Source organism: Mangifera indica, chromosome 6 (assembly GCF_011075055.1).
Source record: "Mangifera indica cultivar Alphonso chromosome 6, CATAS_Mindica_2.1, whole genome shotgun sequence".
Lineage (NCBI taxonomy): Eukaryota > Viridiplantae > Streptophyta > Magnoliopsida > Sapindales > Anacardiaceae > Mangifera > Mangifera indica.
This window is the reverse complement of record NC_058142.1, coordinates 6,805,731-6,863,762: the sequence shown is the minus strand read 5'-3', so window position 1 is coordinate 6,863,762 and position 58,032 is coordinate 6,805,731. Positions and strand designations below refer to the sequence as shown.

The 58,032-nt window shown below is 32.9% G+C and overlaps 5 protein-coding genes across 12 annotated transcripts; 2 read left to right on the top strand and 3 right to left on the bottom strand.

The window, feature by feature from the left end:
* The first annotated feature begins 6,216 nt into the window (after nt 1–6,216).
* On the top strand, nt 6,217–9,093 carry LOC123218388 (probable inactive nicotinamidase At3g16190). Of its 2 annotated transcripts, none has more exons than XM_044639838.1 (5): nt 6,217–6,402; nt 6,467–6,574; nt 7,202–7,436; nt 7,533–7,649; nt 8,734–9,093. In XM_044639838.1, the coding sequence occupies exons 1-5, from the start codon at nt 6,352–6,354 to the stop codon at nt 8,805–8,807; spliced, it is 585 nt and encodes a 194-aa protein (XP_044495773.1). In that variant the 5' UTR covers nt 6,217–6,351; the 3' UTR covers nt 8,808–9,093. The 2 variants fall into 2 exon arrangements, with proteins under 2 accessions (XP_044495773.1, XP_044495772.1); XM_044639837.1 differs by having other exon boundaries at nt 6,221–6,402; nt 6,467–6,580.
* An 11,152-nt stretch (nt 9,094–20,245) lies between these two features.
* LOC123218398 (protein NRT1/ PTR FAMILY 1.2-like) lies at nt 20,246–24,203 on the top strand. Its single transcript, XM_044639851.1, has 4 exons — nt 20,246–20,459; nt 20,994–21,211; nt 22,465–23,018; nt 23,102–24,203. The coding sequence occupies exons 1-4, from the start codon at nt 20,324–20,326 to the stop codon at nt 24,051–24,053; spliced, it is 1,860 nt and encodes a 619-aa protein (XP_044495786.1). The 5' UTR covers nt 20,246–20,323; the 3' UTR covers nt 24,054–24,203.
* Nucleotides 24,204–26,035: 1,832 nt separating this feature from the next.
* Nucleotides 26,036–35,799, bottom strand: LOC123218039 (probable CoA ligase CCL8). Of its 4 annotated transcripts, none has more exons than XM_044639228.1 (17): nt 35,251–35,799; nt 33,988–34,154; nt 33,459–33,623; nt 32,989–33,151; nt 32,785–32,873; nt 32,141–32,210; nt 31,922–31,974; nt 31,651–31,758; nt 31,162–31,260; nt 30,883–30,975; nt 30,673–30,750; nt 28,767–28,868; nt 28,099–28,189; nt 27,508–27,581; nt 27,151–27,330; nt 26,540–26,593; nt 26,036–26,419 (listed from the first exon to the last, which is right to left on the bottom strand). In XM_044639228.1, the coding sequence occupies exons 1-17, from the start codon at nt 35,420–35,422 to the stop codon at nt 26,375–26,377; spliced, it is 1,803 nt and encodes a 600-aa protein (XP_044495163.1). In that variant the 5' UTR covers nt 35,423–35,799; the 3' UTR covers nt 26,036–26,374. The 4 variants fall into 4 exon arrangements, with proteins under 4 accessions (XP_044495163.1, XP_044495162.1, XP_044495166.1 ...); XM_044639227.1 differs by having other exon boundaries at nt 33,988–34,157; nt 35,251–35,797; XM_044639231.1 differs by lacking the exon at nt 33,459–33,623 and having other exon boundaries at nt 33,988–34,157; nt 35,251–35,798.
* A 4,565-nt stretch (nt 35,800–40,364) lies between these two features.
* On the bottom strand, nt 40,365–49,251 carry LOC123218947 (golgin candidate 5-like). 4 transcript variants are annotated; one of them, XM_044640604.1, is made up of 21 exons: nt 49,016–49,250; nt 48,520–48,746; nt 47,672–48,168; nt 47,186–47,617; nt 46,049–46,120; nt 45,731–45,805; nt 44,212–44,326; nt 43,987–44,048; nt 43,834–43,881; nt 43,291–43,575; nt 43,140–43,199; nt 42,959–43,042; nt 42,781–42,846; nt 42,593–42,691; nt 42,292–42,510; nt 41,735–41,849; nt 41,424–41,644; nt 41,173–41,232; nt 40,974–41,087; nt 40,812–40,886; nt 40,365–40,721 (listed from the first exon to the last, which is right to left on the bottom strand). In XM_044640604.1, exons 2-21 carry the CDS (start codon nt 48,677–48,679, stop codon nt 40,686–40,688), a joined length of 2,895 nt encoding a protein of 964 aa, XP_044496539.1. In that variant the 5' UTR covers nt 48,680–48,746; nt 49,016–49,250; the 3' UTR covers nt 40,365–40,685. The 4 variants fall into 4 exon arrangements, with proteins under 4 accessions (XP_044496539.1, XP_044496538.1, XP_044496536.1 ...); XM_044640603.1 differs by having other exon boundaries at nt 47,186–48,162; nt 49,016–49,251; XM_044640601.1 differs by having other exon boundaries at nt 47,186–48,168.
* A 4,656-nt stretch (nt 49,252–53,907) lies between these two features.
* Nucleotides 53,908–56,881, bottom strand: LOC123218530 (pentatricopeptide repeat-containing protein At4g21065-like). The gene has a single exon (XM_044640005.1). It carries the CDS (start codon nt 56,715–56,717, stop codon nt 54,777–54,779), a length of 1,941 nt encoding a protein of 646 aa, XP_044495940.1. The 5' UTR covers nt 56,718–56,881; the 3' UTR covers nt 53,908–54,776.
* Between the last annotated feature and the right edge of the window lie 1,151 nt (nt 56,882–58,032).

The following is a 58,032-nucleotide window of genomic DNA, read 5'->3' as shown; positions in this document are numbered from 1 at the left end:
TCTTTGTTCTTTTAGCTGCCCTTAGGATATATAGTTCCTAATTTTTGGTCAAATTGCCTATAAATTAATTTATTAACCAAATACCTCAAAGATCAAGTTTATTGTCTAATAAGAAATAAAAAAAAGGTTCTTGAAAAAATAAAACTTGAATTATATCATGAACATTAATTGACTCCTACCATATACTTCCTATCTCATGCTTCATTAATTGAAGCAATTTTTCGTTTCCAACTTTATTAGGTAATTATGTTTGTTGTATAATTTTGCTGTTTGCAGCTAGCATTGAAAAGGGTGTTGATATTAATAAGATTATACATATATATGGATAGAGAATCTATAAGGAATAATTCCTTAAAAGTGATTAAATATTAATTAAAAAACCATTATTACCATATTTACGTGTTTCTACCTTGGGTAGTAAAAACGAAAATGAAACAGCAACGGGTGAAAAATACATTTATAAAAAAAATTATAAAATTTGGATACGAAAAAAATACATAACATATATATACAAGTTTAATACGATATATCGTTAATAATATGTTTTTAAAAATATGACAATACCAAATATAATTTTAATATTTTTTATAGATTTTTTGATTAATAATTCAAATATAAAGAATATAATTGACTATTAAACCTAATATAACATAATATATAATCAAAATTCAATTATCAAAAAAATTATCAAGAGAAATTAGAGATTTGTCTAAACAAAAATTAGATTTTTTGTTTTATATAGTTATGATATTATGATAATTAATTGAAAAAGTAAATAATATTTTTGTACTTTGAAAATTCATAAAAAAAGAAAACATAAAACACGAAAAGAATACGCATTTGATATAAAAAATGTATAAAGTACGTGTTTAATATGTTTTGAGTTCAAAAATTTGGAATAATCTTTTTAGAACATGAATCATTTGCGTTTTTATTAATTAGAGTTTCTACCACCATTAGACTTGAAATAAAGCAAGTTATACAGGGTATATAACATAAAATAAGTTTAAAAAATGTAGAAGTTAAAGCCCCAGCGTATTCTATTTATAATAATCACACTATTTAGTTTTAAATCTTACAAGTGAAAATATAATTAACTAGTTGAAAGCTTGAAAGGACGATTCAATTTTTGTATTTTTGATTCATGTACAGAGTGTTCAATAATACTTTGGCATCACCCATCAGAGAAACACTTCGAAACTTCAACGAGAAAGAAAGCATATTTTTAAGGTCCGAAGAGAAGGAAGAACATATAAATAAAATCATTCACTGTAACATCCTTAGTTAAGGTATACAGAGTCACTTTAGTACGTACCATTTGTAAAATCTCTAGTCTAATAGGATAATTCACCATCAAAATATTATACACACTAGACATATAATCCAACACGGTTTTTGTTTTTGGATTTTACAATTCAAAACGCGTCTTGATAACTTAAGGAGCTTATATATTATTTAATCAGTCAAATTTTTTCATCCCTAACCGATGTAGGATGCGCAGACAGAATACAGACAAATTCAACATCTCTCTCATGTTTTATCAATATGAAATTTGTCTAAAAATGTCATATTCACTTAAAGATATTGACTATTATTGCTTAGAATTATAAGAGATAACTTTATCATAAAATTGATTTTCTCCTATATGTATTTTGTGTTATGAAACCAAGATTGCAATATTTTTTTTTTTTTATAACTGGGATCCCACCCATATTTGTTGGATGGGTAAACCTGAGATACAACGATTAGACTCATAATCACTATACCAGATAAGTCAAGGTTTTACAAACGTAATAAAAGTTGAAACTCAAGTTTTCGCCTTAGAAGTTCTAATATTCCATCAATTTTGCTAAAGCTTGGGTCACAATTGCAGTATGTTTTACTTTGAAAAAAAAAAAATTGCATCACAAACATAGACGCTTAATTTTTAAATACCAACTTTAAGGAAGAACGCATGCATGCAAGAAATAAAAGGCAAAAACTTGTATCTATGTATGTATATATGTAAAGATATATTCTGACAAAGATTAAAACAGTTCATAGTATGGAGTTTCTGATATCTCTTATTATAATAATACGTCTGAAAATGATTAAACAAGTTAAGTGCATGAATCCCACATTAATTCATTCACTGCCAAAAAGCCTGGAGCAGAAAATTTGAAAAAATAAAATGAAAAATCTGAAATGTTTGAACTTTAAATTCTTTTTTCTTATTTCTTCTTTGGTAAAGCAAACTATTTATTCAGCGATCCGAAATTGTTCCTCAGCCATCTGTAACTGGAAAGCTTCAAAACACAGAGGTAAAGGTTACAGGAATTCTTCATGCATGTGGGTTAGAGATTCTGACCCGAATAATGCTAATATGGACCCCATTTCGGGTCTTTCCAGACCACTTTTGGGATTGCAATCAAGTGGGATGGGGTACTCAAACGCACGCTCATTACTGTGCCACCTGGTGCTAGCTAGCACTTGTTATCCTGACGTAACACTTGCATCACATCACCCATGTTATCGTGTTAATTACTATATATGATTTATTTATATAATTATGCTCGCTTTGATTATGCATGAGCTAAGCATTTGGATTGCCCATAATTGTGCTTTAGAAGATAAGACATTGTCCATTATTGCCCATTTGAGCCCCATTCTCCATTTTTAATGACTACCTATCATTATCAAATGACAAACGTTATCAGCTTATATGATATCAATTAATATTTGAACAATCTAAAGTGTTCATAAGGGGCCGGACTCAGTTTCAAGTTAAAAAAAAAAAGAAAATTTAAAGGCCGAAAGACTTGTACCCACCTAAGTTTTAGTGCATTTCTGCCCACTTATAAAGTTTCAAAAACTCAAATACTTATCTATTATCTAACTTTAATTAAAATTTTATGTTAATTGTAAGTGTAAATTTATCATTTTTACTATTATTATTAAAATAAATAAAATTACATCTTATTTTATCCTATAGTTTAAAAAACTAATAATTTCTCTTATCCAAAAGTTTAAAAACTTGCATTTTCCCCCTGTTAGGGTTTTATTTTTTTCATTTGGGTTTTTTGACAACCAATCAGTTCTACATGTCCCTCCCTCGTGGTTTCCACTATGAAAACCACCAAAAATCCAGACGAAACGTTCAGGCCACATCACACAAATTTGTGTAAAGTAATACGGATCTGTGTGTCATCCGACCATTGGTGCATTGATCGAATAATGCATTGACAATAATGCACATGTCTATGCATCATCCGATCGACACACACAAATTCGTGCAATATTGCAGAGATTTATGCAACGTCATTCGTCTATTTTGATTGGATTTTGGGTGGTTTCCACATCGAAAAACCACCAAGGAGGCAAATACATAAATTTTCACCTATCATCTATTTCCGTTAATAAATTTCATTAAGCAAAAGAGCAAAAATATCAATTTACATAGATTTTTTTATTTTGCTTTTTCTTTTCAAAGTTATGTATGTTTAAGAGTTTGAAGGTTAGTTAGAACTTTAATGTTTTCAAAAGTCTAACTAATATTTTTTAAAATTGGTAAGAACATATTAATAATTTAATATCTATATTAAATATTATAATAACAGTTTTAAAATTTCAATAAAAATGAAAAACAATCATTTCCAAGAAAAAACCAAATAAAATTTACTAATAAAAATGAATGATGAGTGATAATTTGATTTTTTGAAACTTGAAGGATGAGAATTTGTTGTTTTATCAAACCTTATAAGGTAAATGGTCATTTGAGTTTTATAAATTAAATTGACGCAATTATTCTATACCTTAAAAAAAAAGAAAAGAAATAGTCATTTGAGCCATTTACATATTGAAATGGCCAAATGATTATTTCCAACCCAAGGTTTGGTGGAACAATAAATTCCCGTTCCCTATATTTGGAAAGTCTAATTTCTCATTTACCATCTACTTTCATAGTAAATTTTGTTTCATTTTTTCAATATGACAGTCTTACTATGGCCAAACGACTATTTCCCACCCAAGATATGCTGAATTGTCAAAGTTCCCCCTATTAACCTATGGAAATACCAAACACCCACCTATGAGCAGTTAAAATTAACGGTGGTAAGGGTAAAATCATTATTTTCTCTATAATATTAAAAATAAAATAAAATAGAATACATTTTTGCCCCCCATAAACTTTAAAAACTAAAATTTTCCCCTAACCTAAGTTTTAAAAAATGACAGTTTCACCCTAAGGTTTCGTTTTGAAATCTCTGGCTCCATTACCGACGGTCTCTCCCTCCCGAAGCATCTTCTCCCTCCTGAAGCATCCTCTCCTCCTATTTGGACACCCGATCGACGTCGAAAAAACCATGGAAGACGAAGAACTTCGTCGGGGAAGACGAAGTTCTTCATCTTCCCAGTCGTCTTCGTCTGGGAAGACGATCGTCTTCCCAGACAAAGACGAGACGACTCGTCATCCTCTGGGAAGATGAGTCATCTTCATCTGGGAAGACAATCGTCTTCCCAGACGATGAAGACGAGATTGATCGATCTCGTCTTCGTCGTCTAGGAAGACGATTTCTCTTCCCAGATGTGGTCTCTCGACGTCGGATAGGTTGGGATGGAGTTGAAAGGGGACGTTGGTGGAAGAGAAACCGTCAAGAGGGACAGACGGCCGACGATGGCACCAAGAAAGTGAAGGGGTTTGGAAACTAAACCCTAGGGGGGGAATGCGATCTTTTCAAACTTAGCGTAGGGAAAAAATATTAGTTTTTAAACTTTTAGGAGGGAAAATAAGATTAAATTTTCAGGGGTTAGGTTCTGTTAAATTTAACCGGTCATAGATGGGTATTTGGTATTTTCATAGTTAATAGGAGAAATTTTGACAATTCAGCATACCTTGGATGGGAAATAGTCGTTTGGCCTTTTACTATTTTTGTAATTACAATACTATCATTAACACTTAATATAATTATTAATTACCAATTACCAACTTAAAAATTTATTATTTAAAATTTTAAAATATTAAAACCCTAATTACTTAAATTTATCTATTAGACCTTTAAAATTTTTGTTCCGTTGTCGATTTGGTTTAACAAGTGACTCCAAGAACAATGAAACTTATTTAATTTATGAGCCCTTAGCCTCTAAAACCGGAAACAACCATCTTTTTTTTTTTTCATTTTCATCTACTCTTTTGATTCTTTTAATTCCCTTCTCTAATGGTGCCACCACCAGACCCCAAAATGTATCATTAAGAATGCCATGACACCATTCACTTTGGCAACAACATAATTTTCAAATATTCGATATTCAAACTAATTAACCATGGCTTCAACGTCCATAACGAAGATTGCCATTTTAAACCTTTCTGAAGTTCTCCAAAAATCATCTTCTCCCGAAATCTTAGGGTCTACTTCTTCTCATTCCTCAAATTATAACTACAATCATGAGATAAAATCCTAGAGCCAATTCACAACCTCCTTTCATAATGTTTATTGATTGATTTTTTAATTTTAGGGCTGAGATTCAATGGAGAAAGGGATAGAGACCCGATGCTAAAATGACCTACGAGTTTAAGCGAACGTTGTATAAAACTAATGAAGATATATACTAAACAACGTGACTGATGAAGCAAAGGAAGCACTTAAAGAAGCAATGAAAATACCCAAACAATGAACATACACAGAAAATGAATGAGAAAGCAAAAGAGCATGGCAAGAAGTTAAAGAGAAGGCCGAAGAAAGAGCTTACAGAGCCACGAAGATTGCACATAACACGAAAGAGAAAATGAAAGTGAAAGTGAATAATTATGCCAAATAAAATAAACAAATTCAAACCATCACACTATCCTGAAGACTCACTTGAACAAACTTTAGAGCTATATTAAGTCATATCGAGCTGATCAATTCTACTCAAGAAATAAGTTTTCCCACAAAGATTGATTGATCCATTGTGTGAATGAGTTTTGTGATTTGGTTAAACTAAAAAGAAGACTACAACAACATTGTTAAAGTCTAGATTTAGACCATTTTTGGTTTTGTTAAAGGTTAAATTTGGTCTAAGATGAGAAACAATTATGATAATGACGAGAAGGGATGAAGAAGAAAGGAAAAATAAAAAATAGAGAAAATCTAAAAGGCGCGTATAAAATGACTTTTCCATCCTTTTATTTAATGGTTTTTATTAACGAAAATGGATGATTGGTAACGGATAGATAATCAGACCTTTAAAAAAAAGAAACCACAAAAACTCTCAAATCTTAACACGTGAACCCAGTAGTCAAATGTTTACCCTAAAAAGCTGCTGTAACAAAACCCAACCCGTATTTCAGTTCCAGTGTCTAGATTGTCTGCAGCAAAAATCTTGGCAAGAATTAACATGGCTAACTCTGAATGGAACCATACAGCTCTCCTGGTTATTGACATGCAGGTGCGCATATTAAACATATTTCGAAATCACTTAACTTCAATTCAATTTTTTTTTTTTTTTGTAGAATGATTTCATATTGGATGATGGACTGATGAGAGTGGATGGTGGCAAAGCCATAGTTCCTAATGTTATAAAGACCGTTGAAATGGCTAGACGGCGTGGGATTTTCGTTGTATGGGTAATCTTCTTTACTTCTTATTTTTCTTGTTTTGTTGCCAGTTTGTTTTCTTACAAAATTTGAACACCAAAAATTCAATTTTTTCCAGATGAAAAATCCCCGAAGTAGCTGAATACTTCACAGGAAAAAAATATGCTTCACGAACTGAATTAAAGATTCTTGAGACCTTGTGTTATTGAGCTTTGTTGTTTAAGTTTGATAGTTTAGCTGTTGTTAGGCATTTGAGGGGAATTATTCTGTGCTTTTGGAACATTGTGAACCTTAAAAACTTATTGATTTCACCTGTAAATTCAACTGAAGGGATTTGCTTCTTATTAGTAAGGAAAAAATATTTTGTGGGTTGGTTTTTAAAGGTAAATTCAACTGATGTCACTGTTTTTTCAAAGGCACAATTGCCTTTCATTAGTACGGAACAAATATTTTGTGGGTTGGTGTTGAATGATTAGACCATTTTTCAAACAGAATCTGCTTCATTTAACAATTGCCATATGTGCCTTGCTTTTTGTTCCACTTAGATTTTGACAAATTAACTAATCCCATTTGAGTCCTAATAGTTAGTAAAATTTGAGAAATCTTGTGTTTCTTTGTGTGATGGTAATGGTAGTGGTGAATTGACTAAAGGTTGTTCGTGAACATGACCCGCAAGGAAGAGATGTTGAACTCTTTCGCAGGCACTTATACTCACCAGGCAAAGTAGGTCCCACTTCCAAGGGAAGTCCAGGTGCAGAACTTGTCGATGGCCTTGTGATCAAAGAAGGAGATTATAAGTTGGTGAAGACTCGCTTCAGCGCATTTTTTGCTACCCACCTTCATTCATTTCTTCAAAGTGAAGGGATTCATAGCTTAGTAATCACTGGTAAAATATCTAGACTGGTCAACCCTTTAACTAATGTAAATTAGTGTGATAATGTTGTTTCAAAATTGTGTGATTCACTGGAATCTCTTCATCTAGGTGTTCAAACACCAAATTGCATTAGGCAGACTGTCTTTGATGCAGTGGCACTGAATTACCAACCTGTTACCATTATTGTTGATGCTACAGCCGCAGACACACCTGACATTCATCTTGGTATGTGTTGTCTGATCACCTGGATTCATAGCTGTGTTATGCAAATATTTATATTTTGTTTAACAACGTCTGTTGTATATACTTGCAATGCAATGAATCAACTTTCAACTATGAAAATTGGCATTTGAAACATTGAGGGGGTTGCACACCTATCTAAGTTTCCTTCATTGGCAAGTACATTCATTTTCAAGTAACCTGTCTGCTTGGTTGGACATTTTTGATATCAGAGAAAATTTTTGTTTCCTTCAGAAAAATCAGTTTGTGGAGAGACTAAATAAATTCGTATGGGTTTACTCATTCTGTTTAAATGCCTTTTGACAAGATCAGGCAGGCTAATACATGAAGCTTTTGTTGCTAAATGGGAAGTATGTGGTTCCTTTATATGTAACCTAGAGATTAGGAAGAAGTTGAACAGAAAACCAAGATCTGTTCTGTCGTTGCTAATGGTTAGGCACTGTCTAACTCTGTTAAGACTGCTTTTTGTAGTGTTAGGAACATGGTAAGTGTGACAACTAGTGATAGATACAACTTTTGGTTGCGTTATTATGTTTGCATTTTTGTCTGTTAGTTAGATCAAACCAAGCAATGGTGCTTTTAAGTGCAAGTACGATTTGAAAAGAAGAAGTCATACCCTTCTTGCTTGCAGATTAAGGTGACCTTTGAGAAGTATTTGTTAAGTGCAAACATTTAAGCAAAGGGCAATGTATGATATTCAGGCCTGTGGAATTGAGAAAAGGAATTTTTACTGCTCTATGAACAAGATAGATGACTCATATTTCTTCTAATTCCATTCAAACAAGTATTGCATTAGATTTCTAACGTCCTCTACCAAAGTTTGAACTATAAATAAACATTCATACCAACAAGTAGTGAAAAGAAACATATTATTGCAGAAACAAGTTCTCAAAGCACTTCTTTTTAGAGAAAATGCTAATAAGATTTGCTAGAATGCATGAGTCGAGCTGCCTATGTTTATTTCCTTAATGTTCTGTTTCCTCCCTCATAATATACAATGAGTTATTCTTTTTTTGAAAGATTCTAGATTCATCATGACTGACTTGGATTCCTAAATTTTCTGAACCAGCCAATATTTTTGACATGAGAAACATTGGAGTTGCAACACCAACATTACAAGAATGGTGCGAAGCTGATGCTTGATTTGTCAGGTGGTAAATATGTTTACATTCTGTCCAATCTTGTATCTTTGTATGTGTAGATTGATGATAGGCCTGCGTAATCAAATAGTTATTTCCGACCATAGCCAATGCATCGAGTTTCTTCTGCATATGCTTTCTCAGTTCAACTCGATCTGGCAAAATAAAAGCATTGAGAATATCTGCAGCACTGGTTTTAGTGCTACCGATGTTATAATTGGCATATTAACTGTGGTAATATCTGTAATTGCGTTTTACAGAAATCCTAAGAGTGCCTGAATTTGCCTGCATTCCAACTTAATTGCTCAAAGGTTTTAATTTTATGCGTCGATAGTTGGCTTGGATATCATCCATGCACTCGAATCTATTAAAACTTGAGGTTATCAAATCTTTTATCTGCAAGAACCCCAAAGAAGTGTTTTCTTTTTTTTTCTTTCCTGCTATGGGTTTTTCCAGTCTGGACCCGTCTGGTTCTGGGATGGTGTTGGAATACTACAAACCAAGCCTGAAATTTATCAGCTGGATGTTGTTTCTGAAATATGAAGAAATGAAAAGAGAACCTGCAGTTTGTGTTATGAAACTAGTTCAGTTTTTGGGCTAACCTTATGAAAAAGGGGTCGTCAAGGAAATTCTGCAAGTCGGCAGATTTGACCACTTGAAAACCCGCAAAATTTCAATCAACTAGTGAAATTGAAACTGTTAGATACGTAGTTTCACTTTCATCAACATTGAAGAATGTGTTACACCCAACGATACGTCTGAAAAGTATTTCAAAAATTGAAGAATGTGGCATAAATATAATGTATATTTCAGTGAAAATATAACACATTATATTTTTTTTTTCCAGATAAAAATAATGCCCCCAAAAAATGCATAGCACCAAAGTTAATTCAGAATCACTAATAAAAATTATCCATAATTTTCATAAATATTTGAGGATTTTAATAATTAAAAAATATTTCATATGAGAGGTACACTGTCCTGTTGGTACTGCCCCCAGGTGCCGCTCGCTGAGCACAGCCCGCTGAGTGTTGGGCTCCAGCTTTGCGCCTTGAGCGGAAATGTCGCTGGGCACATTTTTTGTGCCTGGTCGCAGCTCGCAGGCCATTGCATCTTTGGAACTAAATTCTTTTTTCGATAATAAGGAACTTCATCTGAATTGAGCCATACTCTTGAAAGCGAACCAACCACACCAAATAGAAGAAATCTCGGCTCTAGTGATAAATCCAACCAACTAAGTCAAGAGTTTGACTTAAACCTACTCTCTTATACAATAAGAGTCCATATTTATCACTCCGACCAATGTCTCTAGAGCTAAAATTGTCTAAGCTGTTAGGCAATACAAAAGCCCAAGCTATTGGGAGTAGGCACAATTAGTGTCTACAGGTTATGGCCTTGTAGACATTTAATGATACATATAAATATGTATCTATTTGTATATTCAAAATAGACAAATATAGTTTTATTGTTTCTGAAATTCTCACGACACTTTCATTTTTTCAAAAATTCGAACATATTATTTTCTTCAATTCACTAAATTGATTAATATCGTTTAATTTTTATTTAAACACAAATTAAAGGTAAGTGGTTAAACACACTAACTAGAGTGAGACAGGGAGGAAGAATAATTATATATATCTCTAAATTTTGAACACAATATTTTTGGAAATTCGATTTATTTTGCCCATAACTTAAAAATATCGTAACTTTATAATCTCATCTCATGCCTGAGCATATAATATATTGTTGGAAAACTTTTTCAAAGAAGATTCCAATGACACCTAATATGAAAATTAATATGCATCATATCCGAAGTTATGAACTATTTATGGTTTTGGATTTCTGAGAGTTTAATCACAATTAAACATGACATTGGATTATATCAACCCGTGGGTCAGCATGACTCACAGTATTTTAGCAGGACTTGACAAATTGTAAGTCGTGTCAAAACCCATAAACATGATAGGATGTGCTGAGGTCTCATAGAAAGTGTACTCTTCTGCAAAACTAAAAATTATAAAATTAAATAAAATATGTATAAAAATTAACTTTTGATAAGTTCACCGTCCAAAAAGCCCATTGAAACACAATCCATCATATTATCAGTCACATATTGAACTTTTAAATTTTATGGGTTAACATGACCTATCAAAGCCTACATTTTTGCAGGCCTTGGCCTAACCTGACATGGTCTTGGACAAGTCCAATCACATTATTTTTATAAACATATAATAAATTATCATGAAAACACTCTAAAATTACTTCTCCAGAATAATTTCATAAACATAACATCGTAAATACCTCACAGTGTTTTAGGTTTTGATAGAGTGCTTTAAAATGCCTCTTCTGAAAACTCTAATAATCTTGCGGTGAAAATCTAGTACGTTGTCAACCAGATTTTATACTATTCACGATGCAAAGGTTTCTCTCAATCTCTAAAAGAACATATAGCAAAAGAGCAATATGTATGTTTGTGTTTTCAAAACATCATCATCAACTTTCTCTTTAATAGAGTGGAGAGTTATTCGTTTGCTCTATCTGTATCACTCATTCTTTTTGTTATGCTTCTTCTCCAACTTATTAGACATTTGTGTGTCAATCTCTGTTTCAATGCCTACTCTACTACTAGAATTCAAAATTTCATGAAGAATGCCATCTATTTCGCTATCAATTCCTGGTGCTTGTCTTCAATTCTTTGCGCTTGCCAGCCATTGCCCTAATTTCATTAATTTTATATTTTAACTCAGTTTCATCCAACTAAACAATAGTTTTTATTTAGGGTTGAATTCAAACTGAGCTTCTTCAAATTTGACCTCAATTTGAACGAGTTTAACTCAAGTGAATTCAAACTTGAACTTGAAAATTTAATATTTTTGAGCATGAAATCAAGTTTTAAGATGCTTTACTTATAAAGCTTGCAAGCTTAAAAATTCGATATGAATTGAATAAAACGACATCGTTTTGATTAATACACATTAAAACAATATCATTTTAATATCAAACTGAGTTCAAAACTCAATTCAAGCTCGAGTTTAACTCCTCTCAAATGAGCCAAGTTCAAACACCTTTGAAATAAGCTCGAGTTTCATTTCATTAAAGCAAATTAGAGTTTAACTTGACTCAAATTCATCTCTATTTTTATGCACCAAAAAGTGGGCTTTTTTAATTCTATTAATATTCCCATCTAAAATATTCGGGTTCTTGTTTTCCTTATCAAAATTTGAATTTTGAAAACTCAAACCCCCCAACCAAGCCCAAGCCTAATTTCAACACACTCATTGCAGATAATTTTTTTTTTATTTCAGTTTTCTTATTTGATTAATACATAATTGGACTAGACGATATTCTTAATTAGCTAATTATCATATTTTATTGCTTGTTTAGTAAGTCAAAAACACAAAGCAACCTTGGCTAAACCAGTGCAAGGGAAACAAATAGGCTGATATGAAAAAAAAAAAAAATATATATACTGCCAGAAAACAGATTGAATGAAAGAAATGAATCTAGCTATATATAAAAGCAAATGAGTCCCACAAAACATACCTTAAAGAATAAACCCATTGAATGACCCGTGAGAATACAATAAAACTATGTGCACAAATAATGACATATCATTACATGATTAAGTGTTAAGTTATCTTTAATTTAAAATTATCTATTCACAAAATAACGTATTATTATTTGTACAAAAATTGTACGCTTGTGAGAAAAGGGCTCCCATGTTTTTTCATGATTTCTCCTTTTTGAACTTAAACAAAAAGGATAAATCATACGGGCTGCCTGGAAGCCCAAATCTACCTGGTGTCCCATACTTTTTCAGCTTTTTGATGTTGGAGTCATATTGTCAACTGGTATATTGGCTTGGTGGGCAGTTTTAGGCGGATGGTTAGCCATGGGTTGGATCCATATGCTGGGTACCTTTAATCCAACATGCTCTATGAAGTCTCCATTTTTTCAATTATGAGATTCCTTTTGAGTCCTTCTGACAACTCTTTCTTGCTTCTCTCTTTCTCTTTTCACAAGAAACTTTCATCCAAACAAATATTGTACTGAAAATTTTCATATTACTTGATGGATGGGACTATTTGATTAGAATTAGTTGCATGTTATCATATATATGCTCATTTTCCTTTTCAATCATCACTTTCATAGACTACCATTTATTATGCCATTAATTGGTACTAAAAATAGCATTAAATATACAAATTATGTCATTATTATTATCTTATAAAAATCATGCTAAAATCGCAATCTCTTGAAAATCCACTCCTACTTTTCCTAGCTCTGAAAAGCACTTCATTCATATTATAAATTTTGACAACATAACACATGCATATGATAAAAGCAAGGTTGGAAGTGTTCATGTCATCCAGTGTGAGTCAAACATTGCATCATCTTCATTGATTGATAATTACATAAAGGCCAAACGACTATTTCCCACCCAAGTTTTAATTTCAAAACAAATATGTGTTTATAGATTTGAAAAACCTAAAATCTTACTTATAAATTAAGTTTTATTAAATTTTTTTATTAGAGGTAAAGATAAAATTATTGTTTTAACAATAATATTAAAAAATATAAATTTTATTAAATTTTTTCTTTCAACTTTTAAAAATTAATAATTTTACCTCTCACTTAAAGTTTTTTAATTATGAAAAATAATATTCTCATTCTCTCTCCTTTAAAACCCTAGGGTTTATTTTTTTAACCCTCTACAACCACCGGAGATGATACTTTTGTTTGAAGACACATCGACCACCATCCCTCACCCTCTTTTATGCATAACGGAGACGCATTTTTATTGATTTAAGACAAATCAATGAATGTGCATAAATTCAGACTAAAAACATTGGATCATCTTCATTTATTGATAATTAAATAAAGTTTTGAGTCCAAAAACTGTCATTTGATTGATTGAACATGAAGAAAAATTATTAACTCTTTTAAAGGGACGTGATGTGACTTCTCCCCTTATAATGCTGCATTACAGTCAACTTTATTTCGCTATTTTCTCAATTTTTTGGATTGCTAAATAATTATTAAGTGTGAAATTTAAATATTCCAATATATGCAAGAGTATATAAAAGAAATATTTGCAACTTTATTTTGTTTCCTATAAATTTTCTTTTGATTTCAATTCTCAATACCACTAAGCAAATTCATCAATGAGAAATATATGCAAGGGTATATAAAAGAAAACCGAATTTGAAAGTAAAATCCAAAATGAACAGATCAATTTGATTTGAGTTTAACTTCAAAAATTTGAACCCAGCTCTTGAAGAGATGGAAAAAAGAAAAGATACATTGGCCTACCTCAACCAAGATATGAGTAACATGTTGTCTCACGCAGACGATGGGCAAAGTTTATTCAACTTTTTCGACACAAGAGCCACAGGCCCACAGCCTTCTTCTTCAATATAAAAAGGCAAAAGGCAGAAAAGCTCTCAATCTCATTCTTCTATGTTACTATTATTTTACGAAACCCTTTTGAGGGAAAAAAAAAAAAAAAGAAGTGGCTTTTTAGGGACAAATTGCTACACGCAACAGCTACGATAGGTTGGCACTGTTGTCCTGTGATATTCTCCTTTCATGTAGATTTTTATCAGCCTTATTGACAAACTTTGAATTTCAGCTGTTATTGACTAACAGTGACTAACTTTACTCTAAAAAGATGCCTCCCACGAGGCGAGGTTGTCACCGTTTTAATCATTTCACAATGTCATTACTAAGATGGCATTTAACAGAGGAAAAAGAGTAGAGTCCAAAAAGGGGAGGGATTTCTATAGTATTTACAGAGGAAAAAGAGTAGGGTCCAAAAAGGAAAGGGATTCTTCATGGGTAGGGGAACATTCCCGTGATCCCCATAGTAGACAATGTGAGATAAGGATGTGTTCCACATTGCAAGGATAGAGATAGAGATAACCATTCTTGTCTATTTTTTCCTTATTGTCATCTCTATGTAAAATTGAAAAACTATAAATTCTCACATTCCAACCAATTTTTTTTTCTTTTGTTATTTTTACCTATAAATTCATTAAATTCAGATATTTGGACAAACTATTAACTTTAAATTCCTTTTTTTTTTTAGTTCTTTGGTGTGTTGATTTCATTTTCACATGTATGAATTTCATTTTCACCGGTATGGATTTCATTTCATTAGTATGCATGATTGAAACCCAATATGTGTGACACACAATGAAATTTTACGAATTGCGCCAAGTGGAAGGGCTTTTTGATATTTGTTATGTATCATATATGAGGGACTTATTAAAATTTTATCAAATGGCTTAATTGACATTGTATAATGAGTAATATGTGGGGGATCTTTTAGAAACTTCATTTATATATTAGTCAAAATGTTAGATGTCATCCTCTTGAATAGATATAGAAAGAAATGAATTACAATAGAAAATAACATAATGAATTACATTGATAGAAAATAGAAAATGATGATAATCTAATAAAAATATGACATATAAGAATCAATTTAGTTATTAAGTAAATGAATATATTGATTGTAGACACATTCTTATTCATATAACCTTAAAACTATAAAATATTATCGATGAGATATCTTACGACATCAAAGACGATGATGACAAAGCTTTTATTATTTCCCTTTCCGATATGTCTAAGCCAATAAATACATCTAGTGGATTGTCTAATTCATTGTTAAGGGAAAACATTATCTTCTTATTAACCAATATAGAAATTCAACAACCGCAAAATGATGTTGAAGAGGGTAGTGAACCATAATGGGATTCACATGAAAAGAATAATATCAATCATAGTGTTAATGATAATGATTTTTTGGATGGGCTTGGTATTGTGTTGCTATCAAATTTGGAGATTGGGTTTATGGATAGAGAGAAAACACTTCGACTTGTGGTATCTTTTGATCATAATGATGAAATGTATGATATTCTAATTGAATAATCTATCTTTAAAGACATAGATAAAATGCATAGATATCAAGATCAGTCTAGTTACCTTTAATAGATCACTTAAAAATGTGATTGATCTGTTACCATGGACTGCCACATAGTACCAAATAATATGTGATTCAATGTATTAACTACCTCTTCTTTTAAACCAACCAAATTTGTCTAAGCTAGCATGTTGTGTCTTTGACTTAAATGGATTAGTGTATGGGGTTTTAGATGAGTTGTCCATTCTTCATGACTCGACCATGCAACACATACAAACAACTCAGGGATAATCATTCGGTAGTCATCTATATAGGTCGTCTCAGTTTATGGGACAAACAATATATTAGAGATAATCATAAATGAAATATTAGATATCTAGTTTATACGTTCTACACGTGCTGCAAACTTTAGCACAAATCAACGATTAAGCTAAGAAATAAAGAAGGTGATGATGTCAGGACGATTTTTGGAAGTCTTGTGCTCTAATACCATACGAAAAAAATTAAAAAACAACTAAAAATGTAAAACCCTAATTTCGTAGTACGAGATGAGTGCATAAAAAAAGGTAGTCTGGAACGACATGAATTCATTTTGTTGAAAGAATAAAACAAGCCTCAACTATTACAGATTTTTTCGGGTATTGATACTCCTTTGTCATAATTACAAAGAAGTCCTTCTTGTTTTTACAAAATCAGGATGGTCCCAAGATTTATGAATTTATTTTTCACATACCAACACTTCTGCTCTCTTAAAGTTTGTAGCAGTGGAAGAGGCCCAAGAAAATCATAAGAATTCGCGTGGAAGGGGGCAAGAAAATCTTATTGGCAAAATGTTGCGAACATAAGAAGAGCTTGTAGTAAAGTTTGCCTCTTAAAGTTGAGAATTTCTTTTCTGGTCCTTTTCGTTTATGGCTTCTATTGCTTTTATATGACACTTGGGCTTTAATTCATTGTTTGAATAAAGGGTATTTTGATAATTATGCATGTTTGTGAATGTTTTAATAATAATCTTAAGTAAGTGTTATAACTAATTTTGATAATCTTAATTTGTGAAATTTGAAAAATTCAAATACTCATTTTTTTATTAAAATTTTTTGTTATAACTAAAAATAAAATCATTATTTAACAAAAAATTAAAATTTTATCTAATTTTTTATTTATTAATTTAAAATTTAATAATTTTTCTTTTAAAGTTACATTTCTTTCCTTTAAAATTTAACCTTTTTTTTTTTCATCATTTTTCATGTACCACTCCAGAATTCTGGATGGTTTTTTGGGCCATAAAAGCCACTCAAAATGATTTTGGTGAAGTTGGCCGAATGACGTCTCACTATTTTGTGCGCTGTCCGGATTTAACCAGGTTTAAAAAAAAACCTAGTCAGTGATTATGTACTAAACCTGAGATCTTGTCCGAAAGAGATGTAGTTCCTCGATCATCAAAACAAATGCATTATTGTGCGCTATGTTCGAGGATTTGACCACTCAGCGTTTTAGTTGAGCAGGTGAGTGTCTCGTTGTGGTCCTATGCCTGCATTTCAAAATTATATTTATATGCCTAACCCATCAATCAAACAATTCTTCCTCATTTTTGTCGTTATCTCCTCTATATATATATATATATATATATATATATATATATATATATATATATATATATATTTTAAGATCAGCTATTTATGAACTTTTGTTTCACCATTACAAACGAGACCTTCGTATTTATGGGATTTCAAAATTTCCACATGCCACATTAAAAAAGTATTTTGATATTATATAATATATAAAAAATTTAAATAACATGTTAATAAAGAAAAATATATTAAAATATTTTAGAATATTAATAATTATAAAATTACTCACAAAATTTAAAAAAATAAATCTGAATTTCAAAAACTACACTTTCAAATAACTTAAAAATAAGAAAACCAAAAAATGATCTAAAATTTTATAATTATATTATAAAAATGTGTTTAAAAAAACACAAAACTAAAAAGATAGATATCAAATTTAAAAATTACATATAAAAAAGTCTAACCTAATCATAAATAAATTCAAAATTATAAAAATTAAAAATTTTAAATTTGATAAAATAAAAATACTATACAACACATATTAAAATAATTTTATTTAAACTTCTAAATTGGGCACAACCAACAAAGGTAATTGTCATTATAGGACGTAAAACGAGTTTTGTATTAATATATACAAATCCTCTAACTTCTCCCAAATAAAAAATTATAGCCATTCAAAATCTATTTTCTACGAGTTAAGTAGCTTGATTTATGGTTGATGGTTAAGAATTCTCAACGTTAAATGCGGCGATGTTTATTAAGGGACGAAAAGAATGATTTTCTTGAGATTAGACATTCTCTCACATTTATTGCGTGACTGTTCTCACCTTAGACAGAGTAAACAGGAATTGCACTCAAAAAGTGTTTTGTCAAGAGTCAAGCAGGCAACATGTCATCTACTTGCAAAACGATTAATACTATGGGTAGAAGTTTTCCATGTAAAGGCGGCAAGAAAGAGCAAGTTTTGAAAATTTCCGTGATCTCTGTTATCTGAGGCCATTTCCATTTATTATCGTTACGGCATTACACATCATTGTCTCCTAGGTAATAGAAATATTTAAATTCAATTTAATAGGATTATTTAGGTTATTTATCTATGTAATTACATAAATAAACTACCATTCCCCTTTTCTTATAAATATAGAATTGTACAAATATAAAAAAGTTTAAAAACTTTTTTGAGAGCACTTTTGTAACTCATATATACCATTATTTTGTTAGAATTTCTTGTAGATATATAAATTACATAATAATGAATTTAGATTCTCAAATAATGATCAAACTAGAGATCACAATTTCGATTTGATTTTAGGAGGCTCCAACCCTTTTTGACTTTATCAAAAAGGAAATTTCTCGATAAAAATAGAAAAAAAGATAATAACAAAAAGAAAAAATTCTCGTAATTAGAGATAAAGATACATGTGTCCAATCTCATTCTTATCCCTTTTATATTAATATATTTATTTAAGATACTAATATATTTTTACAGTTTTAAATTATTTATATTTTTTAAATTTTTTAGGTTTTTATTTTGTATATTAAAATGGTTAATATATTTTATTTATGATATTTAAAATTGTAAATTTATTTTAATTTTATTTAATTTTTGTTATTTAATATATTTATATTATGTTTAAAAAGTATGAAAAAAAGATATTTCTTACCATAAAAAAAAAATTTTGTAAAGATGAAGAGAAAATTAAAAAAATTAATTTTTTGTAAAGGGAAAACAAAAAATTAATTTTATGCCCGTAATAAAAACGGAACAGAAACCAGAATTAATATTTCTTGGGGGACGAGGAGGGATCCCTATTCTAAACCAGTGTAAAAATATTGTCATACGCATGTTGCTTGAATAGAAATAAGCAGCCTTTGTACGTTGTGTACTAGAAATGAAAAGTACTGGCTGTTGATGCATTGCATTGCATTGTGATTGCGATTAGAAATTTCCTTTAGGATTTTTCAATTTCTTCGTCTGATATTTCAATTTCCAAGAACTTTAAAGTACTACTGTTGGATTCTGATACATCAGACGGCTGACACTCACTGATGTGATGAACATATATTATACATATTACATATATATTATATAGTTATGGTGATGATTATGTCGATCATAACCCACGTGCATGCACACTAAATTTTAAAGACATAAGCATGCATTAGTTCAACTTTCTCACATCTCATCATTGGAATTGTTTTTATCTGCTTGCCCCATTCTGCCACGATCGGCACTTGAAATGCTAGCCAAGTCAATCAAATGAAGATGTGGACCATCTGATTACTGTAAAACCTGCCACACCATATCCCCAAAAGGCTTTGATCATTGTCTCTCGACGATTAAATCAATCCAACCAATTAGGTTAACCTTAGATATAATAATTGATTTTATAATTATTTTATAAGTTTTTTTTTTTTTTTTTTGTGATTTGGACTTAAAAAATTGATCATAAGAATTAACTTCTATGTATTCAAGGCTAACACTTAAATAAATTTTATAGGTCAGGTGATCATATTTAACACTACATCATAATGAAAAAAATTTATATTCAAATTTCATTTTATTTATAATTTAACCCAATTTATCTTGATCTGTCTTTTATCAGATTTTAAAAATCAAGTGTTTTGCCATATATAAAGATTTTATATTCAAATATCTTCTCATTTAAACTTAAAAAATCCTTATTTGATGATTAAAGTTTTTGGATCAAATAGGCATTTATGTAGCATAGTGCATGGAAATGAGATGTGCTGTAAACTATAAGAAAAGCTGCCAAGACCGTAGGATGTTGCACCTCAATGACTTGATTAATCTATTAAATTATATCTGATAATCTATTTTTTTGGTATTGGACACTTGGACTGAAACAAGAAATCAAAGTGGAGTCTTATTCATTTAGCAGTTTCCACACGCAAGGAGGCCTTTGTCTGGGCATGCTGTACTATAAACTCTCAAACCTACTTTCTACTCCCCTTAGATTTTCCATCTCTTGCCCACCAAACAAGCTCTTGACCACTTCAATAATGGAGGACCAGATAGAGGAGGGAAAATCAGATCAAAGAACATTGAATCACCAGCTCAACAATGCTTCTTCTTCTACTACTACTACTATTTTAAAGAGAAGAAAGGGTGGCCTCATTACTATGCCATTCATTATTGGTATATATGCGTAGATTTCATCAAAATGATCAGTTTTTTTACATGGGTTTCTGTGATTTTCTTGGTTTCTTGCAGTCTTGATCCTTGAAGTTTGTGTGGCGTTCATCTTCATGTTTGTTCATTGTATGACATGCACTGCCACATCTTATTAATAAGGGGAAATAAATGTAATAAAGAAGCATGTGTGTTTTTTGTACTTTTCTTATCATGCTCTTACTTTATCTTCCAGCTGTTGAATCTGGTAATGATGTTTTCCTCACTTACATAAGCAAAATGAAGCTTAGAAGCATGCAACTTCTTTGCTTTTTACTGGGTTTATTGAGATTTTTAGTTATCTTTCAAGTGAGTTTGAGTTTGGATGATGAACATTTTCTGAAACAGCAAATTTGAAGCTTAAAAATGTGTAAATTCTTTACTTTTTACTGAATTTGTTAGGTTTTTTTAGTGGTCCTTTAAGTTTTCTTTCCTTTCATGATCTTACTTATGGTTAAAATCTTGAATTTGAGGTAAGTTAATGAACATTTTCTGAAACAGCAAATGAGGCATTTGAGAAGGTGGCAAGTTATGGGTTACTGCCAAACATGATCCTCTACTTCATCGGAGATTATCATTTCAGTGTTGCCAAAGGCACCAATATTCTCTTCTTCTGGACTGCCACCACAAATTTCATGCCTATTTTGGGAGCTTTTCTCTCTGATTCTTATCTGGGTCGCTTCCTCACCATCGGTTTAGGATCCATCATCAGCCTCCTGGTAAAAAATCTCCCTCCAATCAGTTCTCTTCATGTCTATTTCTCTTCCCATTAAGTAAATATTGTTGACCAAAGTGTCTGCATTAATGACATTGCTGGTGTTTAAGCCAGCTAGGATTGATTGAAAAAATATGATATCTATTATAGCTTAGTTAGTTAGTAAGATAAAATAAGCACCGACTTTTGGTAATATAATATGTCATATTCAATGGGATTTTATTTTTTCTTATGAAGGTTTCAGAACCAAACTTTGAATATATGTAGATAGCCATTATGTCTGTATATATTGCAGAAGCAGATTCCTAACAATGTTTGACTTTTGCCAGACCCACGTGAATAAAACATCTAATTTTGTGGCTTTGTTCCCACTTTCTTCTGTGTAAAAGCTTGTGGTAGGTTGCAGATATGTTTACTTTAGCTCAGAAAGTTTGTGTGGAAAATGGGCCAATTCAAGTTAAAGAATTCAAACTTGGAAATGAATAACGTTTGCAGGTTATTTAATAATGGCTGGTTGTCTAATCCAAGTGGTTGACAATGACTTTATTGCTTTAAAGAGTAACACTTTGATAGAGATGTTGTAAATTATAATAATATTATGGCCTTCAGATTATTTTTTGTGCTGTGTGGATACTCATATTTTGGTCAATTTGGTTTTGTTTGAAAGGGGGGAAAATGTAAACAAATTGGGCGGGTTCACTCAAATTTTAAATGTCCTATTATCTCCAAGTTTGGTTATGAGAGATTCCGAAGGTTAGTGAAAATAATGGAGTGTTAGAACTCTCAAATAGAGGGCTTGGGTTCAAGCCACCGTTAGGATTGGTGAAACCCTAAATTATCTGGCCAAATTGGGCAGATTCTCCAGTAATAAAAAAAAAATTTATAATTTGCTTATACCCATAGTTTTATTCTGTCCAAATATATAATGTTAAGATGGGAAAGCCTCATACTGGCGGTTTGAAATTGAATGTGTTAATTGTTGTCACATGTTCTTAACAATCACCAGTTTTGCAAATTTATGTTGAACAGTTCACTTGTTCTTAAGTTAATGAAATGAGAAACTGACGTTGTGAGCAATCCTTATGGTTTTCTACGTATGTAGTGAGGCTTATTTAAGTCTTTACTAGGCAAATTTGGAGATGTGAATTCCTGAAAAGAGTTTACCTATTGAAGGTTGAGATGGTGCAATGTTTAATGCTTTGTCTGGCAAGGTTAAGTTGGTAGATGTTTATCAAAATCCTCTATTTAATGTCGCAGGGAATGACACTCTTATGGTTAACAGCAATGATTCCAAAAGTAAAGCCTCCTCCATGCAATATATTATCGGGTGAAATTTGTCAATCTCCAACATTTTCTCAAATGACTTTGTTAATCTCCTCATTCATCCTCATGTCCATTGGAGCAGGGGGCATTCGACCCTGTTCCATAGCATTTGGAGCTGACCAATTGGACAGAAGAGATAATCCCAGAAATGAGAGGGTCATAGAGAGCTTTTTTGGTTGGTACTATGCATCAGCTGCCGTTTCTGTGGTGATTGCTTTAACAGTTATTGTTTATATTCAAGATCATCTTGGATGGAGAATGGGATTCGGAGTTCCTGCAATCCTTATGTTTTTGTCGGCTTTTTTGTTTTTCCTCGCTTCGCCCATCTATGTCAAAATGAAAGCAAGCACAAGTTTGTTTACTGGCTTCTTACAAGTGGCTGTTGTTGCTTATAAGAATAGAAAACTCCCATTTCCTCCTCCCAACGTTACTATGTGTTACCATCGCAAGAAAGGTTCTGAGATTCTTATGCCAACGAAGAAATTAAGGTAACACCAATTCGTTTTTATATTCCTTGAATGTGTTTTTGGTGTCTGAAAGCTTGATGAATTTTGTTACTTGTTTCCATCAGGTTTCTAAATAAAGCTTGCATCATTAGAAATATTGAGCAAGACATAGCTCCGGATGGATCAGCATCAAATCCATGGCGTCTTTGCACAATAGAGCAGGTAGAAGAGCTCAAAGCACTCTTAAAGGTTATACCATTGTGGTCAACAGGGATGATGATGTCGATAAACATTAGCCAAACCTCATTCCCGGTGCTTCAGGCAAGTTCTATGGACCGACATATCACTTCAAGCTTCCAAATACCTGCAGGCTCTTTCGGAACATTCACAGTCATTGCTCTAGCAGTATGGGTAGTCCTCTATGATCGTGCAGTTCTTCCCTTGGCATCAAAGATCAAAGGCAAACCAGTACGAATTGGTGTTAAGCTAAGGATGGGGATTGGAATATTCCTCTCTTGCTTGGCCATGGTTGTTTCAGGAATCATCGAAAATTCCAGACGAAGAAAAGCGATTCGGGAAGGGTATTTGAACAATCCTCATGCAGTCGTGGATATGTCGGCAATGTGGCTTATCCCACAACATATCTTGAATGGCCTAGCTGAAGCTTTTAACGCAATCGGGCAGACTGAATTTTACTACTCTGAATTCCCCAAGAGTATGTCAAGTATAGCTTCTGCTCTATTTGGTCTAGGAATGGCTGTGGCAAACTTGCTGGCAAGTCTTATAGTAAGCAATGTGGACAACCTTACTAAAAAAGGCGGCAAAGAGAGCTGGGTTTCAAGTAACATTAACAAGGGTCACTATGACAAGTACTATTGGCTTCTGGCAATTCTGAGTCTCATCAATATGATATACTTTCTAGTGTGCAGTTGGGCTTATGGACCTTGCCTTGAGCGTATAGCAAGTTCTAATGTCGAAGAGACTGGCATAGCGAAAGAAGAAGAGTTATCTGATCTAGGGGTGCCAGTCGGCATAGAAAGCAATGGCTTGAACTTCAAGGAAGAAGGTCTGTCTTAAGTCCAGAGAATTATCTGCTTGATTTGTGTTTAACCTGGAACCATTTGTCATAGTGAATGTAAATCTATATGTAACTGGGTAAAAGTAATTAGAATTATAGTTATTGAATCTTTTTTTTTTTTAAATAATATAATCGGTGTTTTTGTATCATTTATAGCAAGGGTAGTGCTCTACAATTGTCTCTTTATTCAATGATATATGGTGATTTTTTTTTTTATGAAAATCCAGAAATCTCTTGTTCAATTGAAATATGTCTAGCCATTCTGTACAAATGTATAAGAAAAGCAACTTTTCACAAGATTTTGCAATTTGATTTCTTTGCATAAGCCTGGAGAATATAAACAAAATATATGGAAATGTACTGATAAAAAGGGATACAATTTTGGGTTTCCGGATTTTACATAATCATAACCTTGTAAAACAAAGAGTGAACAAAAGTAGAGATGACAATTTCAACTAGAATTTAGAGTCTTCGATCCTCTCCGACCTTAACGGAGAGAAGATTTTCTGATAGAAATAGGAATGGAAACAAAACGAGAGTGAAAAATATCTCAACAATCAGAGATGAGATAGGGATAGAGATAAGGATACATGTGTCCTTTCTTTACCTTGTCCCTATCCCCATCCCCGCCTAGTCCCTATTCTCGTCCTCATCCTTTTATATTAATATTTTTACTTCAAATACTAATATATCCTTATAGTTTTAAATGACATACGTTTTTCAAATTTATTTATATTTTTGTTGTGCATATTAAAATGTTAACATAGATCATTTGTCGTATTTTAAATAGTAGGTTGATTTTAATTTTAGTTAATTTTATTGTTTAATATATTTATGTTATGTTTAAAATATATATGAAGGAGATTTTTTCTCTCGGATACGGATATGAAGATGGAAAGAGAATTTTTTTTTACAGGTAGAGAATGAAGAATCTTTATCAGCCCTGTAACAGGGATACAGATTAATATTCTCTACAATGATAGAGACAAAGACAAAGATAGAGAATAAACTATTTGGTCTCGTCCCTCCGGGTTGTCATCCCTACAAACAAGATAAGGAGGCCAAAAAAAAAAAAAATTGTACATGATCTAAATTCACTCTGGCATTTACCTAAGAGACAAAAAGCAGGTCAATTTTGAACACTAATTGTTATTACTAATATCATGTCAAGCTGCTATCAATCTCGCTTATTTACTATTAAAACTTAAAGACAGCTTATTTATGGTTGAAAATTGTAACTCACCTCTTTTGTGTTGAAATTTTGTTAAGGTTTCTAATAATGGGAAAGATTTTAGGTCATTTTTATTTAGCTAGTAAAAGAGTCCAAGCTAACATATGGACAAACAAAGATCTTTCTTAATGGGACAAATAATGTGAGAAGAAAATATGGCACTTCTTAGATTAGAGTAGCTAGGGCTGAATACATGCATGTTAGTCAGACCCTAATGTCTTTTATTCATTGGAGCCACCTGCCTCTGAGGATTCCATTCAAACAAATTCAACCATTTCAACATATAAGCCAAACCACCACATTAGAGGTGTCAAATGAGTCCAGTTTCATTTTGACTCCATTTCTCTTTTTAAATAGAGTTGCATAGTGTTATGTATATGAAAAGAAAACTAAAATCAACCAGATAGATTTGAAGTAAGAACTTGTTTATATAGGTTCTGATTTCAGTTCTTTAATCTTATGAACCAGTTGATTCCAGTTTCAATCCTTGCTTTATCAATTGGGTATCCAAACCTGCTCACCTCTACTCATATAGGATAATTTCAATTACTGTCATTGTGTTTCTTAGGGTTGACTGCACTGCCACCCTGAGGTTGACAAAAAGTTTTATCCCTCAATTTTGGTGAGCACACACTCATCCCTGAATAACATTTCTCAGAAAAATTTAACTTTGTAATGGGGTAAAACAAATATTTTGAAATTGTTGAAAGCTTTTGACAAATGGTTAAAAGTGTAGGCCAGACAGTTGGCTATTCTAGCTAAAATGACTGATTGTTTTGAATAAAAAGGCCAACCAAAATATTAGAGGGGTGGCTTGTTATTTATTACACAAAATTCTAACCCAGCACAGTGGGTAAATATTATTCTTATATACATATGTAAAACACAAAGGAGTTGGGGTTAGGCTTAAATTTGCCTAAGAAAATGAAAGTCACACTAGCAGTTTCTCAACTATAGATTACTCATAGTACTTTAGGTCATCAACCAAAAAGAAAACAATGAAAAGGAGCTGCTTCCGCTTTCGGTTTAATTTATGTATTTGAAAAATGGCTGTGGTAATTCCCAATTCTGATTTACAAACAAATGGGATTATTGATCTGCAGCCAGCCGGTTCTTCAACTCTTTCTTATTCACCTGAAAGTGGCCATAAATATTCCAAATTTAGCACTCTTTAGGATCCTGTAATAACTCTCTCTACTAAAAGGAAATGAAGTGAATTTTTTCTTGCTGATAATAAAGATTTGAGTAATTTACCTTTCCCATGGCATTTCGGGGCAGTGCATTCCACAAGAATAATCGGGTTGGTAGCTGGAAAGAAATTAATACCTCAGCAATCAAAGAACATAAAATATAGGTGAAATTTTCATGAATCAATGAAAACAAGTCAAATGGGTTCATACTGATGAGATTATTGAACTACCAGGAGAGAAAATATAACCCCTGAATGAATGTTCAAAAAAAAAAGGAAACCTAGAATTTTTAACTTGAACTTTGGAGGAGAGAACTAGATCAAAGAAGCCAATGGATTAACAACATTTTATGTGAAAGTGGTTCTAGCTGTGTTTGGCTAGCTGAGACAGTAGAAGTAATTTATAGAGAGTCCATGGTTCTAACTTCTAACAAGCCCTTCTTCTTAAGCTCAAACACAAAGCCAAATGCATTTAATCTTAAAATGGCATCGACCCATTTGCAGAATTTCGTTGTCATCAAACTTGGAGTTGAAAGAGAAAAGAATCAATATTACATGTTTCTTATGAGTGTGTAAATTCAACTTCTCAGCCAGAGATGAAAGACATTCAGCAAATATATTTGAGCTCATTCAATATATCCATTTAAGAGTAAACAGAGATGTGGAAAATGGTTACCTTGTATGGTGCAAGTTTGTCTTTAGCCCATGTACAAAGTTCTTCCAAACTTATTACAGGCTTTGCTGATTCCTTTTGCTTTTTCTTTGCTTCTTCATCAGGCACAATAATCACAGATACAGCATCTCCATAGTCTTTGTCTGGTAAGCCCAATACACAACATTCTGCAACAACTGGATGCTGAACAAAAGAAGATTTTACTCTTTCAGAAACATTTTGTTCAAAAAATTTCTTGTTTAGTTTCTCATTTTGATATACTTTTGTAGGAAAAAGACAACTGAAAGAAGAGAAGAGAATGAACTAACATCAGAAGAATTTTTCACGGCAACAGAGTATAATGAAAGGAAAAGTAATTACCTCTAGAATGACTGATTCAATTTCCAATGCAGATAATTTGTATCCACCAACCTTCATAATATCTGCGTTTGTACCTGGCAAAAATTAACAAATTACAAACATTAATGGAAAGTAGCAATTAAAGAGGTCCGACAGCTACCGAAAATGCACCAGATGAATATGCTTCTGGGAACTAATAATATATGGCATTAGACCGTAGCTGTCAGAAGAGAATTCAACTAAAACCTTTAATGCATCACACTTTTAAGTGTTTTTCCAGCTTACATTAACCATGAAAATCTAAATCAATAATAGTTGCCACTAGCTCAAATTTATTTATAAAATAATAATTTTACAGATATAGCTTATAATTTGTAACCTAAATTCAATGAGCAGAACCAAATGATAAAGTAGGTCCATAATGAAATGGATTGGAAAAAACATCTTTGTTTAACAATAAGCAGCACCAAAATATGAACACATTACATAATGCAGAGTCACAAATAATTGCTTGCTTAGTCAAATCTTCAGTAAGATGCTAAGCAAATGTATATGCTAGTGATGCAAAAAACATAATAATAAGAGAGCTAATGTGAAAGTAAATCTCCTTACGTCCCAAAATGATGAAGTATCCATCTTCATCCACTTTTCCAGTGTCCCCGGTTTTAAAGAAGCCATCATCAGTAAATGAGTTCTTAGTTGCCTCCATGACAGAAGAAACAAAAAAAGACATTATATAAACATGTTAAACTGCATTGTCTACATATATGTATCGCTAAAGCAGATTCAGAACTCTTCATTGAAGTGAATGCTAGTTGAAAACAATCTGTGCTCCCTAAATTCTAAACATTTTTCATATATTAAGAAAATGGATTTTTGGTACTCAATTAGGAATACAGCCCAAAATATTTAAAAGCCATATAAATGGCACATAATACATCAGATAATCACCCAGTTTCCTTCACCAGTCACTTTCCATCTAGCTTATGCTAATCAGTGGCAAAAAGTTTAACTACCTAAAATCCAGCAAAAGTAGCAGTTTCAATACATAGCAGAGTTTCCCACATCAATGTGATGATGAAAACTAAGTGAAAATAAAATAAAAACAAAGAAACTACATGATGTGTGATGCCTTTTAACAAGAGACCAGATCACATTGATGAAAGAAGGGGGAAAAAAAGGAACAGAGAAGGCAGCATAAGTCACTTGTTTCATGTTTCAGTAACAGAGAGCTGAGCAACTGCATGAAAGGGAAGGAAAAAATATGCAAGGACAGACACCTCTGGAAGTTTCCAGTATTCCTTAAACAATGAAGGGCTTTTAACACAAAGTTCTCCCACTCCCACTGCATCGCTTCCACTCTCATCTTCAGCAATCTTGACCTATCATATTAAAAGACAGTCTTAAAAAAATGAAACATTAAACAGCAATTTGTTTCAAGAAAAGAAGAACTGCCAAAAGAAAGTTTATTTTTTAATGATACCGATAACATTCGCCAACTAAGCGGTCCAATTAATAGTCAACATAAATAAGGATGTTAATTATTGTTAGAAATCTTGGGCAATTTAAACTTGGAGTATGGATAGACATCCTTACTAATTATGAGTTTTAACATGTTTTGGGTTCTAATAGTTAAAATACTAAGCCAATCTAATTTGGATACTTATTACATTATATACCTTTTCATTTTTTTTCACTTAATGTGAAAATTATATATTCCAACTTCCCTCTCAAGTGCAACTAGGCTACCAGTTGACACTTATCATACATGGTCTAACTCTTACCAAGCCCATCTAAACTTGGCTCTAACCTTCTTAGCTCAACCTGAAATAGGGTCTGACTCTTTTTGACTTAGCCCAAAACAGAGTCTAACTCTTCTTAGCTAGCCTATGGGTCCACCTAGGTTTTTAACCCACTTTGAAACAAGAACTAAGAAAATTGTATGATTTTTAATTAATTCTGTTCATAAAGAATGTGCATATATACAGAGTTTGCAATAAATAGATTCTTGAAAATTAGACTAAACTAAGAAATAATCTGTTAGAACTATTATTTTGGTTAAATAAATGGGCCTGGCAATTACAAAACATATATGGTATGTATTTGCAATTATGAAATGAGATTGGGGAGTTATGAAACATGTATGAACAATATATATAAATGAGAGCTAGGATTGTAAATGAAGAGGGAAAAAAAAGGATTTTTTGGCAGCCTTTGGGTTGATTTGGGAGATCATCGACTCAAATTGTTAGTTTATCCACTTGTAAATATCTTTTATCAATAAAATTGCTTACATTTTTCTCTATTTATTTGTGTTGTAATTGACTAGAACCTATCATAATCAAACTAAACTAAGAATAAAATGCAAAATATATATAGTAATTAAATTGAAATTGTATCTCTAAATTTTAGGAATTTATTTCTATTTTCCAACAGTCCCTTCAAGTTGAAGAATAGATATTTTCTATTCTTAGCTTGGATTGTTGTTGATTTTCCACGTTCTCCTTAATAGATATCCTATCTTCATCGAATGAGATGATCTAATGAAAAAGTTTACAAATTAGGTGGATTTTTTTAAAAGAATTTTGTCGTTGATGCCACTTTAATGATGTTGGCTTTATGATCATTTTGGTGATTGTTTACAAACTCATCTTTCTACGATGATGACAATATAAGTGTGTCAAATTGAGGTGCTTGTATTTCCACATAAGTAGAGACACAATGTTCCAAATTGATGAACTCATTTTTTCATATAGATGACAACGAGAGTGAATCGAACTGATAAAATTTTCTTTGCACATAGGTGACAATGTGAGTGTGCCGAAAGAAAATGCTTGTGGGATCGCTCATTTTGATATCATGAAACAAGAACTAAGAGAATTGAATAATTCTTACTTAATTTTATTCATAGAAAATAGGTAAATATATACATAGTTTGCAATAAATTAGATTCTAGATAATAAGACTAAACTAGGAATATTCAAACTAAATTAGGAAAAAAAAATACAATATATATATAGTAATTAATTTGAAATTGTATCTCTAAACCTTGGCAATTTATTTCTATTTTCAAACAATTATTATCAATGTCTGCATAGAATTTGTTCATTAGTCTGGGAACTTCTTAACTCTGTTTTCAAATATAAATCATGAAGCCCATTGACATACAAGAGTAAAAGTGCTAACCTCCACACCAGGAAATGGTTTGCCAACAGTGCCTGGCTTTCGTTCACCCCTTAAAGGATTTGATATGGCCATGACAAACTAAAAAAATCAAACCACCATCATAACTATGCAACTCTATTTTTTTTCAACAGAAGAAAAACACACTATCATGCACTTTATCATGAAGCAAAAGAATAGCCTACAAGAAAACTTAAGTTTGGGTTTACTTACCTCAGTCATACCATAACGTTCCAAAAGGCGGTGTCCTGTGATGGTTTTCCACTGTTGCATGACAGGAAGAGGGAGTGCAGAGGAGCCACACATCTAGGGAAGAGAGGAAAAGTTAATGTGGGGTACACACATTCATTGACTCTAGTAGGATAACAATTAACTGAGAAACAATCTAAACAATAAGACTCTCACAAAATCATAATATAATATATTGAGTGGATATAAATGCCCATTTTTAGTAGATTTAGAATAATGTAAGGATTCTTCTAGACTACAAACCATAAGTCGTAATTGTCTTGCAGCTGAACCGGAAGCAGTTTGTAGCTCTGTATCCATAGCTTCATAACCTTGTATCAATCGAGTATACATTGTCGGAACCTATAATTTATAAAAGTGTTAGACTTTTTAAAAACATCCAATATTGGAACTTTAGTAATAATCTTGGGCATTTGATTAATCAAATTTCAATTGCACAAAAAACTAAAGCAAATCATATTTGGATTCTATAGAAAGTATTTCCTAATGAGATTGTTATCCATTGACAAGTGATATCTAAATTGTGATCTAAACAAACATCACATGATAGTACAAATTGCTGCAGCTGATTAGAGAAAGTATAAAATTTGACAGTTCAAAGTCAACAAAATAGAGTTCAACATGGTAGAATTAAGGTATATCGTTGCCTATGTTAAGGCATAAAGATTGCCCAGTCAAGGTAAAAAATGACCCTCAATTAAATTCACATCATATGGTAAAGACTAGACTTACTCCAGTAAAAACAGTTATTGCATCACCAGACTTGATTCCATTCAATGGATATGATTCACGCCACCTTTGCCAGATTCCCCTCACACTGAACTTTGACATGAACTCAACCTTCAATAACATGACCAAGTAAGTTACAAACTGGAACTAGCATAACCAAACTATATTTGCATAGTTTGAGAGATTTCTTGCCTAAGCATACAACAACTGCTAGGAAGAATAAACATAACTCATACTGAGAACACTAACAAAAATAATGGTAAAGAATGGTTACCATGGCACCTGCATAAAGTGGGGCAAACAAAGCATTGAAAAGGCCGTGCACATGTAATTCATATGTTAAGGATTAGTGCTGAACAAAATTTTTAATTCTGTTTAAGTCTGTATGACATACAATAGGGAACAGTCAACAATAGCAATAGGAATATTTGATCCGTAATTATATGAAGAAAAATTACTATTGTAAAAAAAATAAATATGTTTTGGTGGATATGATGTAGTGGTAGACAATGCAGAAATTGATCAGTTGATGAATATTCCCAAGCCTCAGCTAACATTTCGACCTGAACTCAACAATTAAGAAACTTGAGTCAAGCAGGGGAAACATTACATAAACTAAAAATGATAACTTCAATCACATTGTTGAAGAAAGAGTAATTCCAAAAAGTCCAAACCTATAAGAAATTGCCTGATTGTATTAGTTAAACTCTTACACTGACACAAAAACTAATATACTTGCATATCCTCTCATGTGTATGGTTGAACTGTGTTCAATGGGCTGTATCACATGGATTCAAACAAAAAATTTGGATAAAATATCTCTTCATCAAATAGGCCCATGTTAAAGTAACCTTTGATGACAAAAGTTAAGCTTAAAGGAAATAATTGAGCTATAGTATTCAAAGTCTAACAGTAATAAAGACAACAAAATTAACTTCCAACATCAGATAATGATAAGTCTATAAAAATGCATATGAACTTATGAATTGCATATAAAATAAGGATACCCATAATATAGGTATGTAACCCTTCAAAACCAATAGAAGTGACCACTTCTCACTACAGGCAGTGACAATAAAAACAAACTATAATTTTGAATGGTAAAATTCATGAGGTGTATGGTCCTTTAGCATAGACCTGTGCAGTAATGCTTCTGTGAGTATGAACAACTCCTTTTGGTTTCCCAGTTGTACCACTTGTGTAAACAATTAATGCTGGATCCTCACCTGCAATATAGGAAAAAACATTGCCCAAAACTTCATGTTATGCCACAAGACACTCTAAAAGTTAATAAAAGTCAGATAATCCATCTTATTTTACATCTTAAAATTCTTGACAAACCTCTATCTGCATCTGTTTCTTCAACTTCAGAGTGATCATGAGTAGTCATCTCTGAAGAAACATTGGGAACAAGTGGGATTAGAGAAAATTGTGCAGCACTTTTAGAAGCAACATTTTGCATGACTTCATGATAATCCTCTGTACTCAGGACCATGGATATATCCTAAAATCAAATGAAAACAGGAATTAAATAAAATTTAGTGCCAAGAAACTCGAAAAGGTTATTACAAAATAAAGAAAATGTAGCACGGCATGAATGAGAACTCTTCCAAAATTCTGATGTTGGAAAATCATAAATCCAAAAGATCCAACATCTTACTCAGTCGAACAAAACCTTAACACCCATAGCTGAATTTAATCAGCAATGGGCATTATACGTGGGTGCAAAGACATACTTCCATAAATTAAGAAGAATTATATCGTATTCATAACTAAATAATGATAATAAAGCAAACTTGCATAAGGAATACCGAATCATGCATCACATGCAAGAGTTCAGACTCGGGGTAGCTCAGTGCAAGTGGAACTGCAACACGTCCACTAAACCAAGTCCCTAGTACTGCTGCAACAAACTCAGCACAAGGCTTAGCCACAATTCCTATCTGTGCTCCACACCCTCCAGCTGGCACAGCTGACTTTTCATTTTTCGATAGCATCAAGAGTATGAATAAGTAGGTTTGATTAGAATTTCAAACATGAAAGCAATAGCAAGAATTAAACGAAAAAGCCAGCCTTTGATTGCAGGAAGTGATCATCTACACCAATTTAAAACACACACAGATCAAACTAAGGTCCAAACAGATTAATTACACGTGTTCACACACACACATCGCTAGGACACAACTTCATAAGAAGCATTGCACTTCAACTGTTAACGAGCAATCAACATCAACTTCTTGCAGTGTTTTAAATTCAATAGACAGGCCAAAAGCTTATGAATGAATATACACTGTTTAATCTATGAAGTTATTAGGATAGAATAAGTGACCACCAACTCACAGTATTAAGGCCATTACTGCCCAACAGCCTAGATATTCTTAAAGCAGATGAGACAATTTGTGTATAACTGTAACTCTTCTCATCAGCTCTAATTGCAATACTATCACAAGCCAAAGAACCTTGTCTAGAAGCTGCTTTGACAACCTCCATGAATGTCGAAGATCTAACTGCTGCAGACAGTTTGGAGCACAATTATAAGCAAACTTGGTTTATATCACCAAAACATAAATCTTCAACTTGGTGCTGGCATAAATATGCCATTTAAATATAATCAAGCCAAAGGAATAAACAATTAAACAAATAAGGTTCTCTTAGATAGATCCAAAGGACCAGCAGTTTTGTATAATCTTGTTACCTTAAATTCTGAGATTTATAGAGTTTGTCATTTCTAAGTTTCAAAAAACATAATATATCATGGTTATTTGTATTTTATAATACACAATACATATCTTAAGATATATCAGATTAATATATGTTTTGTATCATATCATACAATATGATGCATATTATCAATACAGATTAATATACAATTTAAGAAAAATGATGACATGGTGGGGGTATATTTGAAATTTCTAAAATTTTTAGGGGGTGTGGTGTTTTCCAAGATAATAACGTGGTAATGAAAAATTTTAATTATTTTATTGATAATTTATCATTTTATTATTAAAATGACATATCTTATTATGCGATAAGAGAAAGATATATACAATTTGATTATCATGCAAAGTTATATATTGTAAGAGAATTCTACTACAAAATTGCGAAGAGTAGCCTCTCAGAGTAAATTTGTACAGTTCAACCACAAAAAGGTGGAATCATGGTCACATATTTGTGATAATTAACCGATTAATGAGAAAGTGGCTTTACATCAACACATACCAAAATCGTTGATAAAGGCCCCTTTTCAGCTAACAAACTGTTTCTTTATAAAAATAATAATAAATAAAGGGGGGAAAAATTCGGCTGAGAATAAAAAAACATGAAAATCTGTTTGGATTCCGGGAAGACAAAATTTCCACTTTCAAATACAAAAGAACGCATTCAATCGATCACCAAACCCATCATTATCACTAACAGATAACTGGTTGTGGGTATGTCACAAACGACCATAATTCACCGAAAACTTCGAAAACAAAACAAAACAAAACAAAATTGGCCCTAAACCCCAGCCAGTAATTTCTTCAAACATTAAACCGACTCATCAAACCATCATTCACCATCGAAAACAAATCAAAACACAAACAAAAAGAAAAACGCACTTACAAGAAAGAAAACGAGCTTGCGAGAGGCAGAACTGAGGCTCTCTCCCGGTCAAACAAGCTTGAAAACGCGAAGAATCGTAGAGATTTTCTAGGCAAAAGCGCCAGTTGTGTACAGGGAGTCGTATAAGAGAATGGTTATTAAACAAGACAGTTTTCAATGCGCGGCCTATCATGTTAGCCAGGTAGTTGTATTAATGCAAGTTAATAAATACGACAGAAGTATTAGGTAGTGTTTCCTACTGGTTTGATCGGCCAATTAATGCGGATAATGGAAGTGTGTTTGTTGTTTGGTTTGGTTTTGGCTGCAGACAACTCTTCTTCTTTGTTCGCTGTTTGCGCTTGAGGGTTTGCAAATGGAAATGGCTAAACAGGGGAAATTTAGAGATGGGTTTGCATTTTAACTGAGGTCTAAGCGTTTGAATTCGATGATTTATGGCGCTCGGTGTAGCAAAGTTGGCTATGTATTTATTTTTGCGGCTTTCCTAGAAATTTCTTTGCATGGCATTGCCTGACCAGAGCCAGACATGGCAGAAGGCACAATCGGGTCATCGTATCGATGGGCCTTGCCGTCTCAAGACTTGTCAAATGGTCGGTCTTAGGGACTGTGCCAATTTGTGACATGGTTAGGTTTAGGATACAGCCCAAGATCTCTAAGTTATGTTCTGTACGCTTGTGGTTTAACAGGTTGGCCCACCAATTAATATATAAGTTTTTTTAATTTTTGAATTAATAATTTACAATTATAACTTTTTTTTTTAATTTAAAAGTAACGGTGGAAGGACTATTTAAATTTTATCTAAAAAACCTTATTTTCCCTAGTCTGACCACAACTATAAAATTACCCTGGTGGGATTAAAGTTACATGTATAATTATTTAAATAAGATGTGAAGTTATGTAATTTGAGCGGTGACATTATAATCCTAATATGATAAAAGAGTTATTATATTTTGATTGTAATTGTTAAAATTACGAAAAATAATTTCAAACTAATAAAAAATTACTATAATATTGAAAAGATTATGAAAGTTAGATAGCAATCTATGTTTTCCATATATACCTTTAGATATTTTCCATATATAGCTTTTAGAATAAATTATGTTTTTTATCATGTTTTCTCTCAACTTGCGGGTTAGTGTGATATTTGTTTACTATCTATTGATCCTCTTTACTAATATCGTATCTATGAGTTTCATTAAGGAATTTTGACTACATAATGTCTACTATCTTTTTTTTACATTTTTTTAAATTGGAATTTTTTTTGTTTATTTTTTTTGTTTGATGTTGTATAATAAAAAATGTCTACTTCCCTAGTTGACGATAAAGAAGTATATAAACCTCCAACTTGACATTTAGTTTGAAAAATATTTTATTATCAAAATTAAAATATTACTTTAAAGATTAATTACTTTGAAAATTATTAGATATAAATTATTACTATATTTAATAAATTTTGATAAAAATTGATTGAAATATATAATTATTATTGTATTTGGTTAAAGATGATTAAAAAAACAAATATATTATTACATTGGTAATCTTTTAATATGTAAAGTGGAGATGATAATCATATTATCTTTTATATTATATGTCACCTCACTATTGATAATAAAATATTATTGAAATATTTTTATTATTTATAAACCAAACAAAATAATATAAGTTATAAAAAATATATTATCAGAATCATCTTTAATGACTTTTAACTAAATGCCAATAATATAGTACCCATTGTTAAAAATGGAATCGAAGCAATTTCAAATACAGTAGCTTATTGCATGATTCGAAGCGCAAGCATTAGGTTAGAGCGGCATCTTGAGTTTAAAACTAATATTTATTACCTAATTGACAAACATGTAATTAGATAGATAAACATATCAAAACAATTGACAACAATAATAAATCGATCTCATAAACTTACAAAACTATTCCAATTTTTCACATGGTCAAGTATAGTGTCACAGGCTTAATGTTTGTGTGATAGTCCTATGCAACGCTTAGTGACAATGTGCGTTAAGTTAGCCAAAATGCGTATAACATTGTTACTTTACTGAAAATACGCAGAAGCACAAAATTAATTAATTCGTACAAAATAAAGAACATAGAAAGGTAGAAGAGGAGAGAGTTCAATATGCTGAAAAATGTTTTGTATTACTTATATGTTTTTTGCTATATAAGTGTGGTCTTTTATAGGCGATGACTTACAGAACATGACAAAGTACATTGGTATATACAAATGTGTATATAAAAATGTGACAAGACATGTTTCATTTCTCTATGTTGTTAGGTCCCACACACTGCATGCATGGTCCTCTGCACACTGTCTGCATTAGACACATCAATTGGGTCGGGTTGAATGGAGGCTTGACACGAAACACGAAAAAAAATACGACACGAGAAAGCCTGGCCCAGTACTGTAGTGTGCCGAGCTAGACCCATAGGCCTATTCGGTCAGGCCTCGAGCTTTAATATTAAGCCTATAGGCTGGCTCGGCCTACTACTGTGTAAATATATATATATATTTTGCTTGCTTTTGCCTTGTGTATTCTTTTGCGTTGCGGCAAAACCCTTGTTAGGCAGAGAGGGAAGCAGTAGAAGTCTTGGCCTTCAATTTTTTTTTAATTTTTTAATTTATTTTATATAAATCTATTCAATTTTTCTTCATTTTCACTTTAATTTACAAATCTCTCAATCTCAATTATTTTATTATATTTTCAATCTCATTTTCTCTCATCAATTATCTTTCAGAAAATATCTAAATTCATAAATAATAATTTTTTGTGTTTATAATTTTATTTTTATTTTAATTTATCATTACAAAATATTACAAATGAATCAATTATTAAATGAATTCAATCCATTTGAATATTATCATAGTATATATTTATTTATATTCCCATTTTTATGAGTCGGGCCTTGGGCCTTTATATATTAATGGGTCGGTCCGGTCCGAAAGTCCATTACTGTTTGGGCTTTGGGCTGGCCCATTGACACCTCTAGCCTGCATGGATGCTCAGCTGCAAAGCCTCCTGCACACTGCCTGCATGTCTATTGAGCCTCCTGCACATTGTTTGCATGTTGGCCTGGTTGAAAAGTCTTCTACACACAGGGCTACATGATTGCCTTACTAGCTTGTGGCAGACACCAGTTGCTATTTCCTATAAAGTGGTCTGACACAGTAAGCTATACTGGCACATCAGCTTGATTGGGTTCTTGGTTGCTTGAATAAAGGTGACCCAAATGTTGGAATTGGGCTAAACGAACCTCTATTGCACTAACGCAAATTCACAAGTTGTGACACCCTCCCCCACTTAATCTCACAATACCCTCATTACGTTGTTTTAGCCCTTGGTGGAATTCTTCAATCTTGTCCTGAAATTGTCATCATAAGTCAAGTTCTAATTCTCAACTTGCTTCGGCATCCGAAAGTCCCTTCCATTTTATTAAGTATGGAGAGAAAAAGGCAAAATTAGCAAGATCATGCTTAATTCGAGCAGCCAAGAAAATGAAGAAGTGGGAAAATAAGAAAAGGAAGCCGCAAGAGTTCGAAGCGAAATACTTAGTGCTAGTAAAGTTTCTTCCTTACTTGTCTAAATGCACTCAATATTTACACAAGGGATTGCACTACTTCGAAGGTATAAAGACCCATTTCTCATTGAAACGAAACTAGAATTGTACCAAATGCTTACCCAGTGAAGCTCCCTCTTAACTTAGAGTTTCACCTAACCTTTCATGTTAACTTCTTAAAGTCATTCTACTCGGACAAACAAGAACCCAACAGAAGTGAGTCAAGCCAAACACCCACAACTGTCACCGCTTCCCATGAGCGAGAAGTTGAGAAAATTCTAGCTCATAGATTCAAGCCTAGAAAAGGAACACATCCGAGACACCGAGAATACTTAATAAAATGGAAGAGACTTTTGAATGTCGAAGCAAGTTGGGTACCAAAACTTGACCTATGACAATTTTAGGACAAGATTGAAGAATTCCACCTAGGGCTAAAATAACGCAATGAGGGTATTGCAGGATTGAGTGGAGGAGAGTGTCACAACCCATTTATTTGCGCTAACCTAATAGAGGTTCGTCCAACCCAATTACAACATTTAGGTCACCTTCATTCACACAACCAAGAGCCCAACCAAGCTCATGTGCTAGCATAGCCCATTGTGTCAGACCACTTTACAGGAGATAGTAACTGATGTTTGCTGCAAGCCAGTAAGGCAGTCATGCAGCCCTGTGTACAAAAGACTTTTTAGCCAAGCTAACATGCAGGTAATGTGCATGAGGCTCAACAGGCATGCAAACAATGTGCAAAAGGCTCTGCAGTTGAGCAAGCATGCAAGCTATGTGCATGAGGCTCTACAACTGAGCACCCATGTAGGTAATGTGCAGAGGACTATGCATGCAGTGTACAAGAGCCTGACAACATTGAAAGATGAAGCATATCCTATCACATTTGTATATACCAATGTACTTTGTCATTTTCAGTAAATCGTTACCTATAAAAGGTTACACTTGTATAACACAAAACATATAAGCAATACAAAACATTTTCTAGCATATTGAACTCTCTCTTCTTCTACCTTTTTGTGTTCTTTACTTTGTACGAATTAAATAATTTTACACATCCGCGTATTTTCAATAGGGTAACAACGTTATAAACATTTTGGCTGACTTAACGTACATTGCAGCTAAGTGCCACATAGAACCATCATGCAAGCATTAAGCTTGTGACAATAGCCATGGGTTTAGGATTTCAAAGCTGAGGTGGCTCCTACATGATGATGGTTCAAACAAATGACGGGAAGAATGACAAAATAAGCAAAAATGGTGGATGAAGAAACGGTGGGAAAACGAGGAGGGAGAGGAAAAAGAGAGAAATGAACAAAAGAAGAAAAAATACAAAAAAAATATGATCCATGTGATCAAAAGGTCGAAAAAAATTTTTGGGTCATTGTAATTTACTCTCCAAAAGGTTTGGTAAAGGTACGGTCATCTTGGTGGGCACAGAGGGCACTTCCATCTACTTCTCCCGAAAATTGGAAACAGATTAATTCAAACATAATACAAGGTCAATGAAATCTACCAGAATTTCAAATCTCTACATGGTTGGCAAATCAACAAAAGAGAAGACGGTAGTATTAATGAAGATCAAATCAATCTGAAAGATAAAATTAAAAAGATTATAGAATTTTGAAACTATAAAGCAACATTAACATTCTGCTCTACGTACAATACAGAGTTTTATCGAGGCGTGTTCTCCAAATAACATCAACTGCCAAAAAATTGCACATAAGACAGACCTTGAACGTTAATGAAATATAAGGGGGACAATTTTAAGCAATCACGAATTGCATTTACTGCATAGACTATGAAACTATATTGAAAACATCAATAAAAAATCATGTATGAAAATACTGTCAACTTGGGTAGATTTATCAGGCACTGCCCATTGATGAGCTCATTACTTGAATCTGTCAACAAATACAGGCAGGTATAAGTGCATGACGTTGACAAAACCCCACTGACATGGAAGGTATTATAAATAAAATCAGCAAGATTACCTTATTCACAAGCAAGTTTACTTGCTCTCTGTACATTTCTTTCAAGTCTACTATATCTGCCCGGAGTTCCTCCAGCTATACAAGTACAAGCACATTGGATGTAAGAATATGTTCTCCATTTGAATAGAAACACAGAAAATAAAACTGTGAAATAATTCCTACCTCCTCATCACGCTCACCCATTAGCTCCAGAGCAGCAGCATGCCTCCGTCTTAGTGCATCTAGTTCTGCCCGTATGCCAGGCAACATGGCAGCTTCTGCTCGCAACTTTTCACACTGAGTAACACATATTTCTGAACTTAACGATTTGAGAAAGAAACTAAATAGCGAATCTGGAAATGAAAACCGATGGAACACTCACCTGTCCAGTCATTTTGACCAACTCTTCAGCAAGAGAGTCCCGAATCTTCTCCATCGATGCCTGACATTATAATAAACGAAGGTCAATCAAAGCCACATCAAGAAATGGATTAATAGAATAGCATTGCAGCAATACCAGTCTTAAGGTGACACAGCTCCATAGAACTATAATACTGGAATTTCCAGTGCAGTGCAGTTCACAAAACATGAAACACTAAATGCAATTTAAATGAGAGTTCAAAACATGCATACCAAACGAGACATATATGAAGCAAGTTCCCCCTCTTTTTGACGAAGACTAGATTCAAAAGCACTAGGTGTCATGCTCTTCATAAAGTATGGGCTAATAGTTGCTTCTATAGGATTTCTCTTTTCAGATAAGCTATCAGATGAGTCCAAAGAAGCTTGCAGAAAATGACTTTCTTCCATGCTGCCTAGGCTGCTAGCACTTGACAGTTTCCGAGACAAGCTTCCTGCAAAAGGAGCAAAAATAATAATAATAATAAAGTCCTAATGAAGATGCTAAAAAATTTAAAAATGACTGGTGAAGCAAAACAGCATACCATTCTCAATAGCAGAATTATGCCTTGATAAGGGAGTTTGATCAGGTACAGCAGTAGAGAGAACAGATGCTCTCCTTTCCAAGTCTAACCGAGCAGCCTTTTCCCTGTCTATTTCCTGTCAAAGTCCCAAGATATTATATTAGTAGATTTCTTGCAGCAGTGAGTACCAGTAATTAAACAAATGGAGGGTTTTCTCTTTCAGACTGGCAGATAAAACTCTGAGTTACATAAAATTTTACCCACAGCTTTTGAAGGTTTAGAAATTAATTAAATAAATCCATATTACAGTAACTTCTGCAGCACAATCACCTCTTGGTCTTTCTTGCTTAGAAATTCAAAAGATGATCTTTCAAGCTAGAAATTTCAAATATTCAAGAAACAAAAACAGAACTCTCAAGCCAATGTAGAATAATAATCTAACATCTGCCGTTTGTGTGGATTTAATGTTTACTCCAGATGTTTTTAGTAGCCACATTACTTTGGAACACTACTGAGACTAAAATCTAATGTAAAAACAAGATTGATAGGAAAGTTTAAATAAAACTTAAAAGTAGCACCTGCTGCAAAAGTTCCCGGTGCATAAGTGCATCTTGTAATTCTTGCTTATGCCTCCGCCTGAGTTCTTTAATTTGTTCTTCAAGCTGGTTTGCACGGCCTGCTTGAGTATCCGCTTCCTCCTTCACTGCAAGGTACTCCTGCCTATTCTCTGCAGCTCTTTGTCTCTCCTTTTCAAGGGACTTATTTAACTGGGTCTGTTCTGCTCTGAGGCATGAAATCTGGAAGATAGTGCAGGTGTAAGTTAATGTTAATATAGTATCTTCATTAACGATAAATTTAATCGCAACAAAGGATATAAACCTGAGCTTCAAGAACATTTATTCTAGATAAGGTTTGTGATAAGCGTTCATTGACAGATCGCTCTCTTTCTTCAGCAGCTGCAGCTTTAGCCTCAGCTTCCTAGGGATTAAAATTAAATGAACAAGAGTTAGGGTACACCGTACAAGTCTGAGTTACAATATAATATTTAGCAATGGATATCAGCACACCTGCAGCCGAGAATTAAGAGACCTCTCAACAGCAGCCCAAGCTTCGGCTCTTCTTGCAGTTGTATCCTAAAAACAATTCAGCAAATGCTCATAATACAGGAAAATCAGGCGTATATTAAAGGATTATCACTCATAGTGCACCCAAATCCTCATGATGAAAGACGGATGCCCCTCTCACCTGTATGGCTTCTATCTGCCTTAAAAGAGGCCTTGTTGATTCAGGAACTTGTGTGATCAACTCTTCACATCGACGTTCACTAGCCTAGAAAAAGTGGTAGCATGACATAAAATGTAAAAATTGTTGAAAAAATCTATAAATGGGAAAAAATGAAAGAGAATATCTAATATAGTTAACATACTTGATATCGTTTTTGAAGATCTTCGATGTCCCTGCGAAGCATGTCTTCCCTAAACACTGCCTGCAAAATCAGCCAGCGAACACATAAACTAAATCATCATTTCCAAAGCCAGCTAGATCAAACCATTCATGTCAATGAATCAAGCAAAAACCTGTTGCTCCTTTCTACTTAATGTTTGCCTTAATTCTTCCAGTGCCTGAACAAGCATAGCTTCACGTTCCTCAGCCTCTCTTAAACGGTTCTCTAATTCAGTTCTAGCTTCATTGTTGGCACGTGCCTCTGCTAATTCTTCAGCCTCCTTAGCTGCGTTCAAAGCCTTTGTGTAGTAGTCTTTTTGTGTTGCAAGTTCTACTTGGTGTTTCTCAATTGTTTCTTGCAGCAACTTCTCTGTAGCTGTCTTATCCTTTTTAATACTCTCTACTTTGTTCTCTTCAACCTAGAAAAAGGAGAGATAAACTGCATACCTTTAACAAGAGATTGCGGTTCACACCAAAACAATGGCCAGAAGAAAAGTGGATATTTTCAGGAACTATCATAAGCATCCCTCCACTGCAATATTGAAAGGGCTTCCGTTTTTTTCCAACTATTGTAATTGTTTATCACAGGTTTTATATGATGACTGAAGGAAACAAGTGCTTCGAAAAATTAACCCACTACCTCACACCTGGTAAGACTAATTTGAGAATGCCATTACCTGAAGCTTGGTAACCAAACCCTTCTTCTCCTCTTCAAGCTCTCTAATCTACCTCTCATGAAAAGGAGAGCAAAAGACAAAAAGTTCAGTAGTTAGAACATGCATGCAAAAGTTCTCATTAAAAAAATTGACTCAGTTACACTGCTTATGTACCTGGGCCCTTAATTTCCTAATCTGAGCTTCTTGAGCAGCCTGCTTTTTTGAAAGTTCTTCACCTGAAGTAATGGACTAATGCTAAGGAGCCAATTTACAAGTTATATATAGACTTTCAACATCTTAAATGCATATTTAGAATATGTATATGTATGTATGAACACCTCAGAAACAGAATGTACAGTACAAAATAAAAATACTATGTCAAAGTTTCTGAAGCTCTACCTTCAGCCATAACTTGAGTAATTATTTCATCTTTTTCCTTTAAAAGAGCAGCTGCATCACTTTTTTTGTTCTGCTCTCTTCTAAGTGTGTCCCTTTCCTTAGTAAGAGCATAAATCTGCAATTATTGACCAAAAATGAATGCAAATAAACAAGCATACTCAACTGTCCAGAAAAGACAGACAAAAAAGATTATAGTGTTCTTCCAGAAAAAATCTTAAATGCAATTGACTGACATCAAATGCAAACACATAATGAAATGCATTAATCTTTTAAAACCAGTTTTCTGCTCATTCTAAATGTTTACAACAGCCTCACTGCTACCTTATCCTTTTAATGCACCTTTCTTTTAAAACCAATTTTCTTTTTCTAGTTTGGGAAAATGATTCAAAAACTCATAATTTAGATCATAACATAATGCATTGTCTAATATATAATAAAAAATTGTTAGGATTCTGAGGATAAGGTATAAGACTTAAATCCCACATTGGAAAGTATGAGCTTTTAGTGTGGGATTTATATAACCTTAAGTTCTCCAATCTCAATAGCTAGTTTTTAAGATATGGTTCTCCAATCTCAATAGCTAGTTTTTAAGATATGGTTCTCCTAAAATTCATATCATTTGATATTAGAATCATCACTATATCTCCCAATTGCAATCATGCAACGCAGATGGTGACGCCAGCATTGCAGTGTTCGTATGCTAGCCCATGTGAGCACCAGAGTTGCGGAGGGTGGTGATATGTTAGGATCTCAAATACAAAGTATGAGACTTGAATCTCACATTGAAAAGTATGGACTTCTAGTGTGGGGTTTATATGATCTTAGGTTCTTCAATCTCAATAATTAGTTTTTGAGGTGTGATTCTCTTAAGGTTTATATAAAAAATAATCTAATATAGTTAAATTTAGAAATTGTTGTTTAGTAATAAAAAAATAAGAAATGGATTTTTACCACTTAGTTCTTTAAATTTATTGTAACCAATTTCTAAATGAATGGTATAGAATTTCAAGAAATATAAAACTGATGCCACTATTGTACACAATTTTGAAAAATTATGCTTCCAAATATTTTGACAGATACAAGAGAAAAGCATTTATAAGATGCATCTCAGTTGGTGCTCAGTAAAAGAAAAGCACATCTTCAGTCTTAAAGTATTAGATATCTGAAAAAGAAATTAAATTTTTTTCAAGGAATTGAACAATGCACATACAGTATGAAAGTTAGAGCAAAATATTACATCAGAGGTGAAATTTTTAAATTTTCAAAGCATCTAGAGCAACAAACCATGCATGGCTGACTAAAACAGAGATAATAAACATGAACTACCATTAATAACTTCTAGTTCCAGTACATTAGATTTGCCCCTGTAGGAAAAAGATAATTGACTTAATCCAGCACTAAAAATTTAAGAACAAAATCAAAACAGGTTTCAGGCTTTAAACCAATAACACTAAGCTATCACAAGGTTGAGATCTACAGATAAATGACACAGAATAATTGTTTGGAACAAAAAACATACCCTTCTTTCAAGAGTTCCAACTCTTTGATGGTATTCTTCTCGTAAAGTTTCAATTTCAGCATCACTGGATTTCCTCTGTTCCAAAACTTCAAGATATTAAATATGTATTTCTTTTTAAATTTTTTTTGCAGGGATATAGAAGAGAGATAAGTATCTTCGAGAATATTATCTAACATGTTTAATCTTAAAATCTCTACAATTAAATGCAAATGGCAAAAAGAAGAAAAGTAAGTGGTTATTTATATGTAAAAAAGAAAAGTCAAGAAATGACCTAATCAAAATGAATTTTTCAGGAAAAAAATAAACAAACTTATATACCTTCAAGTCCTCAATCACAGCTTTTAGGTGCTCATTTTCATTCATCATCTTAGCAATCTCATCTGCCTTTGCCTAGAAAAAGAGCAGTGTTACATGAGCTGCTGAAATTAGAAGAAAGACACATGCACGATGCAATACTAACTATTTACCACAGTGAATGAAAGAGAATGAAGTTACAAACCAAAAAGAACCGAGATGCAAAATGTAAATCACTACTGAATTTTACAAGAAAGGGAGAAGGATATCATGGTGAGTGTGCAAGCGACCACAAATTAAGTCTGAATAATATCCCAAATGAATTTGCATTTGAGTTTTCATGATGCCAAAACAAGAAAATGATAAAGACAAATAATAACCACATTAGAGATTTATAACAAAACTAACCCAAAAACATTACATTTTTTTCTTAGGGGAAAAAATTACTGAGCAAGAGTTAGTTTTAAGAAAATATTTAAAATTTCAACCACCAAAGTTCGGAGAGGCTAGGTATACAAGCCTTGTCAATGAAGGGTAAAATGGAAGTGGCATTTACGTCAATAGAAATATAACCAGATAAACCCTAGGAATCTGATGTGGTTTAGGACCTAAGAATTAGTCCAATAAGCTGCAACAAATCAGTACAAAAATGCTCATCGAAGGAAGAAAATTTCACAGGTTAAGAAGGGTCATCAGCAACTTTATTCCTCTCAAAGAATGTCAAGTCATACAAATAAGGGAGCAAGGCTGCCCCTCAAATAGCCTAAACAACAACCACTGAAGAATTAAAAGTTGAGCTTAAGGTAAGTTTGTCGATTAAAAAAAGGAATTTGAAAATGGCCATTATTTTTGTCATTTTCCATAAAAGGAAGGTTTTGAATGCAATTTTACAAAGGCCTCCCAGATTATGCAATAGTTGATTGCAAACAAAAATGTTAAAGGTAACACCTAAAATATCACACTAGCCAAGGATGAAGAACCAAGCAGTAAAATGTTATTTAGTTCATATAAGAAGATGTTAGATCGTATGGATGTAGTTTAACAACAGTTTATAGGCACCATTAACTTAAATAGAGATGTTAAGTTTGCAATTCTCAAAATAAGAAAGATTTGTTTAAGATTACATCTTTTACAAACTATAATACTGCACACATTAAGTACCTGAGCTTGCCTTGCAGCACCCTGCAATGCAGTTTCCATCATTTTCGTTTCCATCTTTAGCTTCTCAAGTTCACGAACCGATTCTTCTGAGACAGGAACATTTGCCTCTGGGCTTAACTGTTTCTCTCTAGTGTCAATCTCATTAACATTAGCTTGCTGATTTATTCCAACTGCTTTGGCTTCTGCATCTTTTTGAGGAGAAATTGATGCAGAAATCAACTCAGGAGCTTCATCAGAGGGAAAGGAACTGGGCAAAGATAATCTGCGAGCACTATCAGTCTCCTCAGCACTAAAAGAATGGGAATCTGAAGGTTCAATCCCTTCAGCTTGGACAACAGTTGATGCCTCGGCCTCAACTGGAAAACTTTTCTCTACAATCTCTTCTGCTTGTGTCTTCTCTTCATCTTTGCTTTCTTCTTGCTTCTCCTCATCCTTGCTTTCTTCTTTCTTCTCTTCATCTTTCTTTCCTTCCTTCTTCTCCTCATCCTTGATTTCAGGTGGATCAACAACACTGTCTGATTCATAGGGTAGAATAATGGTACCATCCTTAGCTTGGTCTACTTCATCAGATCCTGAGTTGGCTTCCCCGTATTCTGCATCTTCAGAAGGTCCTACACCTGAACTCACTTTCTGTTGCAGAATGTCAACAGCATTTGATGACTCAACACTTTCACTAGTTAATTCAGAAGGCTCAACAGGCACTGTTAGCAATTCAGATTCAACTTTACCAAGGTCTGATGTAAAAATATCTACCCTCTCAGCTGTGCCTGTATGCTCATTATCTTCCACTATCTTGGGTGCATCCCCTCCTTCTTCAGTAGAGGTTTGCTCAGTATTAGAAGGCAGTAACCTTTCAGTCTCAGCCCCTTCTTTTTCTTCAGGTCTGAATGGTTGCTCTAAAGATTTAGGTTTTTCTGGCAATTCAGTAGTACTTTCTTCACTTTTCTGGCCTCTGAAGGACATAACAGGCCATAATCCTGAAGCTGACACACAAGTATTAAGGTCATTACATGGATAATCGGTTCAAAACCAGCCATTTCTTATTCCTTGAAAAGCAACTTTAAACTAAACCAGTCGGTCAGATATAACTTGAAAAACAACTTTAACATCCAAGTTGTATAAGTTTCCACCATGACCCTTTCAACTTTTAGCCAAAATTAAAAGAAAAATCAAACTTTATCATCAAAGCATATTAACAAAGATGTCAGTTTTTGTTATAACTATCATTATAACTGTGAGCTTTAAGCATGCAAACCCAAAAGAAACAAGATTCTCACTGAAACACGAATTGACAGTGCAACAACTGACGATATTCACAGTGCAATCTAAACTACCTTCGCTATTAGTGGACTCAGACTTCTCAGCCTGCTCCTCGAAACCAAGCGCACTATCAAAATTCTTTTCAATATTCTTCACGCTCTCGCTGAGCTTATTCACAGCCCCGGCCAGATCCGGGAAGCCTCCCAGCGAAACTCTCCCACTGAACCATGCCATCTCGCAATTATACGCGTATGACCAAAGCTCAAATCAACGAATCAAAACGCATCGTATCAAGCAATTTCTGCATTTACACACAAAACTGAGAACTAAAAAACCTTATCAAACAACAAATAATATATAAAATCTAGGATCGAATTAATCAAACACACTAAAATTTATCCAAATAATAAACGTTTCATGATGCAGATCATCTATCACAAAAAGGTACAAACAGAGAGATCTTCACTTAATTAACAACGATCTATCAGAATTACATTATAAATCACGCAAATGTAAATTAAATAAAAGAAATTATCATTCAAGCTAGTTTTTTTTTTTAAATTTTCCTACCGTTGCTTAGTAACCAAACAGATTGGAGATTAAAAGGACAGAGAGACCTTCGCACAGAGTGTTTCAGAATGGAGCAAAAACCATCACTCCCTTATTCAATTTAATTGTTTTTCCTTGAAGCTGATAATTATTAGAGTTTATGGGGAGAGAGGTGTCGATGAAGTGGGGAGGGATCGAGACGGGGGAATAAGGTAGGGGCTCGATCTGATTTCGTCCAACGTAAATTTTGATGAGACTGGAAACAAGTGAAACGTCGTCGTTGACAGATAGATTATTTTATGGAACTTGGATTGCAGGAGCATTTGGTGTCCTGATTTTCTCCATAAAGAGTTATATCTAGGAATGGTAATTTGGACTCGATTTTAGAGGCCCCGACCCTCCCTGACCCTAACAAAGAAAAGATTTTTCGATAGAAACGAGGAAGGGAATGGAGATGGGAATGAAAAAAATCTCCACAATCGGAGAAGGGCCGGGGATGGGGATACATGTGTCCCCTCCCCGCCACTATCCCTATCATTTTATATTAATATATTTATTTAAAATACTAATATATTTGTATAGTTTTAAATTATTTATGTTTTTGAAATTTATTTAAGTTTTTGTTGTGCATATTAAAGGAGTTAATATATTATATTTATGATATTTGAAATAGTATATTAATTTTAATTTTGCTTAATTTTGTTATTTAATATATTTATATTGTATTTACAAGGTAAAAAGAATATATTTTTTTTGCGGGTAAAGGGAAAAGATTTTTCCCCGCGGGGATGGGGAGGAGATTTTTCTTTACGGGGAATCATTTCATCCCCGTAGCGGGGACAGGTCGGGAACAGGGATTGATATCCCCTACAGGGATGGGGACGAGGATTGAGATCCCTTCCCCGTATATTATGTTGTAGCTTTAAAAAAGAAATAAATAAATAAATAAGTATGATATATAAAAAGTTAAATATATAATAGTTGAATCACGTATTATATTGTGTATCATAAATATAATTTTTTGTATTGTATATCAAATATTATATCGTGCTGTATGATATGTTTTTTAAAAAATAAAATAATAAAATATTAATTAAACAATAAAAAATCTAATTGACATATTTTCTTTTTGAAAAAATCACACCCACTCTTAAAATTTTAAATTTTCTTATATATATCTCTACTATATTATTATTTTTTTCTAAAAAGCATACCAATCTATATCGATAATATTTATTATATTATGTTATACATATCATATTATACAATATATTCATTGTATTGTATTAATTTGATATATCTTATGATACGTATCATTTTACACTTATATCATATTGTATAATATATTATATGATATTGATAACTATAAGTAAAAGGTCTATTTCGATTCAAGGTTTAGTCCATTGTCAAATTGATACTTGCAATTTTTCGAAAATTCAAATAATCATTTGTCAACTATTAAAGTTAACAAAATATATTAACATTAAAAGTCTAATTATCATTTAACCAGTAAAATTAAAAAACAAACAAAATTTTATTTCATTTTCCCACCATAGTTTCAAAAACTCATATTTCCCCCAACCTAAATTTTGAAAGATTATATTTTCCCCCATAAGGTTTATATTTCTTCCTTACATTTTCTTGCCATCGGAACTTTCACCTGTCTTCTTTAGACTTGTTTCTCTCCCTCCCGCCACTCTCTCTGTCCAAATGGAATCCCCCCTAAGGTTTCGTCATGCATGAAGACAAACAGTCAATTCACTTTGTACACAATAACTCTTCGAATCGACAAAAAGTTGATTCATCATCACGAGCAGATGATAGATGAAGATACCTTCCACCTCACGGACAACGAAGAGCCAATCCGTCTATAGTTGGCTCACGATGATGAATTAGCTTTTCGTCAAACCGAAGAGTAATTGTGCACAAAGATGAATAAGCTCTTTGTTTTCATACATGATGAAACCTTAAGGGGGATTTTGGTTGGAGAGAGAGAGAATTGGGAGGGAGAGAGACTACGTTGAAGAAGGCAGTTGAAAAATGTAAGAAATAATCTATGTGTCGGTCAATCCACACAGATTTATATATCGCATAGATTTATGTCAATTATGCATCGACTGACCTCCAGAGGTCGACGAATTCGTCTTTGTTCAAGATTTAGGAGAGAGCATTAACATGAGAGATTGGTCAAAGAACAATAGCTAGAGTAGAAAGGAGAAAGAATAAAACCTTAAAGGAAAAATGTAACTTTTCAAAAATTATGTTGAAGAAATAACTTTTCAAAAATTACGCTGAAGAAAAGTTATGAGTTTTTAAAACTAAGAGAAGAAAATGAGATAAAAATTTATTTAATTTAATATTATTAGTAAAATAATGATTTTACCTTTACAATAAACAAAGAATTTTAATAGAAATTAGATGACAAGTGGATAGTAAATGTTTGAGAATAGACTAAACCTTAGGTTGGAATAAGCCTTTTGGCCGAATATTTAATCAAAAGATTAATCTATAATACGCTACATTCATTACAAACCAAGAATCTTTTGACTCACCTACCAAAAAACTTGGTGGTGATTATAATTTTTGATCAATTAATTTCAAATATACCCATAGTCACAACAAGGCTTATTATACTTCTAAAAATTTTTATACATTATAAAAACATGTAAATCAAACTAAATGGGATTTAGGAGATTCCTGACATAGATCATTACAAGGGTACATCTTTACATGTTCATAGTGCATACACGGACCATAGTTGGTCAAAATTATAATTTTGATCTTTAAACTTTATAATAATCCCTAAAACTTCGATAGCATATAATGGGCGATTAATTTAAATATTCAAAAATTATTATAGTAATATATATTTTATTACTGCTATTATTTTGTTTGATTTATCAAAAAAATAAAATATTATAATAATATTTTATTAAAAATAGTAATATTGTTAAATAATAAAATATTGTAATAATATTTTATTAACAATAATGGTATTTGATTAAATTGAATTATGATTTCATATGTATATGTCACATCCTTTTATACAAGAGAGAAATTCTAACCAAGGAAGTTTTATAATATTACAATAATATTGTAATTACTCTAATTTAAAAATATGATACCCGTGTTTCATACTAGGATGATTGATATTCCTTCCTCATATGTCAACATCATTCCATGATAAAATTATTCAAATCTCATACGTCAACAGATTCATATTCTATATGTCAACACTCCCCCTCAAACTTGTGGTTTGTCTATTGTCATAAACTCCATGCTTGCACAATAGATGAGAATGTTGCTTCTGACTGAGGCTTTGTGAAAATATCCACAGGCTACTCTGTGGTTCATATGTGCATGGTTTTGACCATCCCATCTTGAATCTTGTCTCCAATGAAGGGACATTCAATTTTTATAATGTACCGTTCTTCCAGGAAATACTGGGTTTGCCATGATGTCATTTGCTGTCTTATGATCTTAGACAAGCTGAATGGTTTCTCACTAGCCCCTTTAGATCTTTAAAAATCCAAGAATTAGTGGCCATGGCTGAAATACTTTCCTCGCTTCTGGTTCAAATATCAGAAGTTGCTAAAATACTTGAAGGTCCAGACTGATGAAATAGATAAAACGCATCCTGGGTTAAAGAACTAAAATTCTTCGAATTTCTTTCCATTTTACACTTTTCTATCTTTGCTTATATGCTTAAACTCTCAGAGACTTTTAGGAAAGCTTATAAGCACACTGAATTCTTTCAATCCGGCTTCATTAATGACAGACAAAATTAGCAACGCAGACATTCAAGTGAAAAGAGAACAGGAGATGATAGATATGCTCAAAGTATAAAGTCATGGAAAAGAGGTATCAGGAATAGGTACATGTTGACCATTTGAGTGGGAATCAGGTTGATGGAGTTAGCACAAAAGATAGATTGTTCATGGGAGCTGCAAGACAAGATCAGATTCTGAACAACGGCTGCAAGTCAGATCTCTATATAAAACAAGAAGAGCTAGTCTTAAAAGTTTCAGAAACTGTCTTAGAAAGATAACCCTCTTGGAGACATGAAAAGTATTGATTCTACACCTTACCATACTCACTCAACAACTACTATTACATGGTTTGAAAACATGAAAGACATAAAAGTCCATAGTTTTTCTGAGAATTGGGAACAATCATTCAGAAGATACAATTTAACAGCAAAGTCTAAATATGCCCAAAAACAATCATAACAAAAAGAGCAATCATAACATCTAGTACTTAAACATTGCTAGTATTAATAATCTCTTATCTGTAAGTAGTACCTTCAGTATAGCCTAGGCTCTTTCTGTCATCAAGTGAGAGATGTCCCTTGCTTCTTTCCTGGACTTTGTAGAAAATGTCTAGGTTAGCCTGACTGCTTAATTTTGCTAATAAACTTCAAGTATATTTACCATATACCTTTTTTATCTTTTTTCAATGCTCACCTTTCCCAAAATCAGCTCATCAGGCAAAATTGAGGGTAGATCAATGCCACCAGGCTGATGACCCATAGCAGAAGATGGAGCTGCGGGATATTATATCCCAAAGGCTAATGATCCAGATGACAGCTGAGACATCTCCATTGATACCTGCAATCACTGTCTGAAGGACATTTCAATGGCAATACTTTCAGATGATCTTTTCCCATATATGTTCAAAGGTGTTTCTTCCTTGTGTCTATTTTCCATTTAATAATAACTTCAACCCAAATTAAGACAAGACCCTTGCCCCTTTTATCTAGGAAGAGAAAAGGACAGCGGTACTAGATATTGTTTGTTTTGATTTTGTAGTTGACTCAATCAATGAAACAGAAAATAATTCTGGAAACCGATAGGTTGCTTGTCCTTGAAAAAGATGTGCTCAATTAATCCGAAAATGGGCAGAAACTTATGAAATGTAAGGCATAATACAACATTGAAGAACCAAAATTTTCTATTGTTTAAATCTCATTTCAAAACATTCAAATGATAGATTACACTTAATAATATGCCTACAAAAGATAAAAGAAAAAACAGAAAAGAAGTCTTTTATCGCTGATCTTCAACTGACTTCATCTTGCTGATAAATAGTTGATACACTCACTAAAATATGCATGCGTTCAGCATCTCTGCATTCTGTAATTTTACTGTCATTTACTTTTGATGACAGTAGAGTTTTTCCCATCTAATGAAAGAGATAATACATAACTTAAACGTTAAAACCTCCTTAAACATATCTAAACCTCAGAGGACAACCATTTATCAAGTCCAGATATAGCTGGTCTCCATAGTTATACAATTAGAAATAGGGTTCCCCTTTTGGAAACACCATGAGAAAATGAAATAAATTGAAGTTTCAGGTTATCACTCGGACAATGATGTGCATTTCCCACTCACTTTCACCTTCGCTATAATTATTATTGATTTCCTTCATGAGACTCCACTCAATTAATCTTTTCTACCAATGGGGTATTTTCTCTCATAGCTGAGCAACCACAACTTCCGTTCTGTCAAAAAGCAGTCAGAGAAAAGCTAGACTCAATTTTCTGAATACCATGCATTTCAGGAGCTGTGAATGAACCAGAAAAATTCATACAAGAAATATGATCTGTCAAATCAGCAACCATTCCCAAGCATATATGCTTCCGTCATATCATCATCTACTCCCAAGCAGATTTCATTCGTAAGTTCTCAGCAATCATTTCCTGACAAGTGACTAGATGTAACTGCTCTAATGAGCAAAAATCATTAATTTGAAATCTCAGAAAGGCTTCTCCTAGTTCCACTCACCAATAATCACCACAAGAGCACGTTCCATCACGAAAATGATGGTAGCGATTGACGTCTCTGACAATTATTTCCCTTTCCGTAATAGTTGAGATGAACTTGATTGCAATATGACAGTCTTCACAAATCTTGAGGTTCTTGGTTATCAAAATCCTGGTTCTATCCGGTGTGCTAATAAGTCCAAATGCTATTGCTAACCTTTCACTGTGATTGCAAACCATGCTTGTCTTCTCATCGTTCTCGACATCATGAAAAACTGATCCAGTATCTGGGACATAGCCAGCTTCTTTCATCCGTCCTTCTAACCACTTTAATTTTTCATATATCTCATCACTATTAGGATGTGACGTATCTCCGGAAAGAAATGCATGAGTTTTATTTTTCACTTCAATCCAGCTACAAGCTATAGTTTTCTTAACTCCCCTATCAAGCATTAACTTTCTCATCCTTGCAACTCCTTCCCACTTTCCTGCTTGAGCATAGATGTTTGATAAAATAACATAATTCCCGGCATCATCTGGGTCAAGTTCAATCAGTTTCTCCAAAGCTAGTTCTGCCAAGTCTACATCTCCATGGATTTTGCATGAATTCATCAATGCACCCCACACACCAGAATCTGGTATCACTCTCATTTGCCTTATAAGATTATAAGCCTCATCCAATAGACCTGAGTGGCCAAGAAGATCAACCATGCATGTATAATGTTGAACCGTTGGATCAATGTGGTAATCCCTCACCATAGATTCAAAATAATTCCTTCCCTCGTCTAACAAACCACTATGGCTACAAGATGACAGAACCCCCACAAAAGTAATGTGGTCAGGCCGAGTTTCATTCTTCATCTCCTCAAACAATTCTAGCGCCTCCGTAGCATGGCCATGCATTGCATACCCAGTAATCATTGCATTCCAAGAAACAACCCTCTTCTCCCTAAGCCGCTCAAACAAATTCCTGGCAACCCTCACGGAACCACATTTTGCATACATATCAACCAATGCAGTTTTCACCTTATCATTGGATGCAAATTTGTGTCTCCAACTAAACCCATGAAGCTCCCTCCCCTGAGGAAGTGCTGCAGTATCAGCCGAAGCTGATATCGCAGTCACAAGAGTTGCTTCACTTGGGCTAAAACCCGCCAAAACCATCTCTCTACACAACTCTAGTGATTCATCAGGTTTCCCATTCTGTGCGTAAGCAGCAATCATAGAGTTCCACAACACAACATCCCTCACTAAAATCTTATCAAACACTTCCCTAGCCCTTTCTATACAACTGCACTTCGCATACATGTCAATAAGTGCAGCCCCAACGAAAACATCCGTTTCCCAGTTAGTTCTTATAGCATCTTCATGAATTTTCCTCCCCTCTTCAACAGCCGAAAGCGCAGAACAAGCTTTTAACACAAAGGGGAAAGTAAAATTATCGGGCAGAAGACCATACTCAATCAATCTATGATACAATTCAATTGCAACCTGATACGGCCCGTTCCATGCGTACCCACGAATGAGCACATTCCAAAGAAACAAATTTCTTTTCGGAATTCTATCAAACAACACATGTGCATTCCGTAAAGAATCACAAACGCTATAAAGATTGACAAATTTAGTAGCTAAATAAAGGTTAAATCCAAAACCCAATTTAAAAATACGGGCATGGAGCTGCTTACCAGGATTTAGGGCTTTATGGGCTATGCAAGACTGCAAAATAGAGACATAATATTGAGGTAATTGAAAAGTCTGTTTGGTGGGTAATTTTGATGAAGAGGGAGAAAAATATTGTGAATTTGCATTAGTTTTCCGTTGAATAATCTGTGAGTGATAATTGTAGCAAGTGAAAACAGGTATACATTTGTTGTTGTTGTTGAGAAGAGAGGCGAGTGAAGAGTAAGAGAAGAGAGTTTTTATAAGGGCTGGTTTAAGAGATTTAATATGGAGGAACATTTTCGAATTTTATTTCAGAGAATTCATAAAGAATCAAAATGGAAGACGAAGATTCGAAGGATGATAGATGTGAAATCTGATCAAAGAGAAGAAACAATTTAAATTTTCTTTTAAATGATTCGAGTATTGAAGCAAAGTAACTGTCGTGGCGGGAAAATCTCGTTGGTTATTAACCAAATAATATTAGCCCTTTCAAATCATTGATGGAATAATTATTGATTTTGTAGCCTTGAACTTTCTATTATTTAATTTTGCCTCTGATGATTTATTTCCGAGGATTTATGAGAAATAAAAATAAATCTAATTTCAATTGATATGAGTTGTACTGATAATTTTCTCCATTTTATATAATACAAAAATATAATAAGTATTAATTTGAATATTAATAATAATATATCAATTATATAATTAAATATTATATTATTCTTAATTTAAAATCACTTAATTATATGGTGATATGTCATTATTTATACCTAAATTAGTATTCATTATAAGTTAGAACAATTGTATTGGTTGACAAATAATAATAAGATTTTAACTTAGAGTTGTTTCTTGAATCTTAATTTTTTTTTTTAATAATGAGGAATTCCATCTGAATCGAATTATTATATTAGATAAAAACTAGTTACATCAAGTAGGATAAACCCTGAGTCACTTTAATCTTAATGTTGGCAAACATTCTTTTGAACCTTTGTCCTTAGAAATATGTGCAAGGCCAATGTAGGAATTGCAACTGTTAGTGATGGGATTAACAATAACAAGAAATTGAACAATTCAAGAATTCTATACAAAAAGATCAAGAGGCACAAAAGGATTAAGAGAAAACAAGATTTTGAATGTAATTCTTTAACCACTAAACCAAGTGTTTTATAAAATAGTAATATAACATTACTAGAATAATGTTAATGTTGTGCTGTAAATGTCTCTCCTTCATCTTTTACATTGTCTTGAATTTGCATTAGTAGAGGGAAAAGTTATATATGTAACTGAATAAGTAAATTGTTGAATTATGTGATTAGATAGGCGTTATTATCATTATATGATCTTGATATAGTAGAAAAGTGATTACAATTACTAAAATTATGGTAAGTGATTTCATAATAATACGAAACTATTATTTAATATTGGAGAGATTGTGAACGTCGTGAGAGATATTGACTTATGTATTTTCTCTTCAATGCTTTGAAGTGAGATAATATTCTCTTGTCTTGACTTGCAAATTGGTAAGCAGTTTATTCACTAATCATTGATTGTATAGTAGATATTATATCTTTAATTTAACTGAGGAATAGTTTTGACCACGTAACAATTGCTT

Coding starts and splice junctions, on each gene's coding strand:
- LOC123218388 (XM_044639837.1), top strand. CDS start 6,352: ATGGCTAACTCTGAATGGAACCATACAGCTCTCCTGGTTATTGACATG. Junction 6,403..6,466: donor TCCTGGTTATTGACATGCAG/GTGCGCATATTA, acceptor TTTTTTTTGTAG/AATGATTTCATATTGGATGA. Junction 6,581..7,201: donor GTGGGATTTTCGTTGTATGG/GTAATCTTCTTT, acceptor AATTGACTAAAG/GTTGTTCGTGAACATGACCC.
- LOC123218398 (XM_044639851.1), top strand. CDS start 20,324: ATGGAGGACCAGATAGAGGAGGGAAAATCAGATCAAAGAACATTGAAT. Junction 20,460..20,993: donor TACTATGCCATTCATTATTG/GTATATATGCGT, acceptor TTTCTGAAACAG/CAAATGAGGCATTTGAGAAG. Junction 23,019..23,101: donor ATGCCAACGAAGAAATTAAG/GTAACACCAATT, acceptor TGTTTCCATCAG/GTTTCTAAATAAAGCTTGCA.
- LOC123218039 (XM_044639227.1), bottom strand. CDS start 35,422: ATGATAGGCCGCGCATTGAAAACTGTCTTGTTTAATAACCATTCTCTT. Junction 33,624..33,987: donor GCAGTAATGGCCTTAATACT/GTGAGTTGGTGG, acceptor AAAAATGAAAAG/TCAGCTGTGCCAGCTGGAGG. Junction 31,759..31,921: donor CACTTTATGCAGGTGCCATG/GTAACCATTCTT, acceptor ATGTTATTGAAG/GTTGAGTTCATGTCAAAGTT.
- LOC123218947 (XM_044640601.1), bottom strand. CDS start 48,679: ATGGCATGGTTCAGTGGGAGAGTTTCGCTGGGAGGCTTCCCGGATCTG. Junction 48,169..48,519: donor TGAGTCCACTAATAGCGAAG/GTAGTTTAGATT, acceptor CTTGTGTGTCAG/CTTCAGGATTATGGCCTGTT. Junction 44,327..45,730: donor TTGGAACTCTTGAAAGAAGG/GTATGTTTTTTG, acceptor CAATAATTGCAG/ATTTATGCTCTTACTAAGGA.
- LOC123218530 (XM_044640005.1), bottom strand. CDS start 56,717: ATGTTCCTCCATATTAAATCTCTTAAACCAGCCCTTATAAAAACTCTC.